The following is a 72089-nucleotide window of genomic DNA, read 5'->3' on the forward strand; positions in this document are numbered from 1 at the left end:
CAAGAGGCTACCACTTTTAGAAAAATACTGTTGTTGTTGCTGTTGTAGCAACAATACAAGCCGTGTGTCATTGACTGCCAAGAGGCTACCACTTTTAGAAAAATACTGTTGTTGTTGCTGTTGTAGCAACAATACAAGCCGTGTCAGTGTAGTGTATATCACCGGTCGTCTTCGTCTAACTCATCTAAAGGTAGGCCCAGGAAACATCCTGGTGTTAAGGGGCGTGTCAAAAGGTGGTTAGTATCGTACGGGGTGCCTTCACATGCCGGACATATGGTAGTATGTCGGGGTCAATTCTGGATAAGTAGGAATTTAACCTGCCACAATATTCAGAACGTAATTGTGCCAGTTTACATGGGTCTCACGGGAAAGTTGGAGGTCTTCATCTGCTGTAGGCGGTGGTTGGATTAAGATTGCGGCTTTCGGTGGTTGGGAGCTTAAGAAGGTGGTGATGGTCTCCCGATGAATGTCGTTTTTGTTATCTGTCTAAACACTGTCTGGTCCAGTAAATGTCTGTCCGATTTGTCGTTGTTGTTGTTTGTTGTTTTAACAGCATAGGTAGCCCTGTCTGTGTAGGCATATCATCGGTCGTCTTCGTCTAGCTCATCTAGGGGTAGGCCCAGGAAACATGCTGTTTCGGCAGGTTGGGTCCAGAGGGAGAGGGGGGTTAGATGAGTCGGTTTAAGGGGGCATGTGAAGAGGTGGTTAGTGTCGTGCGGGGTACCTTCTTATGGCGGACATGTATTTGGTATGTCGGGGTCGATTCTGGATATGTAAGAGTTTAACCTGCTACAATATCCAGAACGTAATTGTGCCAGTGTTACACGAGTCTCACGGGGAAGCTGGAGCTCTTCATCTGCAATAGGTGGTGGTTGGACTCCGATTATGGCATTCACAGGACGGGAGTTTATGAAGGTGGTGACGGTCTCCCGGTGAATGTCGTTTATTGACTGTCTAAATACTGTCCGGACCAGTAGGTTTCGGTCAGTTATGTCCTAGATTTCGTCAGCGTAGTCTAAGAGGTGTCTCCTGACGTGCCTGGGAGGCGGCTCAGGCTCAAGCAGGTGTCTGCAGGGGTGAAACCTGCGGTAACATCCCCGCAGGAGCTGCTTGCTGAGCAGTTTGTTATGCTCCGCTACTGGGAGTAATTGTGCCTCGTTATGTAAATGTTGTATCGGAGACATCAGGAGGCACCCGGTCGCTGTCCGAATGACGGCATTTTGACATGTCTGTAGCTTTGTCCACTGCGAATCACTAGTTCCAGGCGACCAGACAGGCGCAGCATAGTTTAGAACCGGCCGGCCAATTGCCTTAAATGTCGAAAGCAACAGTTCTTTGTCTTAGCCCCAAGTGCTGCCGGCCAGCGGTTTGAGGACCTTGTTGCGATTTTGGACTTTTGTGGCAATTGCGGTTGTATGCGCAGAGAAGGAGAGCAAGCTGTCAAAGGTTACACCCAAAATTTTGGGGTTATTTACCGTCGGAATTAGTGTGTCATCGACTTTTACCTTAAGGGAAAGCTTGACCTCCTTTGTCCGGGTGGTAAAGAGGGTCGCCGTGGACTTGGTGGGGGAAAGTTGGAGATTCCTCGCAGTGAAAAAGCGAGAAAGGTCGGTGAGATAGTTGTTCACTTTGGAACACAGGCCATCGATGTCATTGCCCGACGCCATTATCGTGCAGTCGTCACCGTATGAGATCAGGGAAACTCCCGCTGGTGGTTGGGGCAGCTTCGAGATGTAGAAGTTGAAAAGCAAGGGAGAAAGGACACCACCCTGCGGTACACCTTGCTTCAGCCCTGGCGGGAGTGTCGACTGATAAATATCATCTAGTAGCGTGGAATGGCTGACTGTATCGAAAGCCTTCTTTAGGTCCAACTCTTTAGGACAGTCCTCTTGCAGGGGCGGTTTTGGTTAAGCCCGCGATTTATCTGGGTGTTTATGGCGGTGAGTGCAGTGGTGGTGCTGTGCACTCGTCGGAATCCGTGCTGATGGGGGGCTGAGGCCAGGTGTTTCGTGTAGAGTGGGAGTAGGAGGGCTTCAAGTGTCTTCACTACTGGGGAAAGGAGAGTTATCGGCCGATAAGACTCCCCTTGGTAGGCGGGTGTCCCATGTTTCAGTAGTGGGACCACTCTCCCTGCTGTCCACTTGTCAGGGATGATGAGAGTGGCCAGGGACAGATTGAAGACCCTTGTGAGGAATCCTACTCCCAGGGGTCCCAGATGCTTCAGCATCAGCGCGTTTAATCCGTCAGGGCCAATGGCTTTCGTTGATTTATGTTGATTTACCAGTTGCCGGATCTCCAAATTGAGATCCCTTATGCGGGGATCCCCGGGATCGGCCTGGCGTAGGTGGTCATGCTCGTTTGCTAAAACTTCGTCTACGCGCACATCAGTGGGAATGGGAAGAGCGGCGAAGGTGTCCTCGGTGAATTTCGTGAAGCCGGCCCAATTAGCTTTTTTGAAGTTAAAATAGGACCGCTGATTCGCGGAAACGAAGTTGGCGGGTCTCTCAATCGAGACGATAATATGCAAGTGGTCTGATGCAAGCAATAGCATAGGTCGCCACGTTATGCTATTTATCAGACCCGCGCGAGCTATTGCTAGGTCAGGCGAGCTGCTACAATTGCCCACTACCCTAGTGGGGGCGTCGTCGTTCACAGTGCTGAATGTCGAGTCGTCTATCTGCTCTGCCAGTTGCTGTCCCGTACGATCATTTGGCAGGCTTGAATGCTAAAGATCGTGATGCGCATTGAAGTCACCTACAACCAATCGGTTTTCACCTCTGATGAGCGCACCTATACCAGGGTGATATCCTGCCGGGCAGCAGGTGACAGGGGGTATATAAACGTTAAATATTTCGAGCTCGGAATCGCCTGATCGGACAGCTATGCCTTAACATTCTAAGGTGCTGTCCCTGCGGTCGATTCCTTCATCGATGAGACGATACTGCACTGTGTGGTGGACTATAAACGCTAGGCCACCATCATTGTCTCGCTCGCGATCGTGTCTGTGCACGTTATAGCCATCCCTGGTGATCAGAGATGACCTAGCGTGCAACTTTGTTCCTTGGACCGCAGCTATTTTAATACTGTGCCGGCTCATAAAGTCAACTATCTCGTCGACCTTACTCGTAAGTCCGTTGCAGTTAAATTGGAGAAGCTTGAAGCTTCTCGGTGAGGTCTGTGTAATTGGGGGGGTGAGGGACGCGTGGGGTTGTCTACGTTGGACCTGCTGCGCAATCCACTGTGGCTGTTGCGGCCTGATGGTTGTGGGCGGCCGCGCCTCCGGGGGCGGGGGTGGGTGCAGAGCTCTGCAGCAGGGGGCAACGTAGGCAGTTGTCCACTCACGGGTGGTGCGCAGGCAGGAACATCTCCGAAAATGGCACCAGCCATTGCAAGAATTGCATTGGACTGATACCAGATTCCGAGGTATTACGGTCTGACACGCGGAATAGACTGTACGGGGGACCAAGAGCTGCGGGTTTGTCCCCGCACTGGGTTTGGAGCAGGAAGGAAGGGGAGGGGTTGAGGGGGAGTTGTGTTGCTCCGATAGGCTCCTCACCGTGGAGGTGTGGGTTGTGGTGGCGGTTGGTAGTGCCGGCCTATCAGGGGGTGTAGTAGCCGTGGAGGCATCAGACGCCTGTTGGCGGGAGCAACACGAAGCCACATACCGTGTGGACCACTCCCTATGCGACTTAAGGCCTGAACAGGTCTTAAAGTGGCTCCACCCGTTGCACTTGTTACACCTAACCGATGTGGAGTTCGGGTGAAGCCGTTTGTGGCAGACGCAGCAGTAGAATACTTCTGGCCCAGGGTTGGACTCGATTCCAGCCCTGAGGAGAAGCATTTGAAGCAGGATTGCTGCGAGAGTTTGCTTCTGTGACGTAAGGGGTGGGGTGATATAGGATACACTAGATTTGTCGTAGTTTATTGTGCTCCTTTACTATGCCGCGTTCTTAAGGCAACCCATCGCTGTCCGAATAGCAGTGTTTTGGTAAGTCTGGAGCTATATCCACTACGTGTCACGAGTTCCAGCCGACCAGACAAGCGCAGCATAGGTCGATAGCAACATTTCTTTGTCTTTCCCCAAGTGCTGCCGGCAAGCGATTTAAGGACACTGTTGCGATTTTGGACTGTAGTTGCAATTGCGGTTGTGTGCCCAGAGAAGGATAGCAAACTGTCGAAGGTGACTCGCGAAATTTTAAAGTTGTTAACGGACAATATTGGTGTGTTTGACGGCCTCGGTAGTCTAGCGTAAGTGCACTAGCCTGCCATCCCAGAGGTTGTGGGTTAGCTTCCCACGTAAAGCATAGTCCTCGCACTTTTCCAAACTTATCTACTTTCCTAGTTTGAATAAAAAAAGGTTCATTCCACAAACACAACAACCTTATCCTTCCAATCCTAACTCCCGGACAAAAGTCAGCGCTATACTTGCATTGTGGCTCCCAAAATAAGCAAAATAGCGAAGAAAAAATACACAGTTACATATTGCATCAGTGGCGCCAGCAAGAGGAAGCGGGCAATCGCGGTAATAGCGCAGACTCACTAAATTTAACGAAGTCCTCAACCATCTGTGTGATCCTTCTGCCAGAAAAATGTGACACACAGATAGTGCTTCAAGCAGTAAGAAGGTGTTGCTTTTACGAAACGACAGGTGGGCATTCCCAGCACTTAGAAGTGGTAGCGGCAGGCTAATCACCTCCCCCTTAAGAAAGCAAAAGAGATTAACGAAACCAACGAAAGACTGAGTCTTGTCGAGGCCCTTGGTGGTAAAGAGGGTCGCCGTGGATTTAGTGGGGGTCATTGGACAAGACTGAGAGTCCACCCTGCGACATGCATTGCTTTATTTTCCTCTGTTTTGAGATTTCGTCTCGACATAGCTCCGACGAATGACGACCGACGTAAAGAGGGTCGCTGTGGATTTAATTTAGCGGTTGTCATTGGACAAGGCTGAAAGTCCATAAGACATACATTGCCTTATTTTCCTCTGTTTTGAGATTTGGTCTCGAAATAGCACCGGCGAATGACGGCCACTCAGGTAGTTCGCGGTCCACCTCTTCAGCCCTGGCGGGATTATCGACTGTAAAATATCATGTAATAACGTGGCGTAGCTGACTGTGTCGAAATCTTTTTTTAGACCCAACGCTACTAGGGCAGTCCTCTCGCAGGGGCGGTTTTGGTTGAGCCCGCGGTTTTTTCTGAGTGTTAATAACGGTGAGTGCTGTGGTCCTGCTGTGCACTCTTCGGATCCTTTCAGCGGGTATGAAGCGAGACGCGGCAGCTGTAATCACCTTGCGGAATGCGCGTCCGCCTGCGCGCACATAAGTGGGAATGGGGAGAGCGGCGAAGGTGTCCTCAGTAAATTCTGCGAATCTGGTCCAATCAGCTTTATTAAAGTTGATGTATATTAGGCGAGCTGCTACAATTGCCCACAACTTCGTTTGGTAGCGTCGTCGTTCACAGTGCTGAATGTCGAATCGTCTACCTATTCTGCCTACGATCGTTTGGCAGGCTTGACTGCCAAAGATCATGATGCGCTTTCAAGTCACCTATAACCAGTCGGTTTTCTCCTCTGATGAACGTACCAATATCATGGGGATATCCAGCCGGGCAGCAGCTGACAGGGGGTATGCATGTATTAAAAATTTCGAGCTCGGCATCGCCTGACCGGACAGCTATAGCTTTGCATTCTAAGCTACTGTCCCTGTTGTCGGTGCCTTCGTTGATCAGGCGATACAGTACTGTGTTGTGGACTATGAAAGCTAGGTCACCACCGTCGTCTCGCTTGCGCTCTTCTCTGTTCACGTTATAGCCAGCCCTTCTTATCAGAGAAGAGCTAGCGTGCAGCTTGGTTTCTTGGACCGCAGCTATTCGGATTCTGTGTCGGCTCATAAAGTCGACTATCTCATCTACCTCGTTAATCCGTTACAGTTAAATTGCAGAAGCCTGAAGCTTCTCGGTGAAACTGTTGTAATTCGAGGTGTTAGGGTCGCGTGGGGTTGTCTACGTTGGTTCTGCTGTGCATTTCGCTGTTTTTGTTGTGGCCTGATGGTGGTGGGCGCCCGCGATACGGGGGGCGGTTGCGGGTGCAGAGCTCTGCAGCAGGAGGCAACGTAGTCAATTTTCTACTCACGGTAGGTGCGCAGGCCAGAGCACCTCCGAAAGAGGCATCAGCCTTTGCGAGAATTGCAGTTGACTGATGTCAGTTTCCGAGGAACCCTGGTCTGACACAAGGAACAGACTGTGCGGGAGATCAAGAGCAGCTTGTCCCCGCATTGGGGTTGGAGCAGGAGGGAAGGTAATGGGCTATGTTTGGAGAGTTGTGTTATGCTGATAAGCTCCTTACCGTACAGATATGGGTTGTGGTGGCGGTTGGTAGTGCCGGGCTATCAGGGGATGTGGTCGCCATTGAGGCATGAGACGCCTGGCGGCGGGAGCAAGTCGTGACCACGTACCGTGTGGACCACTCCTTATGTGACTTCACCGTTTGCACCTAACCGAGGTGGAGTTCGGGTGAAGCCGTTTATGGCAATCGCATCAATTAAAATACCTCTGGTCCAGGGTTGTTTTCAATACCAGCCCTGAGGAGAAGTATTTGGAGCAATATTGCTGCATTGATAGAGGCCATTAAGGAGAATTTGCTGAAGGAGCTGAAGATCTCTTCAAATGCGTTTAAAAGGTGCTGTGATGACTGAAGTAATCGTTGGCATATGCGCATTGCTTCGAATGAAACCTATTTTGGGGGCGATGATTAAAAAATCATTTTGCGTTTTATTGAACAATTCCCGATATTTTTTTGACAGAATGTATGATAGGTAATAGAGATAAGAGAACGAGATTTGAAAATACTTCTTTAAATTTAAATTTAGTTTATTTTTATGATAACAAGCAAACACGCTGTCAATATTTGATTGTAGCTTTAATGAGTCTGAGTGACTTGCTACTATAGCTCGTGGTTAAAACTATTAGATGCACCAGTGGAGAGGGATTTGTCGACCTCTGACAAAGCTTCCATTTTTCAACAGAAGACTTCAAATCAAAGCAAACCAAATAGAACGTAAGCCTTACGGTTAGTTTAAGTTTTTCTAACTATTTAATTCACATTGTTGTCAATGTAAGTTGCACATATATCTTAAACGTATAGTATATTACTTACGATAAATGAAATAATCTTAAACTTGTTAATTTCAGTATTAAAAAGACAAATTTTAACGTAAATAAATAAGAATAATGAGAGATACCTTCCGTTAACACATGAATGATAACTTCATGTACCATGATGACTGAGATTAGCTTTGTCGTTTTAAAGGTAAGTTTTAAGTTATACGTTTATTGATATACATTCAAAATATTGTTTACTCTTAGATCAATGGTGCCGATATAAGTCAGTTACCGGAAGATAAAGTGGTTCAAATGTTCCTTACTACGGGTGAGCCATTGCTTGTGGAAATGCATCGGAAGCCCAGCACTACTCCAACCTGTAGCACCTCTACTAATCCAAATTACAATGAAAGGGACTTCGATGATGTCAGCGCCAAAATGGCGAATCTGAAAATTACCCCTTCTGTTAAATCAAATACAGAACAATCAATAAAAGTTGACAATGCAGACTTAACTTCCACAATAAAATTGATTGTGGCCATAAATTCATCGGTGCTTACCGCGATGGGAGAAAATGCCGTTTCACGGGTTAGTAAATCAACTCAAACTGAAAATAGTTATTTCATCTATGATAACTCTAAAGAGACATCTGAGCATTTTATTGAGCATGAGCATAACTTACTTGAGCAATGCTTAGCACCAGAAATTGATATCGAAGTAAGTTTATACTGTTTTGATAGAATAACGTTTCTTACCCTAAATGCATGTACTAATATAATTTTAATAGGAAATAACTTTACGAAAATCCGACAGCAATGAACGCTTGGGACTAATTGTTTGCTATAATGGTTATATCAGCAATGGTAATGGTAGCGAAAATAATGGTGCCTTATCTAGTTCTGATGATAACGACGCGTGCATTGAAGTATATATCAGCGGCGTTCAGCCAGGCAGTGTAGCCGGACGCGATGGTCGCTTGCGTCAAGGAGATCAAATACTACAAATTAATGGGAAATATATTAAGAACAAGGAAGAGACCGAACTGCTTATTGCTGAGAATAATAACGCCGTAACTCTACTAGTTAGTCGATATCTTTTCACGGTAAAGTATTTCATATTAGTATTTTTTAATTTTCCTTGTGCAAACTCAGCATTTTTATTTGCTTACGCTTTAGCGCTTTTACGCCAAATACATATTTACTTACGACGACGTACAAAACCCTAAGATAAGTATATATAGTTACGAATTTTCTTACGATAAAATTCAAATAAATCTCTTACAATAACTCTCTGAGTTCGATCACTGGATTGCTGAATAAAACACTAAAATTACTGGCAACACACTTGGTTTACTTTATTTCCAACACTTTACTTCTAAATGTACATTAGACTGGCCGCAGCTTGTATGGAGAAAAATAAAATTTGAAAATCCAAAAGTTTTCGGGTCGTAAAACATGAGGTTAGATGCAATAAAGAACGGTATATTTTTTCAGCCCGATCCGATGATGTCTAACCGTGCCCATTTGATCCCAAAGTATGGAAAATTTGAAAAAATCACAATTTTTACTAATTTTTTTTCGTTTCCAATTTTTTGTTCGAATCTTATATTTATTGATGTGATGCGATTTTAATTAATGATCTTGTTTATTTTATTGCGGTATGCCCCAATTTATATTGCGAAAGCCACCTGACAAAAGGCGCTTTCAGCATACATAACTGGTTAGTGATACGTGGAAAATATGTCACCGTCAGTTGAATAATAGAAATTGTGTTTTATGAACGGTGTTTTGAGCCAGCTGCTAAATGAAATAATTATTTTTAAATTTTATGCAAAGGTACTTTTTAAATAATTTTTCACACTTCACTATAAAAATAAAAAAATTAAAATTTGTTTCATAATCAACACTTTGGTGATCACTAAACAGTTCATCAACTGTTGTGTTCGCTGAATACGCTAAAAGTTTTGAATTTTTACTCGACATTTGAACTAGTAGGCTTTGACATTGCTTTCTTATTCAGTGTGAATTTTTTTCTCGATATTTGAATTGGTAGGCTATGGCATTGCATTTTTATTCAGTTTCCGTTGTCTTATGCGTTTAATAGTACAAAAGTAATTAGTTAGTAAAAAAATGAGTTCAAAATCATTATCAGGCATTCCGAAAAAAAGATTACGTTCTGAGCAAAAAATATTTCTTGTGGGTGAATGTGAAAGTGTTATTTTGGGGGCCAAGTTGCCATCAATGAAACAGGTGCTCCAATTATTGTTTTACAAAATGAGGCACGAAAACTTGACTTTGGAAAGCAGTATTAAATACACGATTGGTGCCACGATTGAATTTTGGGAAAAAGCTAAAATTCCCACGGCGCAAGAAAAAAATTGTATTAAAAAACTTAAAAATCTTTACGAGGAATGGAGAATTTTACAAAAACATTCCAAGACTCCTAACGAGAAGTGTCGTAAAAGTGAAGCAGAGTTTAAGGATAAAATTGAAATCTTCATATTTGACATTGCAGCCATGGATGCCCTAGGTTTAATGAAAATGCAGGAAGATAAAGACTTTCTTTTGCTCCAAAGAAATAGAGGACGTCCAGGTAGTATGTATGGTGCCGATACTGTACTCACAAGAAAAGAAAAACGCAAAGAGCAACGAATGGAAGAAAAAAGAAAGCGCGTTGAAAAGCATTTAGTTCATAGTAAGTTTATTAAAGTTATGCTTTACTGGTTCTTTTTTTTAATATTTGATCCCATTTGAAGCCAATTATGCTCTTGAAGTCTCTGATACCGAGGATGCTGAAAAGGATATTTCAGCTGGCGAAGAAAATGCAGCAAAAGATATGAATGAAGGCGAAGATACAGACGGAAGTAACATTAATTTACTACCGAAAAAGGCAAATCGAGGAAAAATTAATTTTATTGATGATAGAATGCTTGCATGCATGGACAAATGTAACCTCTCAACAAGTGATGCCATGCATTTGGTGAGTGCAACGGTTGCTGCCTTCATAAATACCATGAAAAATGTTCATGGAACGCCGTCAATAAAAATGGAAGATTTAATTCCACTGCCCTGCAAATTTCAATTTTTCTGACGCGAATAAGATGTGATCTAGTGTTTCCGAAGGGAATTTTCGCGCTGAGCACGAATCCGAGTTCACAAATTTTCCATCACGTCAGGTTTTCGAGAAAAAGGGGGTTGAAACCCCTAAAAATAGCGTATTTGGCCATTTTTCAAAAATTGTGGAGCAGAACCCTGACGTGCTACGATCTTCGTTATTGTCAGTAATTGAAGGCTGCTGGGGATACCAAAAATTGAAAGTTCAACGGAAGATGCAATAGCTGCAGAAATACATAATTTTTTGTGCAAGTGGAAGCTCGATGATTTAGTGGAAATTGTATCATTTGATACAACAGCTGCTAATACGGGAGTTAATAATGGAACAGCGTTCTTGCTTGAAAAAAGGTTGGGCCGAAATCTACTTTTCTTTCCCTGTCGTCACCATGTTAGTGAGTTGCTAGTCAAAGCAGTGTTCGAACTAAATTTTGGCAAATCATCAGCATCGGAAGTTGCCTTATTCAATCGTTTCTCTAACAGCTGGAAAAACATTAATTCTAAGTCATTCAAAAGTGGAATATCGGAAAATGAAGTTCGGAAAGTCTTTACAATAGCTGAAGTGGAAATATTTAAGAATTTTTGTCTAACTGCATTAAATAGTCACCACACTCGTGCCGATTATAAAGAATTACTACAACTATCGTTGCTCTTTGTTGGGGAAGACGTACCAAATTTTTCACAAGTACGGTCACCTGGTGCAACATCACACGCAAGGTTCATGTCGAAGTGCCTATATTGCTACAAAATGTTTCTGTTTCGCGAGCAATTCGTGTTAACGACTTCAGAGATAAAGAGTCTAAGAAGCGTTTGTATTTTTTTAACCTGCATCTACGTTCCATATTGTTTTCGTTGTGTGGATCCAATAGTTGCTCCACAAAATGACCTTAAGCTCATTCAAGATGTGGTTGTGTATTTCGATAAGAATGTATCCAATGCCTTGTTACATAAAATTAAAAATCATTTATGGTATTTGTCGGAAGAGGCGGTTGGCCTTTCATTTTTTGATGATCAAATTCCTTCACATATTAAGCGAAAAATGGTGGAAGCAATTACTAGCGATAACCAGAAGGAAGATGCTGTTCCAAAGAGAGTTGTTGCAACAATGTCAGAAATAACGCTTTACGGCAGCAAGAATATAAATGATTTTATTTCATCAAGAACTAAAACATTCTTTACCCGCTTAGGAATTGAAACAAGTTTTTTGGAATCAGATCCTTCAACATGGCAAGAAAGTGAAGACTATATAGCGGGAAAACGAATTTGTCAGCATTTGTCTGTAGTTAATGACGCTGCAGAGAGAGCATTGAAATTGATCACAGACTACAACAGATCGCTTACTTATAATGAAGAAGATAAACAGTACTTACTGCAAGTTGTTGAGCACTACAGGCAATTGTATCCATCTTACTCCAAAACATCTCTCATTAAATAGACAATCTAATTCTTTAATTAAAATTTTATTAAATTATAATAAATTATATAAATAAAGTTAAATTATATATATAATTTAAGTATATACATATTAAATTAAATTAAATTAAATTATATAAATTGGAAACAAAAAAAAATGTTGTAAAAATTGTGATTTTTTGAAATTGTCCATACTTTGGGATCAAATGGGCACGGTTAAGCATCATCGGATCGGGTTAAAAAATTACACAGTTTTTCATTACTCCTAACCTCATGTTTTAAGACCCGAAAATTTATGGATTTCCACAAAAAAAAAATTACGGCCAGTCTAATGTACATGTTGAGCTTAAGACTACATCACTCTAAAACTTTTCCTTTATTCGCTCACAAGTTTAAACTCCAACTGAATGCCCTTATATATATGTGTTTAATAACTATCGTAATTTCTAGATCTAGCAGCTTGTATCTTCTGACTCGTTATGTTGTAGTAGCAGCTTACTAGTCACCTGTTGTGTTCGTGTAATGCTGAAAACAGTGCACACCGCACGGAATCCCTTACCGCAGTCCCTTACCGTGCAGAAAAACTCACCCCCGAGAACAACTGCGTTCTTTTAATTACATATTTACACAATACATCGGTTTGTGTGTGTATGTGTTTGGTTGTATCTACACAATATTGCCATTGATATTTTTGCTTACACACTTTTTTACACATCCGCATTATCAGTTACAATTTTTCATTGTTTAATAAACCAAAGCCAAAAACCAAGAAATGCAAATAGTTCATTTATCTATAATTAACATTATTTAACAGTATTTTTAAGCTATTTTAACAAAAATTATAATTTTTCTAAGTTTATTTTGTAAATGATTTCGAAATGTACTGCTTGGCAACACTGTGTGGTGAGAGAGCAATTAGCTGAGTCGGTATTACGGGATTTTTTTAATAATCGTGAAATAAAATCTACAGTACTACGATACGGAAGGAAGGAACTTTTCGTTTACATGGGGTTCTCATTAGTTTGATCGTAACAGCTGAGTCGGGATTGCGTTTACGGTGTTCTCTGTTTTCAGCATAACTCATTTAACGGTAGACCCAGAAAGCTTGTACTGTCTCGCTATCTGCAGTCGATTCACGAAACTTCGTGATGGTAACAATATATTAGCGCTGTTAAATTTTTATTTTTTATCACCGTTTCCAGCTGTGCGGATTCCACATTAAAATCTAAGAAAAAACGTCCACTAGTACTTCTAAAGTCAATTTGAAAGGAGCTATCTTTAATTAATATATAATTACTTATATGTACATAGGTATATACCCCCTTGATCAAAAAATACGCAGAATATATTCACATCAATTGCGAGTATTTGATCCGTCACTTGAAACATTTCTCGAACTCTATTTTCGGTATAGCCATCAGAACCGTTTTCGGTTTTTCCATTACTTCCTTTTGACCACAAATCCTTTCTTTTTTGGCGAATTCCTTCACGGAACCGTCTTGTATCTCCCAAATAATAGTCCGCCTGAACTGTCTCACCTTCTGGCAAAAATTTCGTCGTGCACCGTTGAATCCATTTTTAACGCAAAATTTAATACAATTTTGAGGGTGCAAATCCAAATCCACTTTTAAAACTAAAAAAAAAAACGGAAACATGGTTAGAGGTAGATTTGTTGGCATAACTTTTCCTTTGCTGGATATAAAGCCGAGCCCGTCTCCCTACGTGTTGTTCCACATATATAGTGCCACGCCGCCTCCGTACGGCCGAGGATTTTCATGAGCAGCTTTTTCATGGCAGAAATACTCTCGGAGGACTTCCAATGCCTGCCGAGGGTCCACCGCTATTAGAAAAAACTTTCTATCACTTGGGATGATTATGTGAGTGAGAAATATCAAGAATCAGAGTTGGTGCTCTACTATACTTTTTGCATACATGTGGTCGAATTTTTCATACCGAGCATATACTCATCTTAAAATTTCTTAGGTATTATTGGGTTGCTGTTGTTGTTACAGTATAAACAAACCCCATGCATTTTTGGAAATACTGCTGGAGTCCTTAGCCGAATATAAACCCAGGTGGTTCCGGCAACGTAACGTCGACTGTTGTGGTGTTACCGCGTTTTCATATCTACTTGTAAATATTTGGCTTAATAAAAAGTTAAAAACATTTTGTGAAATATTTTTGATACCATATTTATCTCTTTGTACACTTCTTCATAGTATAATCTCTCTAATATTTATTAATTGTTTATGGCACAAAAATGAAAACCCTTCACTGTTTCAGGATGAAGACGATTTTAACGATCCTTTGTTAGTGGATCTTGAAGCTGATGATGAGGATGATGTTGAGGAGGAGTATTACGTGGAAAGTAAAATAGCTTACGAAAATCGCCTTGTTCAAGATGAACCCGCAAATGAATTAGAGAAAGTTTTAGCAATACATAGTGAGAGTAAGGTCAAAAAACACCAAGATATGTCGATTGAGAATCAACCATCAGTAACGCTTATTAATGTCGACACAATATTAGGTGTAGATACCGTCAGTAGCTTAGAACAGAAATCTACGTGTGTTTCTTCTTACCAACCAAAGAATGTAACCTCGACTGTTAGAAATGAGAAAAGTTTGAATCAGTTATCTAGCCAGCCTGAATGTCTTCGAAGCATTGGCAACCTTCATCATAATCTTGTGAAAAGGAATTTACGTTCATATAAAATGGAACAACCATCATGGATACTACCGTCACCATTTCGTTCCCTAAAAAACGTTTTAAATGATCAGCAGCATATCAACTATGACACGGAACATATATACGAAACCATACCAGAGGATTCAGAATCAGAGCCATTTTACTGCTCTCCTTATGAAAGCTCAACGCATGTAACGTCACTCGGGTCCTATTCATCCCCCGCTACTGGCTCACTACAACAGCAGCAAAAGAATGTTGCAAATTGGCTAGGCATATGTTCTAGTCCCACGGCTATGACAGAAAGTGTAATCCCAAATACAGTTTGTGGATCGAAAGAGGCGGTACACAGCATGAGGGCATGTAGCCGTAAACAACTGCATAATGATAGTGGTGAAATGATACTTCGTAAAAAAAATAATACTCTCCGTAGTACCTTAACAACTATCACAAACGGATCGAGCAGTAGTGGCGGTAGTGTAAATAGTGCTGCTAGTAATATTGCAGACGTGTCACAAAATGAAGAACGTGATTACTCTTCCAGTGCTTACAACACTGGAGGATCAAACAATAGTACAATTCCACTGGTTTCAGGGCTTAATCAAAACAGTAAGTACAATGGTATACTTGAAGTACATAAATCACAACTTTGAAAGAACAAAACATCATGGTATGTGTTGTTACTAGAACTGGCTGTGATGGTAAATCACAGCTTTCACAACCTCTACGAAATATCATACATAGGTACGTGTATTGTAACAATACCGTTTTTTGTTTTTTTAATTTAAGATGGCTTAACAGATGATTGGTCGATTCCGTCGTTGAGCGGGGCTTTAGACGACCCAATTAAATTTTCCCCAAGTCACCTATATAACAACGATTCTAATCAATGCCAAATAATTCAAAAGCATCACTTACATCCAGTTTTATCACAAAACCAAATGCATCATCATCAGAACTTGTGCTGTCCCCAGTTCATTGCTCCAAATCTAAGTCAATATCATTTTGTTAGCAGTCAAGAGGTATGTGAATACTAATTGCATATATTAATTTTTATGCATTTAATGTCTATAAGTTGTATAGGTTTTTCATTACTACTGCTATAGAAATAATGGAGAGGGCGTCTTTGATACATTCTTACTAAGCCGTTACGCAGTTGCTGTTATCGAGGCCATCTAACGCTAAAATCAAAAACATGCTGTTTCGATGTGGCTGGGCCCTAGGGCTAGATAAGTTTGTTTGAGTGGACTTGTTAGATAGAACAGGGCATATTTTGCATAAGTACAATATAAATCTGCATAATATTCAGAACGCTGTTGTATCTGTATAGCGCAAGTCTCAAGATGGGGATTTGTTTGTTTGTTAACAGTAATAGTAGCCCCGCCAGTGTCGGGCATATCACCGGTCGTCTTCGTTTAGCTCATCTAGAGGTAGGCCCAGGAAACATGCTGTTTCTACGGGATGGGTCCAGAGGGAGTGGGGTACTAGATGAGTCGGTTTTAGGGCGGCATGTGAAAAGGTGGTTAGTGTCGTGCGGGGTGCTTTCACTTGCCGGACATATGTTTGGTATGTCGCGATCGATTCTGGATAAGAAGGAGTTTAGCCTGCTACAATATCCAGAACGTAATTGTGCCAGTGTTACACGTGTCTCTCGAGGATGCTGGAGCTCTTCGTTTGGAATAGGTGGTGGTTGGACTCCGATTACGGCATTCACAGGACGGGAGCTTAACAAGGTGGTGACGGTCACCTGGTGAATGTCGTTTATTGACTGTCTAAACACTGTCAGGTCCGGAAGATTTCGGTCAGTTTTGTCCTTGATTTCGTCAGCGTAGTTTACGAGATGTCTCCTGATGTGCCTGGAAGGCGGCTCAGGATCAAGCAGGTGTCTGCAGGGGTGAAACCTCCGGTAACATCCCAGCAGGAACTGCTTGCTGAGCAGTTTGTTATGCTCCATTACTGGAAGCATTTGTGCCTCGTTGTGTAGGTGTTGTATGGGTGACATCCGGAGGCAACCGGTCGCTGTCCGAATGGCGGTATTTTGGCATGTCTGTAGCTTTATCCACTGCGTGTCACTAGTTCCAGGCGACCAGACAGGCGCTGCATAGTTCAGAACCGGCCGACCAATTGCCTTAAATGTCGATAGCAACAGTGTGTGTCTTAGCCCCAAGTGCTGCCGGCAAGCGATTTGAGGACTTTGTTGCGGTTTTGGACTTTAGTGGCAATTGCGGTTGTGTGCGCAGAGAAGAAGAGCAAGCTATCAAATGTTACACCCATAATTTTGGGGTTGTTTACCGTCGGAATTAGTGTATCGTCGACTTTTACCTTAAGGGACAGTTTGACCTCCTTTGTCCAGGTGGTAAAGAGGGTTGCCGTGGATTTAGTGGGGGAAAGTTTGAGACTCCTCGCAGTAAAAAAGCGAGAAAGGTCGATGAAGTAGTTGTTCACTTTGGAACACAGGCCATCGATGTCATTGCCCGACGCCATTATCGTACAATCATCAGCGTGTGAGACTGTCATTCCCATGGCAGCCGGTTCTACGTTACCGGAATGACTCGGGTTTTTCCCGACCAAGGGCTGCCGCCCCAGTACACTAGCCCTGTCTAGTGTATCGTATATCACCCCACCCCTTACGTCACAGGAGCAAACTCTCGCAGCAATCCTGCTTCAAATGCTTCTCCTCAGGGCTGGAGGCGAATCCAACCCTGGGCCAGAAGTATTCTACTGCTGCGTTTGCCATAAACGGCTTCACCCGAACTCCACCTCGGTTAGGTGCAGTAAGTGCAACGGGTGGAGCCACCTTAAGACCTGTTCAGGCCTTAAGTCGCACAGGGAGTGGTCCACACGGTATGTGGCCACGTGTTGCTCCCGCCAACAGGCGTCTGATGCCTCCACGGCTACTACACCCCCTGATAGGCCGGCACTACCAACCGCCACCACAACCCACACCTCCACGGTGAGGAGCCTATCGGAGCAACACAACTCCCCTTTAACCCCTCCTATCCCTTCCTGCTCCAACCCCAGTGCGGGGACAAACCAGCAGCTCCTGGTCCCCCGTACAGTCTGTTCCGTGTGTCAGACCGCAATACCTCGGAATCTGGTATCAGTCCAATGCAATTCCTGCAGTGGCTGGTGCCATTTTCGGAGATGTTCCGGCCTGCGCACCACCCGTGAGTGGACAACTGCCTATGTTGCCCCCTGCTGCAGAGCTCTGCACCCACTACCGCCCCCGGAGGCGCGGCCGCCCACCACCATCAGGCCGCAACAACCACAGTGGATTGCGCAGCAGGTCCAACGTAGACAACCCCACGCGTCCCTCACCTCCCGAATTACACAGACCTCACCGAGAAGCTTCAAGCTTCTCCAGTTTAACTGCAACGGACTTACGAGTAAGGTCGACGAGATAGTTGACTTTATGAGCCGGCACAGTATTAAAATAGCTGCGGTCCAAGAAACAAAGTTGCACGCTAGGTAATCTTTGATCACCAGGGATGGCTATAACGTGCACAAACACGATCGCGAGCGAGACAATGGTGGTGGCCTAGCGTTTATAGTCCACCACACTGTGCAGTATCGTCTCATCGATGAAGGAATCGACCGCAGGGACAGCACCTTAGAATGTCAAGGTATAGCTGTCCGGTCAGGCGATTCCGAGCTCGAAATGTTTAACGTATATATACCCCCTCTCACCTGCTGCCCGGCAGGATATCACCCTGATATAGATGCGCTCATCAGAGGTGAAAACCGATTGGTTGTAGGTGACTTTAATGCGCATCACGATCTTTGGCATTCAAGCCTGCCAAATGATCGTAGGGGACAGCAATTGGCAGAGCAGATAGACGACTCGACATTCAGCACTGTGAACGACGACGCCCCCACCAGGGTAGTGGGCAATTGTAGCAGCTCGCCTGACCTAACAATAGCTAGCGCGGGTCTGATAAATAGCATAACGTGGCGACCTATGCTATCGCTTGCATCAGACCACTTGCCCATTATCGTCTCGATTGAGAGACCTGCCGACTTCGTTTCCGCGAATCACCGGTCCTATTTTAACTTTAAAAAAGCTAATTGGGCCGGCTTCAAGGAATTCACCGAGGACACCTTTGCCGCTCTTCCCATCCCCACTGATGTGCTCGTGGGCGAACGCGCATTCCGCAAGGTGCTCACAGCTGCTGCGGCTCGCTTCATCCTAGCTGGAAGTTATAAGGACATCCGTCCTCATTTCCCAGCAGAAGCAGCCAGTTTAGCGAACGAGCGTGACCACGTACGCCAGGCCGATCCCGGGGATCCCCGCATAAGGGATCTCAATTTGGAGACCCGGCAACTGGTAAATCAACATAAGCGGACTAAATGGGTTGAGCACTTGAAGACTTGTAACCTCACCTCCGGGGTGAGTAAGCTCTGGTCCACCGTTAGGTCCCTGTCGAACCCGACGAAGCACAACGACGAGGTGGCTATCACCTTCAACGCACATAGGTAGATTTTGAAGATTTAGGCGGCCAAAAATATTTAACTGCATATATCGTCTTAAAACTGTTTAATAACTAGAAATTTATAATAATTTGTTTTACTAATCGGTTAAATTAAAAAGGTATATGTATTTCACTGTGTCACACTGAAAAATACCTTAGCAGTAAAGCTCCTTTTCTTGTAGTATGACAAGAACTGTCATCACTTGTTTGTATCTTATTGTGGGCTACACATTGACTTTATACAACAAATCTTGACCTTTCCCAAAGTAAAAATAGGGCCCATATTTCACTAGTATTTGCATAAAAGTTACCTTAATCGATTTTGAAAAAATTGTTTTATATATAATAGAAAAATATTTACAGATATATTTGTTAAAAATACACCAAAAGCACAATAGATATGTATATACAGAAATTGATTAATTTATTAGTTTTCGCCTTCTGAATTAAGGTGTTCTGTCACATCTTTGTCCACATATGTAAAGGGTACGAGCAGCTTAATTGTGTCTGGGCTAGTTTGATGCTTTTTTCTTTCTTCTGCGATGAACTGAAATACTGCTCAAAAAGGGGTCCGAGCTTAACAACAATCGGTGGTATATATCGCGATTGCACTCTTCACGAGAAAACTTCCGTGCATAATTTTCTCGATACATCCGGAAGTGCTTGTTGCGCTCCTCTTGAGCCTCCTCTGACAGTTGTCCTATTGGTAATAATGAGTTTTCAATTATAGCAGCGCCATGGACTAGTATCTTGTGCATTGTGGGTGTCATCGGATGCCACGCGTAAAGCTTTATATATAATTTAGCGGTATCCAATGCATATTCAGCGTATTTAGCAGAATCAATTTCATAGCCGCTAGATATGGCTTCCAGTATTATTTTAAGCCTGTAAATGAAATTATAATCAACACCTGTGATATCTGCAGCCAATTTTGGGCTTTCGAAAAATCGCCGGCTTGTATTGCCATCATTGGTGTTACCATAATTTGCTTTGGGCATGTCTATAAGTAAGCCTAACTCATCCCGAAATCTTTTTTGAATGGTTTCTTTTGTGGTTTTTTCCAAAAGTTCTTCCTCAGCTGTTCTCTTTGCTCTATACTTTTTCACTGGCAATTTGTAAGCCAAATGCAAAATACTTTCGAATAATCTTATTCTAGCGTGCAGAACGGATAGTCCAAAGTCAAGGGAATCTAGGCTAACTTCATTCTTTTTGTCTAGATTGTTAAAGTCTTTCGATGTTGCTTTACACAAATAACATTGGCTAGTGGACCTGGTATCGGTGGCAGCATTGCAAACTTTACCATCAATCATCGTCATCTTAAAAGTATGCCGGAAAACAAATTTATTTCTTCTTTCGTGACGTCTATACTTTCTTTGATAAACCTAAATCTTATCGGTCTACAGAATCTAGGAGATGACGGAGAAGGGTTTTGCCAAACAATTTTTCTGTTTTCGTTTCCGCAGGTGATTTGTAGTGGCACAAAAGAGCTAAGAAAAATGTTGGCATCCGAACTAGAAGTATCCTCAATTTTTTGTTTATATTTAGCTTGCTGGGAACCATCGCATCCCCACTTGCATATTATTGTAAGAGAATTTCTTTCGTCCTCGCTTAGAGTGAGGAGCACATCCTCTAAATACATTGATAAGCGCAGAATTGTCTTATCGATGAGGCTTTGCAAGTCAGTTTCTGCATAAGAACTAGTTACCCGTATTTGCGTTTGGTAACATTCTTTTTTAGCTTCTAACAAGCGATCGTAACAGGGATAAAGATAAGGGTTTGTATTACGAATTATTTCATATTGCTCTCTTGTTAAGTCTGCTTCTACAAACATAGCTAAGGCTGCATGCGGTGTCAATATATTACCTCTCCCCGGGCTTGTTGATTCGCTGCGCGTGATGGTGATTCTGCGATTTCTTTCAGAATTCGCGAGGCGTTCCTCTGCCCTTTTGCTATTAGAGTGGATTGCGCAGCATGTATAATAACTGTATCTTCTACCATGGAACGGACTTCTTCCGTTTTCCTACGTTTACTTCGCTCACTACACTTTTCGAATGATTTCAATGGACGGCCAGGGCGAAAATGTGACTTATTTGGAATTTCGATTGTTCCATTTAACCAAGCCTGGTTAGCTTTTAGAAAAGCGTCCTCCTTTCTTCTGGCTTTAGTCCACTTTTCCTTAAGCTGTGCTTTAAAATAAGAAAAGCTTTTCTTAAATGTTTGCACATATTCAGCTGTATATGCATGACAAGACAGCAGGTTATCTTTTAAGAAATCTAATTTTTCCTCCAAAGATGTCAAATTCTGCCCTTACATTTGATTGTAGAGATATTGACGAGTTACTTGTCTAGTGCCTGATGAGCTGGCAATACCTAAGATAAGCAAAATTGGCTTAGAAATCAAAACAAATGCAATAATTTTTATATTGACTTAAAACAAGCGTGTATAAAACCCTTTATATGACCCTCTATCTTAAGTATCTGCAGCTCACTTTTATGCACGTGGCGAGCTAATTGCACCAGGTATCATGTTCAACACTAACTTTCACTTGGACGGACTTGGAAATATACCAAACTGGGTTTTCAAAACCAAAAAACACAAAAAAACAAAAATAAATTATACCCTAAATGAAATAGGCACCACTTATCCATTTATAACTATTAAAATCACAAACACCATTAACAAATGATAATATTCACCTGAAATATCATAATCCATCACGATTACTCAGCTCGGTAACTTAAATCCGTAAATATTCACGTTAAAGCATACGATTTTACAGCGGTTAAAGAAAAACGATAACGTGCGTTTCAGAAATAGCTATGTTTTGATTAACTGACAGCTAATGCAAAGTATGGGATTGACCGTAGGAGGTTGCATTATTGTTCCTCGGTCTATTTTCAAGTTGTGGGAGTGCTTTTTTTTGTAGTTGTGACCACTTTCTGAAATCCAATTATGGCCGCCTAAATAGCTTAAATCTACCTATGTGCAACGGTTGTACTTCGTCGGACCCGAAGAGATGCGCGAGCTATTTTAGCCGGCTGTTTACACTGCATCCTCCGGGCGACATAACCAAACGTCGTGTTACCAGAAGGCTGCACAAACTGACGAACGACAGTGCGCCACTTACTTTCTCCGGTGATGAGGTTCAGGGGGCCATCAACAAGTCGAAATCATCGAAAGCCATTGGCCCTGACGGATTAAACGCGCTGATGCTGAAGCATCTGGGACCCCTGGGAGTAGGATACCTCACAAGGGTCTTCAATTTGTCCCTGGCCACTCTCATCATCACTGACAAGTGGAAAGCAGGGAGAGTGGCCCCACTATTGAAACCTGGGAAACCCGCCAACCAAGGGGAGTCTTATCGGCCGATAACTCTCCTTTCCCCAGTAGTGAAGACACTTGAAGCCCTCCTACTCCCACTCTACACGACACACCTGGCCCCAGCCCCACATCAGCACGAATTCCGACGAGTGCACAGCACCACCACTGCACTCACCGCCATAAACGCCCAGATAAATCGCGGGCTTAACCAAAACCGCCTCTGCGAGAGGACTGTCCTAGTAGCGTTGGACCTAAAGAAGGCTTTCGATACAGTCAGCCATTCCACGCTACTAGATGATATTTATCAGTCGACACTCCCGCCAGGGCTGAAGAGGTGGTCCACGAACTACCTGAGCGGTCGGCACTCGTCAGTGATTTTTCGAGATCAAATATCAAAGCAGAGGAAGATTAAGCAAGGTGTACCGCAGGGTGGTGTCCTTTCACCCTTGCTTTTTAACTTCTACATCTCGAAGCTCCCCCAACCACCAGCGGGAGTTTCCCTGATCTCATACGCTGACGATTGCACGATAATGGCGTCGGGCAATGACATCGATGGCCTGTGTTCCAAAGTGAACAACTACCTCACCGACCTTTCTCGGTTTTTCACTGCGAGGAATCTCCAACTATCCCCCACCAAGTCCACGGCGACCCTTTTCACCACCTGGACAAAGGAGGTCAAGCTGTCCCTTAAGGTAAAAGTCGACGACGCACCAATTCCGACTGTAAATAACCCCAAAATTTTGTGTGTAACCTTTGACAGCTTTCTCTCCTTCTCTGCGCATACAACCGCAATTGCCACTAAAGTCCAAAATCGCAACAAGGTCCTCAAATCGCTGGCCGGCAGCACTTGGGGCAAAGACAAAGAACTGTTGCTTTCGACATTTAAACTAAACTATGCTGCGCCTGTCTGGTCGCCTGGAACTAGTGATTCGCAGTGGACAAAGCTTCAGACATGTCAAAATACCGCCATTCGGACAGCGACCGGGTGCCTCCTGATGTCACCCATCCAACACCTACACAACGAGGCACAAATGCTCCCCGTTGCGGAGCACAACAAATTGCTCAGTAAGCAGTTCCTGCTGGGGTGTTACCGCAGGTTTCACCCCTGCAGACACCTGCTTGAGCCTGAGCCGCCTCCCAGGCACGTCAGGAGACACCTCCTAGACTACGCTGACGAACTCCAGGACAAAACTGACCGAAACCTACTGGACCGGACAGTATTTAGACAGTCAATAAACGACATTCACCGGGAGACCGTTACCACCTTCATAAACTCCCGTCGTGTGAATGCCATAATCGGAGTCCAACCACCACCTATCGCAGATGAAGAGCTCCAGCTTCCCCGTGAGACTCGTGTAACACTGGCACAATTACGTTCTGGATATTGTAGCAGGTTAAACTCATACTTATCCAGAATTGACCCCGACATACCAAACACATGTCCGGCATGTGAAGGTACCCCGCACGACACTAACCACCTCTTCACATGCCCCTCAAACCGACTCATCTAACCCCCCTCTCCCTCTGGACCCAACCTGTCGAAACAGCATGTTTCCTGGGCCTACCCCTAGATGAGCTAGACGAAGACGACCGATGATATACTTACACTGACAGGGCTAACTATGCTGTTAAAAAACAACAACAACCAGGGAGACTCCCGCTGGTGGTTGGGGGAGCTTCGAGATGTAGAAGTTGAACAGCAAGGGAGAAAGAACACCACCCTGCGGTACACTTTGCTAAATCTTCCTCTGCTTTGATGTTTGATCTCGAAAAATCACTGACGAGTGACGACCACTCAGGTAGTTTGCGGACCACCTCTTCAGCCCTGGCGGGAGTGTCGACTGATAAATATCATCTAGTAGCGTGGAATGGCTGACTGTGTCGAAAGCCTTCTTCAGGTCCAACGCTACTAGGACAGTCCTCTCGCAGGGGCGGTTTTGGTTAAGCCCGCGATTTATCTGGGCGTTTAAGGCGGTGAGTGCTGTGGTGGTGCTATGCACTCGTCGGAAGCCGTGCTGATGTGGGACTGGGGCCAGGTGTTTCGTAAAGAGTGGGAGTAGGAGGGCTTCAAGTGTCTTCACTACTGGGGAAAGGACAGTTATCGGACGATAATATTCCACTTGGTTGGCGGGTTTCCCATGTTTCAGTAGTGGGACCACTCTCCCTGCTGTCCACTTGTCAGGGATGATGAGAGTGGCCAAAGACAGATAGAAGACCCTTGTGAGAAATTCTACTTCCAATGGTCCCAGATGCTTCAGCATCAGCGCGTTTAGTCCTGCAGGGCCAATGGCTTTTGATGTTTTTGATTTGTTGATGGCCCCCTGAACCTCATCACCGGAGAAAGTAAGTGGCGCACTGTCGTTTATCAGTTTGTGTAGCCTTCTGGTAGCACGACGCTTGGATCTGTCGGCCGGAGGATGCAGTATAAAATAGGTCGCGCATCTCTTCGGGTCCGACGAAGTGCAACCGTTGAAGGTGATAGCCACCTTGTCGTTGTGCTTCGTCGGGTTCGACAGGGACCTAACGGTGGGCCAGAGCTTACTCACCACTGAGGTGAGGTTACAGGCCTTCAAGTGCTCAACCCTTTAAGTCCGCTTGTGTTGATCTATCAGTTGCCGGATCTCCAAATTGAGATCCCTTATGCGGGGATTGACAGGATCGGCCTGGCGTAGGTGGTCACGCTCGTTTGCTAAGCTGGCTGCTTCTGCTGGGAAATGAGGACGGATGTCCTTGAAACTTCCAGCTGGGATGAAGCGAGCCGCAGCAGCTGTGAGCACCTTGCGGAATGCGCGTGTGCCTACGCGCACATCGGTGGGGATGGGAAGAGCGGCGAAGGTGTCCTCGGTGAATTCCTTGAAGCCGGCCCAATTAGCTTTTTTAGTGTTAAAATAGGACCGGTGATTCACGGAAACAAAGTCGGCAGGTCTCTCAATCGAGACGATAATGGGCAAGTGGTCTGATGCAAGCGATAGCATAGGTGGCCACGTTATGCTATTTATCAGACCCGCGCTAGCTATTGTTAGGTCAGGCGAGCTGCTGCGATTGCCCACTACCCTGGTGGGGGCTTCGTCGTTCACAGTGCTGAATGTCGAATCGTCTATTTGCTCTGCCAATTGCTCTCCCCTACGATCATTTGGCAGGCTTGAATGCGCAGGCTCGTTATGCGCATTGAAGTCACCTACAACCAATCGGTTTTCACCTCTGATGAGCGCACCTATATCAGGGTGATATCCTGCCGGGCAGCAGGTGACAGCTGTGCCTTGACATTCTAAGGTGCTGTCCCTGCGGTCTCTTCGACCTTACTCGTGAGTCCGTTACAGTTGAATTGTAGAAGCTTGAAGCTTCTAGGTAAGGTCGTTGTAAATCGGGAGGGACGCGTGGGATTGCCTACGTTGGGCCTGCTGTGCAATCCGCTGTTGTTGTTGCGGCCTGATGATGGTGGGCGGCCGCGCGGTGGGGGGCGGTTGCGGGTGCAGAGCTCTGCAGCAGGGGGCAAAGTAGTCAGTTGTCCACTCACGGGTGGTGCGCAGGCCGGAACATCTCCGAAAATGGCACCAGCCATTGCAAGAATTGCATTTGACTGATGCCAGATTCCGAGGAAGTACGGCCTGGCACACGGAACAGACTGTGCGGGGGACCAAGAGCTGCTGCTTTGTCCCCGCAACACGTGGCCTGTGTGACTTGAGGCCTGAACAGGTCTTAAGGTGGCTCCACCCGTTGCACGTATTGCACCTAACCGAGGTGGAGCTTGGGTGGAGCCATTTATGGCATACGCAGCAATAGAATACATTTGGCCTAAGGTTGGACTTAATACTAGCTTGGGAAGAAGTATTAGGGGCAAAATTGCTGCAAGGAGCTACTCCTGTGACGTTAGAGGTGGGGTGATATATGGTTCACTAGACACGACTAGTTTACTGGGGCGGTAGCCCTTGGTCGGGGAAAAACCCGAGTCATTCCGGTAACGTAGAACCGGCTGCCGTGGTAATGACTAAATTGTTTGTCAGATAGGTCGGTTGGGCGTTCCAGATAGTTATGGTAGCCGGTCACAAATGATGCGTTCCAACGCTTTACATGTTCGCGAAGATTTCTTGCGTCGCCTGCACTGCTACCTTAAAGGCGTTGTTGGGAACACCGTCTGGGCATGGTGCCTTCTTATATCTTACACGCGTCAACATGCTGTTTTTGTTGTTGTAGCAGCATAAACATTCCCCATACATGTACGGAGAGTGCTGCTGGAGTGACAGTTCTTGGCCGGATATATAGTATTATAAATCCGGGCCGTTATGGTAACCTAGAACCGACTGTTGGGGCAACTACAACACGCTTAAGACTTCTTCTGTTGTAACTGGCGGAATGTAGTCTATGTCAGGCTCATTTTGGTGTCGGTCACTAGTTTCCTCCTGTTGTTGAAAAAGCTCCATTACCACTTGGCTGAGCAACATGTGGCATGTAGGTTGTGGTGTTCGGGGTGCTTCCATATTCATTTCTCCAAATCAATTGGAGGCTCTCGGCGTTGAAGGCAAGTCTCTTCCATTTTTGTACCGTCCTTCGTTCTTCTGGCAGTTGTATATCGTTGATCTCAATTACTATAGCCAAATGATCGCGGTGAGTGCACAAATTTTTGTCTACCATCCATTTTGCGCGGTTTGCTGTGGTGCAGTCTATAAAAGCGACGTCGATTATTGATCGGCCGCTACCGCAGTCGAATGTGTTCACTCCTGGGGAGACCAGGCACTGAAGTCTCGTGCGATGAGAATCGGTCGCTTTCCTCATAGCTCAAATTTCAGTGCTGTCATCACGTGTTCAAAATCTTCTAAGCTCCACTTTGGTGGTGCATAGTAGCTCACATAGTACGAACCGTCTAACTTCACCCATTTTAATCCGGTTGAGAGATCCAAGCGCCATTACTTTCTTAGCATTTTCATCCTGGAGTGCAACGTGGTTTTATCCGGCTTTCTCACTTGCCCTTGCTCTATGACCGCCTCAAGTAGCTTTTCAGTTGTGTTTAAGTTGGATATAAGACTTTTGCATTGCAGTGTTACAGTGTGGGTCTTCAGATTAACCGTTGCAATGCTTTTCAGCGCCTTTTCGAAAGCTTTCTGGTAATCGGTAGAGTCACCTTCTTCCCTTTTTTTAACTCTATAAGGAACCCACGTATTTGTGTTGTCCACATTGTTTAGAACCTCTCACAGACATCTTTCAATTCTGCGCTGAATTTCACTGCGCGTACCATGTCCGCGGAAGATGTGCCTTCCCTCATTTTGTGGAGTATAATCGCATCAGATCTAGGTCGAAGCGACCCGTGGGTTTTCTCTACATTGGTTGGCTTCTTTTTCCTCTGAACCGTCTGCCATTTTTCTGTGGTCGCAGAAGATGCCGATTTCTGTGGTGATTTTCACCTTATTTTCTTGGGGTCAGGCGATGTGGATCCTTCGTTTGGTATGGATTCTGGAGTGGTTTTAGACCTCAGCTCTTTTTCTGACGAAGGAAAGCTTTTTCCAGCCCCTCTTGTTGTTTTGCTCATCTTCAAAGGGTTGCGAATTAGTTTAGGTAAAGGGTTTTCCAATAACAGGTGTTATTGGTGAATGGATTGCTCTATCGAGAGATGATTAACTATTTTTTATGGCCGGAAGTGGATGGTATTGATCTGGACCACGTTTATTTTCAAAATGATGGTGCTGCGTGCCACACAAGCAACGAAACTATTGATCTTTTACGAGAAAAGTTTCCGGACCGGGTTATCTCTCGAAGAGGTGATCACAATTGGTCACCGAGATCTTGTGATCTAACACCTTATGAGTTTTTTCTTCAACTGCATGCTCACCTCCGTGGGTGCAAATTTAATTTTGTTAACCATTTTCCTTATGTCATTGTGGACATTGCGGTGTGTGTCGGTATATTTCATAAGACCGTCGATTTCCTTTCCAAGGCGCCCAATCAAATCAGGTAACGAACAAGCTTTCGGCTCATTGTTATTTCATGGCGATGTCAACTTTTTTTGGTGCCTGTCCATCACCCGCGGCGAGTTCAGCTGGCGCTGTTGCTTGTCTTCGATGTGGTGTGTTGGGATACCTGAGATCCGCTCAAGGATGGAGCTTGTGTGCGCTGCCACTCCGTTGGTTCGTCGATGGCTCGCTGCCAAGGAAGCTGAGTTACTTTCAACTGCTTTGTTTGCCGCCGGTGTGTTACTTGTAACAGGTGCTGGTTGTGGTGGAGTTCTATTAAAAACAGAATTCCTCTTAAAGACTGCGGCTCCTCCTTCATCATTGTTGTTTTCTTCTTTGCTTTTGTTTATTTTTTATTCTCAATTTTGCCCATGCCTTATGAGCCCAAGCTCACACCTGCTATCTCTGCACGTGTATGTAGTTTTCGTAAGTCTTATAGTTTTATATGGAACAGGGGGCCATACTAGATGTGACTCTGATCCTTATGAGTATCAGTGTTCAGAGCCAGACTTTAAACCGGAACTAATGGGGAGTAATCTCCATTCAACCTGCATGGTCTCTTAAGACCACGCGCTTTGTGAGACCTGTTAGGTCTTAATAGGGCGGAGAAGCAACAAACCCTTCCTTAAATCAATTCAGTTGGATTTGACTCCGCCTACTCAGATTAGAGAGGTTTACTGTCCCAGCCCGATCGCAATCTGCTTCCGATCCACTATGCCATAATCAGGATCCTACTGAATCAATCCTGATGGCCCGCAGGCCGCACTGTCATATTATCACCAGCCGCTCTTAACATGGAGAACAGTCAGACGCCCCTGGATTTTTTATGTTCACCATGCAGTTACATGGTGAAGGGCACACTTATTTGTAAAAGGCGGTGTTGACTCGCCTTTCACACAGAAATCTCATCGGAATAGCTAGCTTTTATACCGCGTCCTCCATCTCCTCCACTCATTGTCGGGGGTTACTTATTTGTCAAAACTTATTCGCAACTAACCTGCTACTACAGGCTGTCCGGTTATCCGCAACATACCGACCCCACGGTAGCTTAGAGCCCAGCTTAGTTGTCCGATCCCTAGGGAGCGTGGACCTCCGTGGGAACACCTTGTTTTATCCTCCTCTGTTTTGAGTTTGGTGTCGGAAAATGACTGACGAGTGTCGACGACTCAAATAATTCCCGGACCATCTCTTCAGGCCCGGCGGTAGGGTCGTCTGTATAATATCATCTAGTAATTCCTACCTCATGACTTAATCATAATAGTAATATAAAAGAATAACTAATAAACTGCTTATATCCAATCGCAGGCATTTTATTTCAGTTCTTGTTCAGGCTTTGTTGAACTATAAAATATGTAATCGAAAATATTTGTAATCTATCTGAATGTAATACTGGACACACATATGTATAAAAATATTTGCACTAAAATATATACAAATTAATTGAAATAATACACTACTCGAAACGCAGTAAGCGCGTTGAGACCAAGGAATAAAAAAAACCCTAACTTGTCCAATAGTGCGCAAGCTAATGCCTCTCCGTTCTGTTGAGCACCACAACGTTTCGCCAAATTGAAGGCGTAAGATGATTTCATCGCCTGCATTACCTGCTCAGCGTAAGCACTCCGCTATGAGATGGTACACAGGCGTCATCAGGGGACGCCCAGTGGTTAAATTTGCCATCAGTGTATTGATCCATCTTAGCGACTGCGTGTGTTATTTGGGCCCAGAGAGTTAGTCTGGGTTCCAGCCTTATGCCTAGGTACTTCAAATCCTTTTTTGTGGTTAGCGTATTGGAATGGGTTTGCATGCTGGTTTCTAATGGGATGTGCTTCTTAGTTAGTAGCTCCGTTTTTTCGTTGACCAATTGTAGACCACATTATCTAGTCACGTTTTTGTCCGTATCATAACTCGGTTAAATATTCTGCGAGCTTCTTCATGGCAATATAGCCTGTGTATCCGAGAATTGCTCCTTGTGCAGCCGCTCCGGATGTGACTACTATACATTGAAAGCCCTCTGGGGCTTGATGGACGAGTTTGCGATCTCGCAAGTAGTTTCTCATGATGCGCTGTAAATATATCGGAATTACTACACAGTAGACAATATATTCAATTTAGCCGCTATTGTGCATTTAAAATTCGAAGAAAAGAAGAAAGCGGCGTTTAATAGAGTATCAAGAAATACTTTGATATAAAAGGTGCACCATATTGGTCTTGTAACGAAACTAGTGAAGTTCATAGAGAATATATTAAGCGATACAAAGACAGTTGTATGAAATGTCTCAGAAATTTCAGATACATTCAAAATAAGCTCAGGCGTCAAACGGGGATGCTTATTGTCGCCTATACTATTTGCTCTTTTCATAAACGACTTACATGAAAGCTTAGAAGGAGATTTAAACATTGTTAGCGGATTACCCATGCGAACTACAAGAGATGATTAATAATCTTGAAAGTTACTGCAACCTATGGAACCTTGAAGTAACCCGCTCAAAGTCACATATAATGGTGTTTAAAAAAGGTGGGAAACTTAGTAAAGAGGAGAAATGGTATTATAGTAAGGACGAAATACAGACTGTGTCTCGATATATGTATTTACTTAAGAGTGAAAATAACACCTCAGATGAATTTAAAAAAACATGTTGAAAACAGAAAAGCTGCAGCAAAAAATGGTATTAATGCTGCCGTGGACGGGTCTTTTAAAAAAGAAAGAAATTTCAATTGAAGCTAAATGGCAACTTTTTCTTCGAGTTTGTCGTTCAATACAGTACAGGTGTGGGTGGTTTGAAGAAGTCGATATACTGCAAAAGTATTTTGTAAAGCGAATTCTGATGCTCCGGTCACATATGCATACATACATTTTTGAAAGCGGCATGCCAGAAAATCATTTGTTCACTTTAGAACTGTTCACAAAATCGGCTGCCACATTATCTGGATAAAAAAAAAATAAATAAATAATTGGCACGTACACTTCTGTTAGGTGTTTGGCCGAGCTCCTCGTCGTATTTGTGGTGTGCGTCTTGATGGTGTTCCACAAATGGAGGGACCTACAATTTCAAGCCCACTCCGAACGGCAGATAATTTTATGAGGAGCTTTTTCATGGCAGAAATACACTCGGAGGTTTGCCATTGTCTGCCGAGGGGCGACCGCTAATAGAAAAATGTTTTTATTAATTTTGCTTTCACTGAGATTCGAACCAACGACCTCTCTGTGAATTCCGAATGGTAATCACGCACCAACCCATTCGGCTACGGCGGCCGCCTATCTGGATAGAATATGCAAAATTGCTTTTAACAAACCACAACCAAGCAAGGATGAAGTACAAGTAGGATATATAAGGAATTAGATTAGTTAAAAAGTCTGGTTTATTTAAAAAAATATGACTTAGAATCAAGCATGTGGATAATGAGGGCTAGAAGTGACATAACACATTTCCTGCCGCGCAGCCCATTATCAAGAGAATATTTAAAACTCTTTTCCAGAAAATTTACCTTAAAAAATTCACAACTCTGGGGAAAATGATCATTGAGATAAACTTTTGCGTTTTATTAAATATGCCTTTAGATACAAAGATTACATAATGAAAGAGTTTAACTGGTTTTAAAACCCGTAAACCGAATAATTGTTTTGCACGAAAAATAAATCCACAAACGGCTGTTGACATTGTAGTTAAGTTATTGTAATTATTTTTTTTCTTAATGCTAGAATAAGTAATTATCAAATTTCTACATTTTACTTTTATATGCAATAAATACTCCAAAGCGGCTAGCATAACCAGCCATCTTACACTATTGAATGCGTTCTTTACATCTAAGGAGACACATGAGTTGCATTATACACAATTCTTCAGCGTTATGTACACCTGCGGCCAGTGGAGGCAATGGAAGCATCTTGCTGGACCCAAGCACTTAAAGCAGCGATTGATATTTAGCTGAAATCGCATTCAGCAGCCGATAATAATGCGTGAATTATCGAGGGGAGTTCCAGCTTTCTCCTGTTTTAGTGTCACGTAAGCATGTACCTGCTCTCTGCTGTTCGGTGCTGACATGTTTACGCCTATTTCGTTTTTAAATTTTCTACCCCTTCTGCCTTGAAAATCTCATATCTGTAGAGTGGTTTTTAAAGCCTCACAGAACGTGGGCTTAATATGCTATCTTTAACTAGCTCGACCAATATCGCTCTCACTCTTATTATTCTAACGGTTTTTATTTTTATTTCCTTGTCGATAGGCTTTATTTTGCTTCAGAGGTTCATACTAATAGGACTATGAATAAGTTCGTGCGGTTTTTTTTCGAAATTTGAAACTTTATTGACGTAAAATGGTTACAAATTTAATATTCAAAATATTGTCCATCGCTTACTACTACTTTTTCCCATCTTTCTGGCAATTCACGGATTCCCTTTGTGAAAAATTCGGTCGGTTTTGCCGCAATCCACGAATCGATCCATTTTTTGACTTCATCGTAATTACGGAAGTGCTGGTCAGCCAGGCCATGTTGCATCGATCGGAAGAGATAGTAATCGGATGGCGCAAGGTCTGGACTATACAGCGGGTGGGGTAGGACATCCCATTTGAGCGTTTCTAAGTATGTTTTGACCACTTGTGCAACATGTGGCCGAGCATTGTCATGTTGCAAAATAACTTTGTCGTGTCTATCGGCGTATTGCGGCCGTTTTTCTCGCAGTGCTCGGCTCAAACGCATCAATTGTCGTCGGTAGACATCCCCCGTAATCGTTTCATTCGGTTTCAGTAGCTCATAATACACAACACCCAGCTGGTCCCACCAGATACACAGCATAACCTTCAGGCCATGAATATTCTGCGCCGACGTCGATGTTGAAGCATGGCCAGGGTGTCCATACGTTGCCCGACGTTTTGGATTGTCGTAATGGACCCACTTTTCATCGCCAGTCACAATTCGATGCAAAAAACCCTTTCTTTTGTGCCGTTGAAGCAGTTGTTCGCATGCCATAAAACGGCGTTCAACGTCTCTTGGCTTCAATTCATACGGCACCCAATGGCCTACCTTTCGGATCATTCCCATGGCTTTTAAACGTTTGGAAATGGTTGATTGATCAACTCCCAAAGTTTTTGCAACCTCTTCTTGCGTTTGAGCCGGATCTTGATCGAGCAATTCCTCCAATTCGGTATCCATGAACTTTGGCGGCGCACCCTCGCGTTCTTCGTCTTCCAAGCCAAAATCACCACTTTTAAAGCGTGCAAACCACTTCTGGCACGTTCGCTCAGATAGAGCATGCTCACCATAAACTTCCACCAAGATACGATGACTTTCGGCTGCTTTTTTCTTCATATTAAAATAATGAAGAAGAATTCCCCGCAAAAACACATTATTTGGCACGAAATTCGACATTTTCAAGTGTGGTAAAAATATTGTTGTTTACGCTTCAAATAAAAAACTTATACTGACGTTTGTGCCTTACGACAGTAGCTCTCCAATGAATGTTTGGAAATGTGGCTCGATGGAATAATAATCAAGTTACGCCATCTGTTGTAAAACCGCACGAACTTATAAATAGACCTATTATGTTTTCTATCACTTTTAATGTGCAGTGTACTTTTGCCCTTCTCCATATCTTTGGTATTCAAGTGCGATCTAGAAGTATGGCTATGCCTTTTTTGAGTAATGCAGGGCAGACACCATCATCCAGTATCTGGTTTAAGTGGCTCGAAGCTGTTCATCACCACTTCAATTTTATTTGGCCACAATCCATTCATTCCAGAATTTCCATTACGTTCAGGATAATGTAGAATGTTAAACTTCTTCCAACACGACACTAGCCACCTATTCAGCCCCGAAGAAGAGCAAACTATCGAAGGCGACACGCAATAATTAGGGGTTGTTTACAGTCTGTATTGGTATGACATCTACTTTGACATTAAGATGTAGTGTGCACTCTTCGTCGAGGTAATAAATAGGGTAGCCGAGGATTTAGAAAGTAGGAGATTCCCCGCAGCGAAGAAGGGAGAAAGGCTGGAGAGATAATCGTTCGCCTTCGAACACAAGCCAATGATGTCATTGACAAACGCCATTATCGAACCGCCTGCTTAGGAAATCAATGCGGATCGCTGAGCATCTGTTGGGAAATTAGGGCGAATGTGCCTTAACTGTCTAGCAACTATGAAGCGAGGTGCTGCAGCAGTGATTACCGTGCGAAATACGCTTTCGCATACGTACACATCGGTCGGAATGGAAGTTCTGCTAAGGTGTCCTCAGGTGAATTGCGTGAAGCCAACCCCACCAGCTTTATTAAAGTTAAGGTAGGAGCTGTGATTTACGGAAATAACGTGGACAGGCTATGAAATAATCGCATAGGTCCCAAAATTATGCTATTAGATCAGCGTCAGTCAATAATTGTTTGGTCTGGTGAGCTGCTGCAGTTACACACTATCCTTGTAGGGGCGTTGTTGTTGTGGCAGCGGAAACGTTCCCCATACATGTACCAGGCGCGTTGCTGAAGTGAGGTAGAACCTATTGCCGTGGATGCGTCGTCGTTTACTATGCTGACTATCAAATCCTCTATCTGTTTTGCTAATCATGTGGTAAGTGTGAATGCTAAAGTCACCAAGTACCAATAGGTGGCTCTTAACGAAGGCGCCGGCGCAGTGTACGAAGTGGAGGCGGTATAGGCTGTTGTAACACGCCAATGTTCTTCAAGCGCGATGTCAAAAGATGGCTAGTTGATCAACGGAAGGCTTTCATGTGGAAATCATCTCTAGTTAGTCTTGATATGGGTCTGGTCGATACATTTATTTCCCTGGACATGATTTTCTGCTTTATAAGGGAATTTCTGCGAATTTCCCCGAACGGCTTTTATGGGTGCACTGGTTCGAACCACGCGAGGACGACCATTTCTTTTTCTATCTGTCACTTCAGACGTTTGGGAAAAACGACGATATCGTGCGGTAAAAAAACATTTTCGGAATACTAAATTTTTTCAACTTGCTCTTTTACCAAACTTATGTAAGGCGTAACGGAACTTTTTTCAAAACTCCATATTGTATGGCATTGTACATACTTTTTTCACGAGCATGAGTAAATAGATGGAACGATTGCATGTGAAGTTTTGTGATCTTTAGTATAGTGCGTTTTAATGTTTTATGTTACCAATACGATTATAATGTTTTGTGAATTTATTATATTTTGGTGCGCATTAGGTAAGAACAGGAACTCAGCAAGTAATGGCTGTATCTCCTCGCGCTGCTGAAGTTGTTAATCACAAAACGCTCTCGAAAGAAGAAAATATGGTGTGGAAAGTAAAACGTCGTCAGGATGGCACTAGATATATTGTACGGCGCCCTGCTCGTAATCGCTGTCTTCTACGAGACCGCTCTATATGCATTAATACCGCAACAGTTCGTAATAGAGACATTTCAACTACCACTGAAGAGGATAATATATCAGACATTAAAGTTGGCCGGTATTGGTCAAAAGAGGAACGAAGAAAGCACATTGAGCGGGCCCGAGAACGAAAACAACAACATCAGCAACAACAGCAAATTATTGACGTTACTAATGCATCTAAAATGTGTGTGAAAGAACAATTTTCTTTAAAACTGCCTCAACAAAAATATGGATTAACACAACAACAGCGGTCGAGTCAGCAAAGGTTCACAGAGTATTCGGGTAACCAAATTCAACAGCGAAACATCTCTACATCTTTGCAACAACATTACCAACTGCAATTCAACTCATCAAAGATACAGCAACAAAAACAAACTAGAATAGTCGGACGATGTGATTATAATGGAACTAGCTGCGTTTCTGGTGTTTTATACAATGAAAAGCAGTTAATATTAACAAAAGAGCCAACGCTTGAAGCTAGTGAAATTGAACCATGTGGAATATCAACTCAAATAGAGGAGATCATACCAATGATTGACAAATCTAGCTGCGGTGGACTTCCTAGCTCATTAGTTGTGTCGGGACTACAAGCTGCTGCTTCTGTTAAAAATACTTCCACATTCCCAGTTTCCGCTGAAGGGTGTGAATTGCAAAACTGTATCTCTATTACAACCATCTAGAGTATTATTGATATATTTTGCGAGACAGAGGTCTTTCATTCCATTTTTATTTAAATCTGTTGTTTTCACATCATTTAAAACGAAATGATGAAAAAAATAAATAATATACTATTCTGAAGTTATATTGGTTATATATTTTTCTGGCCTAAATCTTGCAACAAATTTGGTAAGCGCGAGGATGGAGAGGTTCCTAGGATTCTGAAAGGTATGTAAGTGCTTGTAGTCTTCCGCTAAATATTAGGCAATTAGGAAGATGAGAGGGAAATACGAGGTAAATATTCCAATTTCGCGGGCTGCATTCGACTTTCTATTAGCAGAAAATCGCCAAACACGCAAAACACTTGTCTTATTTATGCCTCTCACAAACAAACTAAACATGCTATATTGCTAAAACCGGTAACATATCTTCGAGACGAGTGTACAAACATAAAAATAATAATAATCGAAAGTTGAATGTACGTATCCCGAAAAATTTGAAAACTCGCCTTATTATTATTATATTTTTGCCCTTTTACAGTTGAAAAACGTACCATTCTAAATACGACGAATGGTCGCCGTAGTTGAACGGTTTGGTGCGTACCTACCATTTGGAGGACGTAGGTTCGAATCTCCAAAATGAAGGAAAATTTGGGTATAATAGTGGCCGTCCCTCGGCAGCCAATGACAATCCTCCGAGTGCATTTCTGCCATGAAAAAGCTCCTCATAAAAATATTTCCGCCGTTCAGAGTCGACTTAAAACTATATAAACGTTTGTCAAGAATATCTTTGCATAGTGAAGAAAAATTCAAAATTTTAGATTGATCGAGAATTCCAACAACAAATAAAAAAGCAAACAAAAAATTTATATACACATTTCACTACTGTACTTGTCTACGCCTATTAGGCGCCATTAATTATTAAATAAACACACACATTACAAAAACAACAACAAAAAAAGATGTTTACTATATTCAAAAAGTGTCAAAAAAATCTTTGCATAACTGATGAAAACAACAAAAAATGCAGTCTTTTGGGATTAATATTTTGTATGTCCTCCTTGGGCATCAATTACTGCTTGATGACGACTTCGCATTGATTTAATTAGTTTCGGAATATCATATACCATTGGAATTTTTGAATCTTGAATGAATCTTATTAATTCACTTTTATTAGTTGGCGATCTTTTTCCTACTTTTATTTTTTAATGAACCCACAAATTTCCGATTGGGTTAATGTCGGGACTTTCGGCGGGAGTATCAATAACTTTGGTGCAGTTGTAGAGTAACCAGGACCTGCATATACAAGATTTATGTTTGGGATTATTATCTTGACAGTATTTGTATTTAAATTTGTTCGAATTTTCCGGGTCCACAAAGCCGAATTTTCTAATACTGGAACTCAATTCGTTTTTTTAAATATCAGGATATACTTCCTTGGTCATTATTTGGGCCAAAAATTTGATTTTACCTACTCCCATTGTTGATATACAACCCCAAACCATTACATTTCCAAACTTTACGGTAGGGATAATATTTTTGTTTTGTAGTGCTGTGAGAGGCTTACGCCAAACTCTGGGGTCCATCATGGTAGTAGAGCATCATTTTCGTCTCATCTGAAAAAATAACGTCATCGCAGTACTCTGTGGGAAGTGATATGTGCTCGGTGGCAAATCGCAATCTTTTATCACCGTTTTGTGCTGACATCAGGGGTTTTTTCCTAACCACTCTTGAAGAATATTTGTGTTTTTGCAACACTTTTCCAACAGTTTCATGAGAAACTCTTAACCCGTAGTCTTTTTCCACTTGAAGAGCTAATCCTCTTGTGCTGCTTTGCGAGCTATTATAAATAGTTTTAATAATTTTACGTTCAATTCGCTGCGTCACTTTTTTTGGTCTGTCTGTAGATCCTTTCAACTCGAGCCTTTCTTTATTTTCAGTTTATTATATTACTAGCAAACCCGGCCCGCTTCCCTGGGCAAAGACACGGCTGGTCCACGTTTTGGCATATATTTCGAGACCCTAGTCATCAATAGGTATGAAAATTACCCCGTATTAAAGCACTTATTAACAGCTTTCATTTGATACCCATATTATACATACACAACCAAAGATTACCCGGGTCCACGTTTTGACCTATATCGCGAGACCCCAGTCATGGAGCGGCATGAAAAATACTCTGTACTAAAACATTCGCCAACAGCTTCCATTTGATACCCATATTGTACATACACATCCAAAGGTTACCCGGGTCCACGTTTTGACCTATATCTCGAACCCTATCCACCAATAGGTATCCAAACTATACGGAAACCATCTTCAATACCTTCTTAACAATGTGTGTAAGTTTGGTTTAATTCGGTGCAAAGACACGGCCGGTTAGCGAACACACACAAAAAGTTGACTTTATTTTATATATAAGACTAGCAACCCGCCCGGCTTTGCACGGGTATAAAATATATACCCTATGTCACTCACTGAAAAAATGATTAAAATCGATCCAGTAGTTTTGGCTTATTCATTACTGCCCGTGGCCCGCACGCGTTAAATTTGGAGTAAAACAATTCCCCTTTCTTTATAGCATGAAGATTTCCTGCTATCTTTGGAATATCTAAATTCATCCCTATACTTTTACATATTTACTTTTTGCATTTTTACATATGTATTTATTTTATTTTTACAACAATTAATATATTACTGAATGTCTTTATATACAACGTTCATAGCTTTCTTGTCATTAGACAATACAAACATGTTTTCTCTAGAGGTTACTCTTGAAAGAGCGACATACAGTTGGCCATGTGAAAAACAGTCAACGCTCAAATCTAAGCCTGCAACGTTGAATGTTTGACCCTGAGATTTATCAATGGTCATTGCAAAAGATGTCTTTACCGGAAATTGTAAGCGTTTAAATTGGAATGGTAGATCCGATGGTATTAGAGGGATTCGGGGAATCAATACATCTTCTCCGGTACCACATCCTGGGAGTATTGTGCACTCTATTACGAAAGTGATTTTACCAGTAAACCCGTGCCATTGCAAAGTTTGGGTAGATTTAGGTTTCTTAATAAAATAACAGGACAACCTATTTTCAGCTCCATTTTGTGAGGAGGGAGTCCAGACGGATTCAAAGAATTTATAAATTCTGTAGGAAAATGAACGGCTTCTTCCAAATCGAGAACAGTATCGACCGATTAGTATATTTTCGTCGGCGCATCAATCTTTGAAATAATCAAGTTATTTACTTTATCTACTTGTTCGTTAGTTGGTGACAGAATAGCTCTTTCTTTAAACCAAGATATTGTCTTATAACTTATGTTATCAATGTCTGGATAGACATTGTTGACTAACTCTTGGATGTTGTCTATCAAAACACAAAGATTTTCTTGGTTAATCCCTCCCTCACTTTGTGTTAATTCTCCATTGCCAACTTTTAGCAGCATCTCTGGAAATAGCCTGTTCTCACGTGAAGATGACGAAACCCTCATATTAGTTTTAAGCTCTAATTTATTGACATGCGACCAAAGGTGGGGTCTTTTTAGCGAAGCATTTATTTCGTCAGCACGTGTTCCTCGAGTCACAACTGGTAGGATTTGACGAAAATCTCCTGAGAACAGAATTGTACATCCCCATAGGTGAATTTTTGTTGCGCAAATCGCGCATTGTCCTATCCAGTGCTTCCACAGACGTCTTGTTTGACATGGTAGCTTCGTCCCAGACTATTAATGAGCAGTCACTCATCAATTTTCCTGTATTGCTCTGTTTAGAAACACTACAGACGCTGTTATCATGATCGGTGGTGATTTTCAGCGGGAGCTTGATTGTAGAGTGTGCGGTTCGGCCTCCTTCCAAAAGAGTAGCGGCAATGCCGGATGACGCAACAGCTAACGCAATTTTTCCGGTAGATCTCAATTACTAATTACTGATGTAATATCTTGAAAAATATTATTTTCAATTATATGCTGTAAAGAGCCATATATGTACATAGATTTGTTGAAATCGCTTCGAAAATAAGCTATTAGTTGTCGTAAAAAGTAAATGACAAAAAATGTTATTGTATGGAATCGATAGCAAACTTAACGCACTCCGAATCAATAAAAACTATTCAAAAACTGTATTTTAATTATGTGCGATTTACTAATATAGAACGTGAAAATAGCGGTTTATTTCGCTGTAAAATTGTATGTACATATAATTACATGGAATTCAGTACATACATATGTACATATGTCCGAAGTGAAATAATGCGAGCGATTCGTAAATACATACATACATACGTCACCATACGATGTAATTCAACATTAATGAGGTGTGGTGAGATTATCGCTTAACGCCTGTTGCTTCATTCGGTTGACAGCGAACAAACACACAAACAGCTTTTTTTCGAAAACAGCTGCTTTTGTTTAACCAATTTTGGTTAAATAACAAATAAATCAATTATTTTTTTTTGATGCAGAACGAAAGTAAATATTTCAAAGTTAAACTTCAAGAAAGTTTCATTTTAATTGGTTGATTCGTTTATGATTTATGGCCGTGGAAACAAAAATATTATTGACCGATTGCCACGCCCCCTTTATATATTTCTTCACATTATATTGATATAAACCTTCCTCTTCAATCAATCTATCTTTAAAAAAAACCGCATCAAAATCCGTTGCGTAGTTTTAAAGATTTAAGCATTCAAGGGGACATAGGGACAGAAAAAGCGACTTTGTTTTATAATATGTAGTGAAGTGATATACAGTTCTAATTTTGAGGGAGAACATATCGACAATTTCTCTGGCTGATTTGCCTTTGTAGTGATTGAAATACACTAATTGAAAAATATTTTTTGAAACTCGTTTTCCTGGCATTTTTTTATTCAAATCTGAGATCACTTGTAGCACTGAATACAATCACTTTATAACTAAACTAGCGTACCCTCGCCCGCTTCGCTAGGCGATAAATTCAATGATTTGCTGAAAGAAAATAAAATTAATACGAAACAAAGCAAATTCTTTGATACAATTTCATTCGAACTTTATTGTAACACTTTTTGGTAGACAACGTTTTTGGTTTTTCCATCTTTCGCGTAAATGAATAATGACGATGGTTTGCCTACTCGTGAGCAAGCTACATACATACAATCGTCCATGAGAAAAAATTGGGTATTCTAAATTAATACCGCACATTCGTAGAGACTGTCCTTGCGCCTTATTATTTGTCATAGCGAAGGCAAGGCGAATAGGGAACTGCAAACGTTTGAAATCGAATGGTAAATGCGTCGGAATCAGTGGAATTCTGGGTATCAAAACGTCTGCTCCTTTGTACTTCCCTTTCAAAATTGTTGCTTCGATAACGTTACCCATTAGCTTCTTCACAGCGAGTCTGGTTCCGTTGCAAAGTCGTGGCACATTAATGTTGCGCAGCATAATAATCGGAGCTCCAATTTTTAATCGTAAATTATGAGGTGGTAGGCCTGGCAAATCGAATGAGTTTAAGAATTCAGTTGGATAATTTACGACATCATCTTGGTCAGTAATCGTGTCCATTGACTTACTTATATGCAACTATGTCACCAGGTATTTGATCCAAAATAGCTACATTTATATCATTGAAGTCCTTATTTTCCCCAGCTAAAATTGCCCTTTCGCTGAGCCAATCATGGTTTTTGTAATGTTGAACTATGTTTGGAAATACACTCTGTATCAAAATGAAATACCTCTTTAGACTGTGCAAAAGTGCATAAATTGTTAGGCAATGTAATCATTCCTGTTGGATCGACAGACATTTGGCCATTTCCGATTTTCAGTAATTGGTGTGAAAATTCAGCTGGTGACGGATCGTTCTGTAGTTGAACACGTACGTTTGTAGCAAGTGTAAGCGTGTTTACATGTCTATATAAATACGATGATTTTAAGCATGCATTGATTTCATCTGCAGCCGTAGATTTTGGGATCACAGGTAAGGTTTGCCTGAAATCTCCAGCCAATAAAATCATGGCACCTCCAAAGACTGTTTGGCTTCCTCGTAGATCTTTCAAAGTTCTATCAAGTGCTTCCAATGGTTTCTTGTGTGCCATAGTACACTCGTCCCATACGATGAGCTTACATACTTTAAGAACTTTTGCCATTCCAGATGTTTTCGAAATATTACTTGTTGGTGTTTCATTTACCTGCATATTCAAAGGCAACTTTAATGCAGAATGTGCTGTGCGACCGCCTTACAGTAATGTACCCGCAATTCGTAAACAAACCGTTTGAACATTTCCTTTGTTCTTACAAAATGTATATCTCGTTTGATGTAAACCCAAAAACAACTTTTGTCAAATTCTCTGAGAGGCGAATTACTGTTTTCTTGTCTTGGTAAATCTATTATCCTTGGTCAACACACTTGTTTCTCTCACAAATGAACTGCACACAAAACACAAATCAGTAGTTCGGCGTTCATGTATGTGTACTAAAGCATTTCTCCTCATAAAGAGCGTACAAACCTCTGTGTTTATGTTTACTCTCCGTCGAAACAAATTTGTAACTTAGCAACACGACACAAATCGTTTCACAATAACGAAAAATTCGTATATTTATTCAAAAAAAGTTGTACACATAAAATTTCACTAAAAACACAATTTGTACAATATTTTGATTTTTTATTTTTTTTATATGAAGAAAATATTTAAAAAAAATTTTTTTTTGCTAAAAACCTTCCCCTAGTGGATCCCTATAATATGAAAAAAGAACGAATAAAATTGGCCTCGTATCGGCCCAAAAAAATGCGTACAAACGAACATCATTTCATTTTTATATATATACAATAGATAATTTCTTACCCCTTTCACATTCCATACCATTTGCAAAAAAAAAACCCAAATGAATGAAATTCGCAGAAAATAACTAAATTTTTTGTTGTTTTCATCAGTTATGCAAAGATTTTTTTGACACTTTTTAAATAGAGGAAACATCTTTTTTGTTGTTGTTTTTGTAATGTGTGTTTATTTAATAACTGTTGGCGCCTAATAGGCGTAGACAAGTACAGTAATGAAATGTGTGTATACATTTTTTGTTTGCTTTTTTATTTGTTGTTGGAATTCTCGATCAAAGCTAAAATTTTAAATTTTTCTTCACTATGCAAAGATATTCTTGACAGAGCACGATCATCGACGTATTTTTTGTCGCGAATGTTTGCTGTAAAAAATAGACTAATTTTGCGAATGGGTACTGTTGAAGTTATTTCTGGCAACACTATGCGTGTCATCTGTTATTACTTATTATTTTTTATTCTTCTTATTTCTGTGACCGCATTAATATCGTCTTTTGTAAAACTCTAAATAAAGATTGCTAAAAAATTCGTGCATCGCATTAGGTTATGGGCCCAGATGTCCAAAATAAAACGTATCTAGTCCTATAGTTTGTCCATGCATAATATTTTGAAGAAAACTCAAAGTTTGGTAAATCAAATCGACGCATACAAATATAGCGATACATTTAGCGTGATGGCCTCGAGTTCTGCCCCCAGCTCATCCCGGATCGAGCTGTTGTCGAAGGAGAATTTCGATACTTGGAGCATGCAAGTAGAAGCATTGCTGGGAATATGTAAGTGGTCATGTGGCGATACCGCCAGAAACCGAGCCTGCTGCGAGAAGCACATGGTTTGAAAATGACCGTAAAGCTAAAGCTGATTTGATTTTGGCTATACATCCATCTGAATTGAAACAGGTACGTGGATGTGAGACATCACGAGAAGTATGGGTCAAATTGGAGTCGATTTATGCGTCAAAAGGTCCGGCACGAAAGGCAACGCTACTGAAGCAGCTAATGCTACAGAAGTTGACGGAAGGCGAAGATGTGAAAGAGCATATTGCGAAATTTTTTGATGCCGTAGACAAATTGGAGAGTATGAGCGTTCAGATAAATGGAGATCTTCTTTCAATTATGCTGCTATACAGCTTGCTGTCTACTTATGAGAATTTTCGTTGTGCAATCGAGTCACGTGATTTCACTTCCAACCGCTGAAGTGCTTAAAGTAAAAATAATGGAAGAGAGCGAAGCACGTCAGCAGTCATCGAGCAGCACAGTAATAGCAATGACTGCAAAGTCACGTGAAAATGCTCGTAAACATTTTTCTAAAAGTAAAAAGGAAATAAGATGTTTCAAGTGTGGTGTACTAGGGCACAAGATCAGCGTATGCCCTTCAAAGAATGAAGGCGGTAGAAATTCCAAAAGTTTAGCATATAGTGTTGACGATACGTATGTTGCATTCCATTCTGGGACAACAGACGGGACATTTCGTGTGAGTACTAAACGATTAAAGCGCGGATGGGTGTTAGACAGTGGATGTACGGCGCACCTGTGTGGTGATGAATATAATTTTAAAACGATGGAAAATACGTCAAAAGCGAAGCTCAATTTGCCAAGTCAGGCTTGTGCAGATGTTAAAGGCAAAGGCGTGGTGAAGTTGTCAGTGTCAAGTGAAAATGGTCAGCGGCATATTGAGTTTCAGAACACGTTGTTTGTGCCCAAGTTGCGTACGAATATAATTTCGGTGGCAAAAATTATCGATAAAGGACACAGAGTGACATTTTCCAAAGAAGGTGCTAATGTATGTAATGCAAGTGGCGTTACAACTTTGATTGCAGATCGCAAGGGCGATTTATACTTTGTTCGTGAAAACAGCGTGTGCGCTGCTGCTTAAACGAAGTGCTCCGAACTGTTGAAGTGGCACTGTCGTTTAGGTCATCTAAACGCGGCAGATTTATCAAGGTTAATGCATGATGGTGTCGTCCGTTTATCAGATTTTGGCGACGTTAAGCAATTGTCACAGTGCGAAGTATGTGTGGCCGGTAAAATGTCTGCACTTCCTTTTAATAAGGGCAGAGTACCTTGTTCAAAGCCTTTGAACATAGTGCATTCGGACGTTGTTGGACTGTTTAGGGAACAGTCATTTTCTAAAGCAAGATATTTCGTTACCTTCATAGATGACTGCACCAGGTGGTGCGAAATATACTTATTGCGTGAGTAGTCTGGTGTCTTTGAAGCTTTTAAGATGTATCAGCAATTCATGGGAAGGCAAACAGGATTAAAAATAAAGTGTTTGCAGTCCGATTAGGGGCGTGAGTATGTAAATAATGATTTTGATAAGTATCTTTCAGATTTGGGTATTGCACGTCAACTGAGCATCCCTCGTACTCCTGAGCAAAACGGTATTGCAGAGAGGATGAACAGTACATTGCTGGACATGACTAGATGTCTTTTGTTGCAATCCGGTCTGCGTAGAAATTTTTGGTCAGAAGCTGTGGCGACTGCTTGTCATATAAGGAACAGATGTCCATCGAGAAGTTTACAAGGGAAGACGCCTTATGAGTGTTTGAACAAAGTGAAATCCAATGTGAAGTACTTTGGGACATTTGGATCTAAGGTGATGGTACTAGATAAAGTAGCTTCAAAAAGTAAACTTGCTCCCAGGTCATTTGAAGGCGTGTTTGTGGGATATCCACGAGATAAGAAGGGTTATCGGGTATGGTTGTCAAAAGAGTATAAAATCATATGTGCGCGTGACGTCAGGTTTATAAATGAACAACAACCGGTTTATTCCCCCCCAACTCGCGATATTGATGAGCTGCTGTCGCTGCCAACATTAGCAGAAGAGAATAATAGCGCCAGTTCCAAAAGTGTGGAGTTCTCACCTCATCCAAATAACCAGAGTGTAAGGAGCAGTGAACCTGTTGCCAAGGTTCAAGAAGATGTAAAAGAAATGGAAAGAGCACCAGGAGCGCCAAAATTACTGCGAACTAGAAAGAGAGGACGACCGCGTAAATTATTTCAGTATCGCGAAAATTCAGAATCAGTTCCGCTATCATTTAGTCCAGAAGGCGACATATTCAGTAATGTTTCTGACGAGTAGGAGTCTGCTGATGATAATGTCTTCGTTGGTATAGTTGAGGTCAATATGCAGAGCGCATTGCGTGGGCCCGAAAGCAATGAATGGCGAGACGCATTGGAAGGCGAAATCACTAATATTATAAAGAATGATACGTGGGATATTGTTAAAGCTACTGAGAAAGAAGATGTAGTTGGTTGCCGTTTTGTTCTGACGAATAAGTGTGGGCCAGATGGTAAAATAGAGAGGCGAAAAGCGCGACTTGTACCTAAAGGTTGTAGTCAAACATATGGGGTTAATTACTATGAGACGTTTGCACCGGTAGCACGATTAGATACAGTACGGTTAATTCTCGCTTTGTCGGCACATTTTGGCCGCACAATTTGGCAGTTTGATGTTGTGAGCGCATATCTGAATGGAGCATTAGATGAAAAAGTGCTCATGAAAGTGCCAACTATGTTATACGATATTTTGCAACGAATTATATTAAATAATGAGAGCACTATACGGCCTAAAGCAAGCTGGACGGCAGTGGTACTCCAAACTTAAGTTGAAGGTTTTAAGTATGGGATTACGGGCCACAAAGAATGAACCATGTTTATTCTATGGAGAATTCGATACAAATTTATTTTTGTTGTTGGTATATGTGGACGATTTACTAATAGCGTCACGTGAACCAAATATAATTCACAAATCAAGCAGCAATTTTTAAATGATTTCGACATTAAAGATGTCGGTAAAGCCAACTATTGTCTTGGATTAGAGATACATCAAGATAATGGTGTAATTATTTTGAAGCAAATGGGTTACATATTAGAACTATTGAGACAATACGGCATGAGTGAGTGTAACCCAGTAGCTACGCCGTCAGGATGTAATACGGTTTTTGATAAATCTTGCGAGAAGCTTGATAAAACCTATCCATATAGGGAAATAATTGGGGCTCTTATGTATTTGTCCGTTGCCACAAGACCCGACATAGCTAATACGGTGGCAAGATTGGCGCAGTTCGTAAATGATCCTTCGAAAGCACACTGGAATGCGGTTAAACGTGTCTTAAGGTATCTTGCTGGCACGGCTGATAAAGGTTTGGTGTACCAAAGGCCAGCCCTTCCGCTTGTAGGTTACACCGATGCTGACTGGGGTGGATGCACAAACGATCGTCGTTCTTATACGGGCTATGCATATTTGGTCAGCAATGCAGCCATTAGGTGGAAATCACAAAAACAACGTACTGTCGCACTTTCGTCAACAGAGGCCGAATATGTTAGTTTGGCAGAAGCAGCTTAAGAGGCAGTTTATCTACGTAGCCTCTTACTCGAGATTGGCACTAAAGAGTTTACTGATATTGCAATATATGTGGATAATAGAGGAGCGCAATGTTTGGCGATTGATCCGGTTTATCATGCGAGGACCAAACACATCGACATAAAGCACCACTTTGTTCGAGAATGCGTCAGTAAAGGGTTATTCACATTGGCACACATATCAACGCATGAGATGCTTGCGGATGTGATTACAAAACCATTAGCACGAGTAAATTACAAAAGATGTACTGGACTTGGTTTAACTGCTTAGATGATCCGCATATTGAGAGGGCGTGTTGAAGTTATTTCTGGCAAAACTATGCGTGTCATCTGTTTAATACTTATTATTTTTTATTCTTCTTATTTCTGTGACCGCGATAATATCGGCTTTTGCAAAACTCTAAATAAAGATTGCTAAATAATTCGTGCATCGCATTATGTACAACCACAGTAGTGTGACGAAACTAGCACGGAGTTGACTCGTGGCGATGGATTTATATATATTTCCATTGCTGGTATTAGCGGCAAAATATTATATTAACCATTGAGACCATATCTTGTGTATTTTCAGGTTTTCACGTGATAACGTCTTATAATTCGATGTAGCCGGCTGCACGCACCAAAAAATGCGGCGTTATCTTGCTCATGGTCGTTACCTTGCTTGACCTGCAAGCGAAAGCGCGGAACGAACGACAAAGAGCACAATCGGCTCGCATTTGGCAACCTTCGGCATCTGGCTCTCTCCTACTTGAGTGAGCATATATATGTATGTATATGCGCATTTGTATATAAATTCACATATTTGTATTTGCATATGCCTTCTTCCTGGGTGCATGGTAATGAACCATGAGGATTATTAATTTGATGTACTTGAAGAATTTAAAATAAAACCAATTGTATCATCATCATCCTTACCGAATTTATAATTAGTGACGACTAGTTGTTAATAATACCTGTTGTTTTAATGTTTTTATTATTAATTTATTATTATATATGAAGGCAAAATGTATGGTAATATTTATCACATACCTTATATGATATGTTGTATACTAATCTATATATAGAAAAGAAAGTCATTTTAGTTACACTATTTATAACTCGAGAACGGCTGAACCGATTTGGCTGAAAACTGGTGGAGAGGTAGCTTAGAACCTGGAGATGGACATAGGATACTTTTTATCCCATTCGAACGCGTTTCCGTGAAGTCAGTATAAAATGTGGTCTAATAAAAACGCATCTGATATGGAATAACAAAACGCAAATGACAGCTAAACGTAATTTTGTCTATGTTTAAGTAGAAAATTTGATAATATAAATTTTGTCAGAAATATATACTCGTAATCATAGTAATTTGTATTCTGTTTGAATCATCATTATCAATGCCGTGACCAAGACGATCGAATCTTTCCCGACAAAGCCGTAATGCAAGAAGGATACGAAACATTGCGAATGAAACGACTGAAGAAGCGCAAGGAATTGCCGTGAAGAGCGCGGCGTTTGTATGGCTCGACTTCGTGCTTCTCAATCACAAGAGCAAAGCGAGGCAGCCCGTGAAACGGCTCGGTGGGTAATGCGAAAACGTCGAGCGAAACAAGTAGATAATTCTCGACACACAAGAAGAGAATTATCAAGTACTGATAATTGAATCGAGCAGCGTTTCGATATGTTTGCAGTACTGATTACTGCTTGCAACCTAGCGTTTGCATTGGGCCAATGAACGTTGTTTGCGAGTATTTTGGCGCATAGAAGTTTTCCGGAGAAACGCCCGGATTGTGCTGCCTTAGTGGAAGAGTGAAATTGCCATTATTGACTTTTTTGGAGGCGCAATGATTTTACTGTCTGGTGACTTTCGCCAAACACTGCCAGTAATTCCAACATCAACGGCTACTCACGAAATAAACGCTTGCCTCAAATCATCGAATCTATGGCGCTATGTGAAGAAACTTCAGCTGACAACAAACATGAAAATTGCATTACTTAATGATACATCTACTGAAGATTACTCTGAGCAATTACTGACTATCGGTAATGGTCGAGTACCTGTCGACGAATTGAGCGGATTGATTTCATTTCCTCAGAATTTCTGTAACTTTGTCTCCTCGAAACACGAACTTATCAATAAAGTATTCCCAAACATCATTAATACTACAAAAATAAGCAATTTTAGCGGCTAAGAATAAAGATGTAGATGACCTAAACTACATAATTCAAAATGATATCATTGATATCATTCAAATCCATTGACTGTGTAACAAATGAAGATGAAGCCACCAACTATCCAATTGCATTTGTTAACTGCTTGAATGTGACTGGAAAATTCGAAGGTGAAGCAATTCTGATTCCGGGGATCCCGATGATCCCAACCGATCTTCCGTTTGAGTTTAAAAGACTTCAATTTCCGATCTGTCTTGCATTCGCCATGACCATTAACAAATCATAAGGCCAATCCTTGAAATTTTGTGGTCTGAATCTAGAAAAGCAATGTTTCATACATGGCCAATTATATGTGGCATGCTCACGGGTCGGAAAACCATCTGCGTTGTTTGTTCTTGTACCTGATAATAAAACAAAAAATGTCGTGTATCACAAGGTGCTTAACTGAAGAGTGCAATCTATTAAAGCTTCATTGAAATACTTGATTAATAAAAAAATTAACTTAATAAAATCAAAAATCTGCTTTTTTGTTGCCTCTAGGGCGGAACAAAGTTCGCCGGGTCAGCTAGTAAATGTATATAAACATGCATACATACTTATACTTTAATGCTATTTTCATAGTCTAATATACATATGTCCTATGCCAGTACATATACCTAAACATGCATATATACAATTTCGCACGATTTTCAAACAAAAACAACAAATCTATATGTAAAGATGCATACAATTCATATGGACATAATGGCACAAATGTACCTACGAATCTATTCTGTTCGTAAGCAAATGTAAGCTATTGCACCTTGCTTGAACTGCAAGCGAGAGCGCGGAACGAACGACAAAGAGGCACAATCGGCCCCCGCGTTCGGCAACGTTCGAAATCTGGTTATCTCCTACTTGAGTGAGCATATATGCGCAAATGTATATAAATTCACATATTTGTATTTGCATATGCCTCCTTCCTGTGTGCATGGTAATGAACCATTTCTCTGTTAAGAATAGGACGATGATAAGAAAAGCTGGAAATGAAAGGGACACAATCGAAATTGAACATACATATCTTCTATATCTTATATATAAAATAAAGTCAACTTTTTGTGTGTGTTCGCTAACCGGCCGTGTCTTTGCACCGAATTAAACCAAACTTACACACATTGTTAAGAAGGTATTGAAGATGGTTTACGTATAGTTTGGATGCCTATTGGTGGATAGGGCTCGAGATATAGGTCAAAACGTGGACCCGGCTAACCTTCGGATGTGTATGTACAATATGGGTATCAGATGGAAGCTGTTGGTGAATGCTTTAGTTCAGAGTATTTTTCAAGCCGCTCCGTGACTAGGGTCTCGAGATAGAGACCAACGCGTGGACCCTAGAATGTGTTTGTACAATATGGATATCAAATGGAAGCTGTTGGTGAATGCTTTAGTACAGAGTATTTTTCATGCCGCTCCGTGACTAGGGTGTCGAGATAGAGACCAACACGTGGACCCTAGAATATGTTTGTACAATATGGATATCAAATTGAAGCTGTTGGTGAATGCTTTAGTACAGAGTATTTTTCATGCCGCTCCGTGCCTAGGGTCTCGAGATAGAGACCAAAACGTGGAGCCTAGAAAGTGTTTCCACAATATGGATATCAAATGGAAGCTGTTGGTGAATGCTTTAGTACAGAGTATTTTTCATGCCGCTCCGTGCCTAGGGTCTCGATATAGAGACCAAAACGTGAAACCTAGAATGTGTATGTACAATATGGATATCAAATTGAAGCTGTTGGTGAATGCTTTAGTACAGAGTATTTTTCATGCCGCGCCGTGACTGGGGTCTCGAGATATAGGTCAAAACGTGGACCCGGGTAACCTTTGGTTGTGTATGTACAATATGGGCATCAAATGAAAGCTGTCGAAAGCAAAACGTGGACCCGCCGAATTTAACCAAACTTACACACATTGTTATCACTTGATGATCATGAAAAAAGAAGATTTTTTTTTAAATTTCAAATCAACGCAAATGAATAACTAAGAAACAATCGTCAAAAAGAAAAAAGAAATTTATTATTTTTTCAATTGACAATCGCTCACGTGCTTATATTTTTCTTATACATTTAGGAATTTTCACGTGGTAAATTGGAATTAATTAATGTAAGTTTTCATCAAATTTAGTGGATTTATTTTTTCGGTTCATATGCGATAAACTACGTTGCACCATGAGTGAATCAAATGATAAAAAAAAAATAAAAAAACAAAAAATATAATCCACAAAATTTCAGAATACCATAATTACATTAATGTTTATTACAGTACAAATGCCAAGACAACCACGTATTCATATTAGTCACTCGACAAATAATAATAGGCGCATGAGAAATGCTCGGAATAACGCGACATCAGAAGAACGTCAAGAAGAAAATGAAGCAAATCGGCAACGAATGGCACGGTCCAGATCAAATCGACCAAGGGACATCAATTTGAACAAAGCTGCTATGTAACGGAACTAGACTTGTAGTCAAACGATTGATGAATAATGTTATCGAAGAAACTATTTTAATTGGCAAATTCAAGAATGAAGACGTTCTAATACCGAGAATTCCAATGATTCCACCTGAATTGCCATTTGAATTCAAGCGTTTGCAACTGCCCATTCGTTTAGCATTTGCAATAACTATCAATAAATTACAAGGGCAAACTTTAGAAATATGCGGGATGAATTTAGAAGAACCAGTATTCACCCATGGTCAACTATACGTTGGCTGTTGGGAAGCCAACAGCATTATATATTTACTCAAAAACAAATAGAAAAACAAAAAATATTGTTTATGCCAAAGCGCTTGAATAAAGAATAAAGAAATAAATAATATGAAAACCATATATTTTCTGTTCTAAACCATATCTATTCTATTTTAGTGTGCCCAGCGAAGCGGGCGGGGTTTGCTAGTACATATATAAAAATTCAGCCGTTTTTCGCGTTGTGATGAACTTTACGGAGAATGGCTCAACCGATTTTAACCAAACTTTGCCACATTGAAGAGACACATGTGGAGAAGGTTTGTGTTTTGAAATTTTAAGAATCGGATACCAGGGTCTCGAGAAATAGGCCAAAACGTGGACCCGGGTAACCCTAGGATGTGTTTGTACAATATGGGGAGCAAATGGAAGCTGTTGATGATTTCTATAGTATAGAGTATTTCTCATACCGTTCCGTGACTAGGGTCTCGAGATATAGGCCAAAACGTGGACCCGGGTAACCCTAGGATGTGTTTGTACAATGTGGGCAGCAAATGGTAGCTGTTGATGATTTCTATAGTATAGAGTACTTTTCCTACCGTTCCGTGACTAGGGTCTCGAGATATAGGCCAAAACGTGGACCCGGGTAACCCTAGGATGTTTTCGTACAATATGGGTAGCAAATTGTAGCTGTTGGTGAATGCTTTAGTACAGAGTATTTTTCATGCCGCTCCGTGACTGGGGTCTCGAGATATAGGTCAAAACGGGGACTCGGGTAACCTTTGGTTGTGTATGTACAATATGGGTATCAAATGAAAGCTGTTGATAAGTGCTTTAATACGGGGTAATTTTCATACCTATTGATGACTAGGGTCTCGAAATATATTCCAAAACGTGAACCCGCCGTGTCTTTGTACCGAATTAAATCAAACTTACACACATTGTTAAGTAAGTGTTGAAAATGGGTTTCGTAAAGTTTGGTTGTAGTTCGGAACACCGGCAACACGTACAGCGTTCTTTTGAACCAGCCATAATGACGTTTACTTTTTTAACGCTTGGGGCGGAACTGAACTGTCAAATTGACAGTGTGAGTTACAATATGTCAATATTTCTTTCTGATTTGGACGCCATAAGGAGAAGACGTAAGTGCGAAGTGTAAACATTTTTTGTGAATTTTTTCGGAGTGGATTTTGGTACAGTGAATAATTTCTTACGAAATTTGAGAATTTATAGTGAAATCCGAATGTTCAAATGAAATTATGTTTTGTGGACTTATTTTTTCGGTTCATATGCGATAAGCTACGATACACCATGAGCGAAAAAAATGGTAAGAAAAAATGAAAAAACAAAAGAAATTGTTAAAGGATGAAAAGAAGAGCACGAAAAATGCGTAACCTTGATGAAAAAATTAATAGTCTTATCATGCAAGTTTTCAACTATTTTCAGAAGAAAAGAGATGATTTAAGAAAATCGAAAATATAATCCACAAAATTGAAAAAAAAACATGTTTTAAAATCTCAGAATACCATAATTACAATCATGTTTATTACAGTACAAATGCCAAAACAATCACGTAATCATATTGGTCGTTCGACAAATAATAATAGGCGCATGAGAAATGTCCGGAATAATGCGACATCAGAAGAACGTTAAGAACAAAATGAAGTAGTCAAACGATTGATGAATAATGTTATCCAAGCAACTATTTTAATTGGGAAATTCAAGATGAAGACGTTCTAATACCAAGAATTCCAATGATTCCACCTGAATTGCCATTTGAATTCAAGCGTTTAGCATTTGCAATAACTCTCAATAAATCACAAGGGCAAACTTTAGAAATATGCGGGATGAATTTAGAAGAACCAGTATTCACTCATGGTCAACTATACGTTGGCTGTTCACGTGTTGGAAAGCCAACAACATTATATATTTACTCGAAAACAAATAGAAAAACAAAAAATATTGCTTATGCCAAAGCGCTTGAATTAAAAATAAAGAAATAAATAATATGAAAACCATATCTTTTCTGTTCTAAACCATATATATTCTATTTTAGTGTGCCCAGCGAAGCGGGCCGTGTTTGCTAGTCTTTCATGAATTTTCATTTATTGTTTCGTCATTTTTCACGTTTGCGTAAATGTGACTTGATCAATTCCATTGCGATTCTATTTACCTCCTTCTCTATATCCATACAAAATATTTATCAAATACATAAAATTAAAATTTTGTTTTGAAAAATGCAACCATTCCATCAGTATTTTCTTATGACGTTGTCACATTAAGCTATCGTCAGTAAACCGACTTTACAGACAACCTCTTTTTTAAATCAAAACTAGCAATTAATATATTGGTGTTACATTACGTGGTGTTACAACAGTTACATTAGTTAAAATGTAACACTAGTAGACATTATATTCCAACAGGTTCTGTTCTTTATTTCTTGTTATATTTCTTTTGGGCTCAAACAGCTATCTCTGTTACGTAACATCACCCTATCATCATATATCATGTTTTTTGGAATCACATACCAGTTTGTTATTGACATATTATATTTGCGCTTTAATTGTCCGGCCCGGTGGGTCCGGGTTCGAAACGTCCAGCATGAAACACCAAATGGTGAAGTGAATGTCAATTAGTGACTTTCCCCACTTTCGTGTGCTTCTACATATGAAACTTTCCTCACTACATCACTTCAACGACACACATTTGTGAGAAACAGTGGTGAGAAACAGTTACGTCTGCGCCTGGTTATGCTATTGAAGAACCTTAATCAACCTGCATTGTAAGGAGAGCACATCGGCGGAATAGGTCAAGGCGGCCATCTCAAATGCGTCGCCGTGGGAGGGTGCAACACTGTGGGCCACAGAGGAATCCAAAATTCCTCACTCTCGGATCGCAGTGGGGTACTTTCCCAACTCAGTCAAAGTCGAGACAGCCAAGATACTGGACTTTGTGCAGGGGCAGAATAAAGGCCTCAATGTTGATTCCTCGCGCCTGCTAAAAACAGCCGAAAGAGGCTCCAACGTAACGCTAGTCGTAGCGGTAGATCAAAAATCAGCCGCCAGCCAGAAGGAGTACAATGGTAGAGTAAACTACCGTTTCATCCAAGTGACCCTCAGGCTGAAATCTGAAAACATAACGACCGAAGAGTTAGTTGACCAAATGGAGGCAGTGGAGTTACAAGAAGAGGATGAAAGTCCTCCCAAAGACTCCGAAAACCAACCAACAAAATGAGGTGCCTCCAGACAAATCTTCACCATGAGCTTAGCAGAAAACTTGCCGGAGGTATCAACATAGGGCTGATCCAAGAGCGCTGGATCTACAGAGGCCGTTCTCAAGGCCTCAGTGTCCAAAACACACAGGTAATTTATGACAAAAGCGCTGTCAAACCTAGGGCTGCGATAATCATAGATACCAATATTAAATTCTTGCCATTCACAGAATTCATGGATGGCGATACATCAACAATACTGGTCGAAGCGGAGTTTGGTGGAAGCAAGAGAGAGGTCGTAATCGCCTCAGCTTACTTCCCCGTAGACGCCGACATAGTACCACCAGATAAAATCAGAGGCCTAGTGGAGTATTGCCAAACCCACAATCATACCCTCATTATTGGATGCGACGCAAACTTCCACAATGTGGCATGGTGGAGCACGAATACAAACAACAGAGGTGAGTCACTCCTTGAATTTTTATTACTTAGTAATATAACAATAGTAAACAGGGGTAATAAACCCACTTTTGCAAACGCAATACGACAAGAGGTACTCGATTTAACTCTAATTACTAACAAATCTTTGAATATGATCAGTAACTGGAGAGTCTCGGATAAGGACTCAATGTCTGACCACAAACACATACTCTTTGACCTAAATGGGGTGGTAAAGTTCTCCACATTTTACAGAAGCCCAAAAACAGCAAACTGGAAAAGATACAATGAATGTCTTTGCGCTAAGCTTAATAACAGCGAAAGCAAAATAACATCAACAGAGGAGCTAGAAGAGGCCGTAACAGACATGACTGACTCAATTATAGCCTCATATCAAGACTGTTGTCCACTAAAAATGAAATCCTCTACAAATAGGGTTCCCTGGTGGGACAACGAACTTGACAAACTTCGGAAAGCAACGAGAAAACTATTCAACACTGCAAAGAAAACAAACAAATGGGACGAATATAGGAAATCCCTAACTAACTATAACAAAGAACTAAGGAAATCCAAACGAAACTCTTGGAAAAACTTCTGCGAGGATCTAAAAGACACTCCAGCAACAGCTAGAATCCAAAAATCACGTTCCAAAGGTGACTCAAGTGCCATAGGCACACTAAAAGGTCCAAACGGAACTATTACCAACACATTCGTAGAAACACTAGAGCTTCTTCTAAAGACTCACTTCCCAGATTGTAAAAGTCATGACCCATCAATCGACAATAGTCTAGACATGGTAACTCACCATCAACGGAGATCGACGGTCTCATTTGTCAATAAAATCATAAATTTCGAAAGGGTAGAGTGGGGAATTAACTCCTTTAAACCCTTTAAATCTCCAGGGCCGGATGGAATATTCCCAGCACTTCTATCCAAAGGCACTGTGGAACTGATCCGAGTCATGGTGAAAATCTTCAGAGCTAGCCTAATATTGGAATACATTCCAAAGATATGGAGGAAAGTGTAGGTAATATTTATTCCTAAGGGAGGTAACAAACCCCCTGATTCTCCAAAATCTTACAGACCAATCAGTCTATCGTCGTTCATGTTAAAGACAATGGAAAAACTACTTGAATACCTTCTAAGAGAAGAAGTAATCTTCAAAAAACCCCTTCATAAGCTGTAATTTGCTTACCAAAAAGGGAAATCCACAGTCACACTGCACACACTCGTTGTCAATATAGAAAAAGCTCTAAATCAAAAAGAAATAGCCCTATGTTCCTTTATGGACATAGAGGGAGCCTTCGACAACGCAAATTACAAATCAATGGAAACAGCACTCGAGAAAAGAGGTGCAAACCCAATATTAACACATTGGATAAGCCAAATGCTTAATCAGAGGATTATTAAAGCCTCGTTAGGCCAAGCTGAACTTAATGTCACAACAGTAAAGGGATGTCCGCAAGGAGGAGTTCTTTCTCCACTGCTATGGTCCCTACTAGTTGATGACTTGGTGCAGCACCTAAACAATAAGGGATTTATAACCATTGGTTATGCAGATGACATATCTGTTATAATAAAAGGCAACCATGAAAGGACACTAACAGACTTAATGCAAAATGCCTTGAACGCAACATGGGAATGGTGTAAAAAGGAGGGGCTGTCGATCAACCCTAACAAAACCACAATAATCCCCTTCACAAGAAAAAGAAAGCTAGAGTTTCCTGCATTGAAAATAAATGAAACAGTGATAGAACTAAAGGAAGAAGTCAAATATCTAGGTTTAACCTTAGATAAAAAACTCACTTGGGAATCACATATAAATAATATAACAAAAAAAGCCACGAAATCCTTGTGGACAACCAAACAACTACTAGGGAGATCCTGGGGCCTCAACCCTAGTATGGCCCTCTGGATATACACCCAAATGGTTAGACCAATCATACTGTATGGGGCACTAGTATGGTGGAGCAAATCTATCCAACAAACAGCGATAACCAAACTGGGAAATGTACAAAGGCTTGCTTGCCTATGCATCACAGGGGCTATGAGAACTACCCCAACAGCTGGCATGGAAGCACTCCTTAATCTCCCACCACTTCATTTAGCAATCCAAGAGGAAGCAGCTACGCAAGCACTCATGCTACACATGAAAGAAAATTTCAAATTGGGCAACCTCACCGGTCACCTAAATATCCTAAATAAAATCAAAAACACCATAAGCATGGTTCAAGTTTCAGACCACATTGACCCAACCCTCTGTTTCACAAAAGGATACACAGTTACCTTTCCTGAGAGGATCGAGGGGAAAACAAACCTGAAATGGATGAATGATGATTCACAAAAATGGTACACTGATGGATCAAAAACACCTTATGGTGTAGGAGCAGGAGTAGTGGGGCCCAGAATCCACAAATCATTCACTCTCACCAGGGACACCACTATCTTCCAAGCGGAACTATACGCAATAATGGAAGCAGCAAACATCATGCAACGTAGAAATCACAAGAGAGTAAAGATCAAAATTCTCTCGGACAGCTCAGACTCTAAAAGCTTTAGATAGCTATACCTACAACTCAAAAACCCTCTTAGAATGCCACAAGGCACTCAATAACCTGGCATCCAAAAACAATGTTTCATTAATTTGGGTACCGGAACATGAGGGATATGACGGCAACGAAAAGGCAGACTTTCAAGCCAAAAAAGGGGCAGATGAAAACTTCATCGGACCTAGTCCTATGTTCGGATTCAAAAAAAACAACCTGAAACAAAACGTAAAATACTGGGACAAAACTCTATTAAATCAGCATTGGAACAACGTAGAGGGTCTTATATTACGTTTCCACCGCAGCCGGAGTTTGGGTTCTCTGCCGCTATCGTGTTCTTAGCGCAAACACCAAACAAAACACCTGTCAAATCCCATACAAAATTAAAACACAACTCCATACCTAAACCCACTTTTCAAAGCGTGTTTTGTTGGGTTTGCATCTAATTTAATTATTAAGTGGTGGCAATGTTGCTCATTTTCCTCATTGATTATTGCATTCTTATCGAAACATGGCAACAATGATTGCAATTTGTCAATATGACATTTGATTGACGTTTAATATTTTTCTTGTGGTAAGCGTAAGTGGTGCGCGCAAAATATAAAATTAAAGTTCTTGATTTGGAGTTGACGTTTTAGCTCTTAAGCTGGCCAAATAAGTCTACAATCTTTCCTCAGGAATACTGAATCAACTCGTTGCGGATAGTATAACAGGTATTTCTTTTATTTATATATGTAATTTTATTTGTATTTACATCTAATTTTATTAATATAATATTAAGCTGGCCAAATAAGTCTTCAATCTTTCCTCAGGAATACTGAATCAACTTGATTTTAATGGAAAACATTAAAAAATCTAAAACTATTTGGCTTCCTTCCGCGGACGAAGCATTCCTAGATATATGGGGTGAGAAGGCAGCTGAATTGCGAGGTCCACGCAAGAACTCACACATATATGCGGAGATGGCTCAGTCGCTGGGAGTGCTTGGACATGAGGTCCTCCAGTTGACGTTAAATATAAAATTCACAATTTCACAATGAAATATAGGTAAGGCATATAATATATTATTTTATTAAAGTAATTTTGTTACAGCCTCAAAATTTCCTTTGCAGAAAATGCAAAGCAGAGCAGGGGACAGGATGTTCTCCTGTTTCTTGGAAGCACTATCGGAGGGTTCATCAAATAATAGGAAGGGATAGAGTAAACAATGTTGATGCGGTCGTTGTTGATAGTATAACAGGTATTTCTTTTATTTATATATGTAATTTTATTTGTATTTACATCTAATTGTACAATGTTAATTTCTATTTATATATGTAGGCATGCCTGATTCGGTTGCTTCGCCAGCTCCATCAAATTCGCCGATATCACCTTCATGCTCCTCATTTTCAGCTGCTCCGTCTGCTTCGTTTTCATTTTCGCCACCATCGTCTCCAGCACTGAACGAAGCTTCCGCACCTGCAGCAAAAACAAAAAATGCGAAAGTAAGTGAATTAAACGAAACTATTAAATCTTGTATGACGGAAAACAATAAATTAACTGCTGAGTTAATTGAAATCGAGAAAAAAAAGGTTGCTGCTATTGAGTTATTGACAAAAAGTGTGGTTAGTTTCTTGGAGAGAAATTAATTAACTAAAACTTATAATTATAAATCCTTTGAAATATTGTTTGTGAAAGTGCTTAAAAATTAATATGTGAAATGATATTTAAGTTTTAATGAATTGTGCCTTTTAAAGTTGTAGTATGTGCCTACTACTATCTTTTTTCAAAAATGAATAAAATGTTATGTTATAAAATTATGTATTAGAAATTTTATTGTTCTGGTGAAAAGTTGTTTTTCAAATTCAATCAATTGGACTCTTTGTGGATTTTGTAGGTCGAAATATTTAAATAAATATTTGGTTTGAAGATAAAATTGTTTAAACCAAATAACCTTTTCAACCAATAAATTATGGTTAATTTAATAAAACATACGGGAGAATCTAGATGAAAAAAGTTATATTACTCACTGAAATATTCCTTTAACGCATTTCTTATCGATTCTCCTTCAGATCGGTCAACTGCATTGGTGCCGTATTGAATATTGCGCCTGGAATCGCGATGCATTTCCACTAGCCAATTTTCCAAAATTAAATCCTTCTCAGCAATCAAAAAATTATGTAAAACACATGCACATGAAATAACTGTGTTTACATTTTTGATGTGGTTATCCACGCCTTTTCCAATTCTCCTAAATCTAAAATAGAACCTGTATTACCAATTTTTAAAAATATTAGAATCTCTAAGTTGTATTTGCCGGGCTTTTAAATGGCCAAAAGCATTTTCCACAACACGCCGGCACTTAGACAATCTATAGTTGAATTTTTTTTGTTCGGGAGTATTGGTCACACTATGCGGATATGGCTTCATTAAATGCTGAGAGAGACGAAAAGCAGAGTCCCCTATAATATGGACTGGTATTTTTGTGGATCCATACAGCAAGCTCAATTCATCAAGAAGTGCACAACTTTGCAACTCGCGCTTTAGCGATGATTTTTCAAAAATTCCGGAGTCGTTGCATCTTCCAGGACTGCCGCAATGTATATAAACAAATCTATATTTTGCGTCTACCAAAGCCAATAGTACTACGGAATACCACCCTTTGTAGTTGTAGTAATCAATGGCTTCTTCCTTTCTTGGATGAATTTCAATATGACATCCATCTGTATAATAAAGATGCTTTTGATTAAACGTTATTTTTATCGCATTACTTATAAACCTACCTATTGCTCCAATACATTGTGGATAGCCCATTGCATTAAAATCTGCGACTCCATTCTCAATTTGCGCCCTTGTCAGTGGAAAATTTTTCAAATATATTGGAGCCAAAGATGTCCCAACTTCATTGCAAAACTCGATGAGTATTTTGCAAACAGTTGCTTTGCCTACTCCAAACAAATGTCCAATTGATCTGTATTCACTAGAAGATCCTAGTGCATACAGAGCAATTGCCATGCGCTTTTTTAGTGAAATCGGGTTTCGATAGTTCGTTTTTCTTTTGGCTATTTTTTCAAGTTTGCTGCACAATTTTTCAAAGCAGGATCTTTCCATTCGGAAATTATCTTTGAAAAACTTGTCCCCATTACTCTGGCAGTCTACTTCCCAAAAGGTACTGGAATGTTCCTAAAATATACATGTACATTATACACAAATAATGTATCATAAATCTGTTTACCATACCAAAGACCATACACTTTGCGAACGCATTAAATTGGCAGCAACGCTTAAAATTATTTTATTTTCCCTTAACCTTTTTTTTAAATAATATGTGACCAACTCACAATCAATTATTTTAAAATAAAATGATAAAATCAACATAACAAATTGAATTTTATGCACCATTTTATAATTTTATCAATTTTTATAATTTTTATTTCACAATGTCAACAAAAGACAGTTCAAACACAATTTCTCCCAAACTTTCGGTGGAAACAGCTGACAGTTCTCCCAAACACAACTCCTGCAAACACGGTGTTTGCTTTTGGTGGAAACGTAATATAATATTAGACACTCCAAAAAGTTCCTAAGTTTCAACGCTAAAAGAGCTAACATGGCCCTCACGTTAAACAAAAAGAGCATTCGCACTCTCACAGGCGCCCTCACGGGTCACTTCACCTGCAACAAACACTTACATAAATTAGGCATAACTAACACCAGCACCTGCAGATTTTGCTGCGAAGATGAGGAGTCTATAGAACATCTCATTATCGAATGTCCGGGGTTGACGCATAGAAGGAAAAGGTTTTTAAACAAGTTCATGCTTACAGATGAAGACCTTCAATCACTCCCTCAGAAGGAGCTGGTACAATTCATAAGCATACTTAACAGTCAATAGACAATAGATCAATATGGTCGCAGTGCTAAAGGGCCATACCTTAACCCTTTGCAACCATTAACCATTAACCATTAATCAACTTCTATAAAGAATTCAGAAGCACCAATCAATGATCCCTTGCTGAAGCGCCATGTGCGCTTAGCTTTAATTAACCCCTGGGGTACATTTGACATCTAAGACACGTCAGAATCGAATGTCGTGGTTTTGTTTTACAATTCTAATTACCTGAAGTCATCTTAATACTATACATGTGCATATACATATATATATCTATATATATGTGGCGTACCCACAAACTATTATTGAATTTATATTAATTTTGCTATTGAATTTATATTAATTTTGTTATGTCAACGCCGTGCTTCTGGCTTGAGCTGCCATTTTGTTTTACTTCAATTTCAATGTTCTTACTTTTTGGATCGGGCACGTGTCGATAAATGTAAATTTAGTTTCTTAACAATAAATCACAGTAAAATCCAAATTGGTGACCCCGAACGTTTTAAAAAAGCTATCGTACAAATTTTTGTACATTATATTGAATTTTCGCCATTTACTTGGAATTGCTGCCGCTCGTTTGCAAGTGCGCACATCGAGGCCTACTTTTACGCCTAGGAATTCTGGTTTCAAGCTTCGCTCATATATTCGGACTCCAGAAAATTCCATATCGTTTTAGCAAACCTTTCGCCGCCTAAACTACTTGAGCTTAGGTCGATCATCGAGACAGCGCCGGCAACCGGAAAATATCGGTACATTAGGCAGAAGGTAACTGATCATTTCACTGATAGTCAGCAACGGCGCCTGCAGAAGGTGCTCAAAGACATGCCGCTTGGCGACCGTAAACCAAGCGAACTTTTCAGTGAGATGAAACGCGTTGCTGGCACCACGCTCAACGACAGCCTATTGCACGACTTGTGGGTAACGCGTCTTCCACCATATGTACAAGCAGCTGCAATAGTAGCAAAAGTGCCCCTCGACGAAAAAGCTAAAATTGCTGATTCCATCGTGGAATCCCTTGATTGGCAAAACGGTCATGTGGATGTTGTGTCTACACACAACAAAATTTCTAACCTCAAAAGCGAGATCGCAGAATTAACTCGAAACATGCAAAAGCATTTAACCTTGAAGGACCGTCCTCTTCGATCAAGGTCACCTTCTCGAGCAAGGAGCGTACGGCGTGACAACCGACATGCCACTTCGGGACTTTCTTGTTGGTATCATCGGACATTTGCCGACAAAGCAACGAAGTGTCGCAAGCCATGTGCGTTTTCCCAGAAACATTCGTCTCAATAATGCTGCTCAGCTGCAGCGATTTCAAGTACCAGCAAACAACCTGAGATCGTTAAAAATTACCGGCTTCGTATCTTTGACTCTTCGTCGAAAATTAATTTTCTTATTGATACGGGCGCTGATGTGTCAGTAATACCGTCACATACGAGGGCAGCTAGAGCTAATTCAACCGGGTTAAAATTGTTTGCCGCGAATGGTTCACCTATTAGAGTGTATGGTGAAGTCATTTTAAAATTAAATTTAAATTTACGCCGCGAATTCGTTTGGAATTTTTTGATTGCCGACGTTTCTCATGCTATCATCGGCGCTGATTTTTTAAATAATTTTGGAATTTTGGTCGATCTAAAGCGGAAATGCTTACGAGATAGAAAAACCGAATTAAAATCTGTTTGCGCAATTCATATGACACCTTCGGTGAGTGTAAAAACTGTCAACGCGGAATCAAATTTCGCTGACATTCTGCAAGAATTTGTTGATATCACCCGGCCACTACCAATGGGTACAACGACGAATTCCAATGTAGTTCATCGAATTATAACGCAAGGTCAGCCTGTCTTTTCGCGCCCACGACGACTTTCGCCCGAAAAATTAGCAGCTGCCCGCGCTGAATTCGACTCACTTTTGAAAATAGGAATCTGCCGGCCATCAAGCAGCAGTTGGGCGAGTCCGCTACATATGGTGCGCAAAGCTGACGGATCGTGGAGACCCTGCGGGGATTATCGATCGCTCAATGCGCAAACCGTGCCGGATCGTTACCCACTCCCGTTTCTGCAGGATTTCGCAAATGTCTTGGCAGGTAATACAATTTTTTCGAAAATTGATTTGCAGAAGGCGTTCCATCAAGTCCCTGTACATCCCGACGTCGTCTGTAAAACGGCCATCACTACGCCCTTCGGGCTATACGAATTCACAAAGATGACTTTCGGTCTACGAAATGCAGCCCAGACGTTTCAACGCATAATAAACGAAGTTTTTCGTGGTCTTGATTTTGTTTTTACGTACCTCGACGACGTATGTGTTGCATCGAAATCATTCGAAGAACATCGAAAACATCTTCAGCAGGTATTTAAACGATTGCGAGATCATAATTTAACTATCAACGCAGCAAAATCCGAGCTTGGGGTTACGAAACTTGAGTTTTTGGGACACTCTATTACCAAGGTGGCATTCGACCCCTAGAAAGTCGCGTAGAAGCCCTTCGTAACTTTAAACGACCCACCGTCGCAAAAGAGTTGAAGCGGTTTCTAGCAATGCTAAACATCTATCGAAGGTTCCTGCCGCATGCAATGGAAACTCAAAGGTTTCTCTTCGACATGATAGGCGCAAACAAGCGCAACGATTCTACTCCTCTATCCTGGTCCGACGAAGCTTCAAGTTATTTTGAAGCCTGCAAGGAACAGCTGGCGAAGTGTGCAATGCTGGCACACCCCGTATCCAATGCGGAATTATCATTATGGGTCGTCGCCTCAAATTTCGGCGCGGGTGCCGTGCTGAATCAGGTGGTGGATGGTAATATTCAACCGCTGGGTTTTTTCTCGAGGAGATTCACGAAGGCTGAGACGCGATACAGCACATACGACCGTGAGCTGACAGCTTTGTACATGTCACTACGCCATTTTCGCTACATGGTAGAAGGCAGAATGTGCCACATCTACACCGACCACAAGCCGTTGGTGTACGCATTTCATCAGCGTCTGGATAAGGCATCGGACCGGCAAGTAAGACAGCTCGACTTCATTTCACAAATAACGACAGATATTCGTCACGTTGAGGGTGAAAATAACGCCGCCGCTGATTTGATGTCGCGAATTAATTCGATCGACTGCTCACCAATTGACTATAACCGTCTAGCTGAAGACCAGATTACGGATGATGAGCTTCTTTCCCTGCTGTCAGGTAATAAGACTCATTCTCTTAAACTAACGAAATTTGCTGTCCCTTCTAGTTTACGGAAAGTATACTGCGATTCGTCCACCAACAAAATACGTCCATTTATCACAAGCAAGGTCAGATCAAACGTTTTACATGCTATACACGATTTGGCACATCCAGGCATAAGAGCTACTGCACGTCTTATGTCTGAACGTTTCGTGTGGCCTTCCATCCAGCGCGACAGCAGACAATTTGCCAGAAATTGCATTCAGTGTCAACGATCGAAGGTTATTCGTCACAACAGAGCAGCACTACAACGCTTTACAACACCAACACAACGTTTTTCACATCGATATTGTTGAACCCTTTCCTCTATCCATATCGTTATTGCCTTACGATAATCGACAGATTCACGAGGTGGCCAGAAGCCATTCCCATGCCTGACATCTCAGCACCGACGGTGACAAAAGCCTTGCTAAACGTATGGATCTCGCGCTTTGGCATTCCTGTGAATATAACATCTGACTTGGGTAAACAGTTTGAAAGCGCTCTTTTTCAAGAACTTCTAAAACGCCTTGGAGTTAACCACCTGCGAACAACGCCGTACCATCCCCAAGCAAACGGTATGGTTGAGAGATGGCACCGTACTCTGAAATCAGCGATTTTATGCCATAATCATGAGAGATGGACGGCGTACCTGTCCTTAATCTTGCTAGGGTTACGATCAGTTTTCAAGGATGACATAGAGGCTACCCCTGCCGAGCTTGTTAACGGAATTACACTTCGGCTACCTTCGGAATTTTGGGTAGACAGCAAACCTTCAAATAACGAACACGAGATGCTTTCTGAACTTCGCCTAGTCATGCAGAATTTGAAACCTGTTGACTCCGCATGGCACTCCACACCCAAAGTCTTCATCCATCCATCACTGAAGTCCTGCGAGCAAGTCTTTATCAGAGATGATTCAATTCGACCATCACTTTGATCGCCGTACAAGGGCCCCTATAAAGTCCTGCGTCGAACGCCGAAATATTACACAATTCAAATAGGAAGCAAACACGTCAAAACTACCATCGATGGTCTTAAGCCTGCTTTTATTGCTGCGATGCTTCTAAGGGGGGAGTAATGTGGCGTACCCACAAACTATTATTAAATTTATATTAATTTTGTTATGGCAACACCGTGCTACTGGTATGAGCTATGGCAACGCCGTGCTACTGGCTTGAGCAGCCATTTTGTTTTACTTCAATTTCAATGTTCTTACTTTTTGGATCGGGCACGTGTCGATAAATGTAAATTTAGTTTCTTAACAATAAATCACAGTAAAATCCAAATATATATAAATGGCATCTACACGTTTTTTGGGTGTACGGTCGAGCTTCTCCTCCTATTTGTGGCGTGCGTCTTGATGTTGAATTATTGAAGAAAATTAGAATAGAAGATATATATTTATGCATTGCCACTTGCATATAATTTATAGGTGGTAGTATTGAGTCCGACGAAAGGTAGTAACAGTACGATTGCCTTATTTTCATTTCGTCGAAACTTAAAGCACACAGTTTTTGGATTGAGTCAATTTGTGTGGAAGCTGCCCGTCATGTCATGTCAGGTTCTATTAAACCTAAGACCTAGTCTTTTCGCCCTGGTATTGAGGGTGCTAACTCCAGGTAGTGGAATTTTTTCGTATATAGCAATTTACAGGCTTTGTCACTTGCAGCATACAAAGTAACTGACCGGGCAATGCTTTTTTCAGACCATTTTGTTTTTCTTTCCCGCATTTTTAGCATACAAACTTGAACTTCTGTAAAAATCAGGCGCAATTTCCCATCCAAATTCTCAATTTCTGCTTCCATCCCAGAAATATGCTCTTCCAAAGATTCTATTTCTCAAGCATGTTTCTTCTGGTGCAATTCGTGCAATTGAATGCACAAAGCATTATTAAACTATTTTTTTATCCAAATTAAATTCCATGCATAGATTGAAATTGCTCCGCTACTCTCTGTATTTGGAGTAGTAGCAGAAAACTTGGAATCGGCCGGAGCGCTTCTTGCGACTTTATTTATGGGCACTCCAGGTAGCACTACTACTCTCATTTTTATTGTGCCACTCTTACTCCCATAGCGTCTACTTGAGCAGTGTTCGTTTTTGTTTTGTTTGCTCCATTTTGTATGCGTTTTGGGGAGGTACACTGACAAAACATAGCGGACAAATTAGGTATGTCAGTATTTTATAGGCTAAAGGTATGGTTGAATGCAACTCAAAATTATATTATAATATTATAATAATATATAATATATTATAATATAATATTATTTTGTAGTGATAAAAAAAGTAGTTTTGGTACTTTTTAAACATTTTACTATTTATAAATGTATGTCTATAATTTGGCGCTATAGCAAATTCTATATGAAATCATATATGTATATAAATATATTTACTATATGTACATATGTATGTATATTCGGAAACTAACAAAAGAATGTTTCTACATCAGAATTTTATTTGAAATATTTGTTTATTAAAATATTGAGAAAGCAGTAACAGTGTCTATCCCAGATCTTGTGGGTTCGAGTCCCACGTAAAGCGTGGTCCTCGCACTTTCCCAAATTGACCTGCTTTCCCTGATTCTAAATAAAATAAATGAAAAAAGTCACATTCCTAAACCCAAAACCTTATCCGTTCCATTCTTACTCCCGCAAAATAGTCATCGCAAGCAAAAAAACAGTTACACATTGCATCAGAGCCGCCAGCAAGAGGAAGTGCCCGATCGCGGTAATAGCGCAAGCACACTAAATTTAGCTAAGTTTTCAACAATCTGTGCCATCCTTCTGCACAAAAATGTGAAACACAGATGGTGCTCCAAGCGGTAAAGAAGGCGTTGTTCATAAGCATCGACAGTTGGGACTTTCCACCACTTAGGACTGGTAGCGGCAGGCTAATCACCTACCCTGCCAGAAATCAAATAGATTAATGAAACCAACGCAAGACAAGTCTTGTCGAGGCCCTAAGCTCTCGAGAGGAGTGAACAAGGAAAAAATAAAATAAAATTTCCCTCACCGATGATTCAATGGTTTTGAACCTTTTTTCCATTTTAGCAAGTAGGCGAGTGATAATGTGACAACAATAAAGGATTGAAAATTTTGAAAACATATGCTAGCGAAACGAGAGGCCGAAATACGTGAGTGAGAGGAGCTTGAGATGCTGGCCAATAGGAACAACGACCGGCAATTGTACCAGAAAGTTCGGCGGCTTACAGAAGGTTTCAAAACCGGGGGGTTTTCCTGTAAGAACAAAGATGGCGATCTGGTGACTGACATCCAGAGCAATCTTAAATTATGGAGGGAACACTTCTCGAACTTGTTAAACAGAAATAGCTGCGCATGTCACAGAGACTGTGAAGATCTCGATACTCCAATCGTTGAGCAGCGAGGAGTTGGTAAGGTGCGTGCATCAGCTTCTATGCAAAATATGGTCGGATAAAAGCATGCCTGCCGATTGGAATTTAAGTGTGCTCTGCCCAATCCTTAAGAAGGGTGATCCTGCTATCTGCGCCAATTACCTCGGGATTAGTCTTCTAAATATCGCCTATAAGGCTCACCTAATAGCTCACCGTCAACCAACTGATTGGCTTTAGACCTGGAAAGTCTATCATCGACCAAATATTCATAATACGCCAAATCTTGGAAAAGACCCATGAAAGAAGAATCGATAGACACCATCTTTTCGTCGATTTCAAAGCTACATTCGACAGTACGAAAAGGAGTTACCTGTATGCTGCGATGGCTGAATTTGGTATCCCCGCAAAACTAATAAGGCTATGCAAGATTACGTTGGTCAATACGAGCAGCGCCGTCAGAATTGGGAAGGACTCTCCAAGCCGTTTGATACCAAACGAGGTTTCAGACAGGGTGACTCGCTGTCGTGTGATTTCTTTAACCTGGTGTTGGAGAGGAGCGTACGAGCCGCAGAACTTAATCTCTCAGACACAATATTTTATAAGAGCGCACAATTGATGTCGTATGCCGATGATATTGACATCATCGGTCTTAACAATCGCGCTGTTAGTTCTGCCTTTTCCAAACTGGATAAAGAGGCAAAGCGAATGGGTCTGGTGCTGAACGAGGACAAAACGAAGTACATCCTGTCTTCAAGAAATCAGTCGGCTAACTCGCGTATCGGCACCCACGACAGTTATAATTTCGAAGTTGTAAAAGACTTTGTATATTTAAGAACCATCATTAACACCGATAACAATGTCTTGAAATCCATCGCAAAATCTCTCTTGCCAACAAGTGCTACTTTGGACTAAGTAGGCAAACGAGTAGTAAAGTCCTCTCTCGACGAACAAAACTAGCACTCTAACGTCCTAACGTATGGCGCAGAAGCTTGGGCGAGGAGAACATCCGATGAAACGGCGCTTGGAGTGTTAGGTTAGGTTACGTTAGCCTGGTTGGCAATAAGCCACGCATATACCTTTTGGTCCCTAGCGATACCAGATGGAGACCGACCTCTATGAATACCGTAAAGTAGACATCATGTAGGATGTTAGCGCTTTTCGCGAATCTAAGTAGAGCTGGGAGTTCCGCTTTTGAGACGTCCTCCATCCCCTCAAACAGTGGGGCTCCGAGACATTTTAGTCGCGTTTTTAATAATGCCGTACAAACGCACAGAAGGTGTTCTAAAGTTTCCTCAACATCCTCTCTGCATTTCCTGCATTTGTCCGTGTTAGCAATCCTTATCTTGTACGCATGTGCAGCCAATAGATTATGACCTTTCAGCATACCTATAATAGTTCTGCAGTCCTTTCGCGAGAGTGTAAGTACGAATTGAGTCAGTTTTTTGTCGTTAGTTCTACACATGACTTTTGCTGTTTTGTATGTGGTCAGATTAGTCCACCCAGCTTCCACTCGCCTTTTCATGTGGTCGTCCTTGTATATTTTATTTAGCGGTTTTGGTATGTCGTTCTCTTGTTCAAAAGATAGTCTGACAGCACTTTTAGCTATCTCAGCTACTATTTCGTTCCCCATAACGCCCTTGTGACCAGATACCCAATAGATATGCAGCCTACGGTTTGCGGCTAGCCTTTCTATGGTCTCCCTACTCCGTCGAACATTTTTGGACTTAATACAATATGAGCTTATTGCTTTTATTGCTGCTTGGCTGTCCACGTATATGTTAATTGTTGAGTTCTTTCTTGTTCTAGGGTAGGCTAGCTCCGCGGCTTTTCCCACAGCAAAAACTTCCGCTTGGAAAATTCTGCTGTGGTCTGGCGGCTTGATAGGTTGCCTTATCCCTAGTTTTGAGCAGTAAATACCCACTCCCACTCCGTCTAAAGTTTTAGAGCCGTCTGTATAGATGTGAAAAGCTCTATGGCCAGGCTTCATGCCTTTGTGCCATCCCTCCTCTTCAATCGTAGTGCGAAACCTTCTCTCCCAATTAAAGTACGGAGTCATGTAGTCCGTGCAACCTGAGCTCAACTTTCCTATTGAGCTGTGACCGCAGGTTGTGCATGTGAATACCCCCGCAGCCACTAGCCTTCTCGCGGATTTCGCTGCCAGGTTTTCCGCCATGAGGTCAATAGGTGGCAAGCTGAGTATCATTTTCAGTGCCGCCGTTGAAATGGTTTTCATCGTGAGTCGTTGAATCCTTTCCAGTGGCAATAAGTATATCAGTTTTCTTGTCGCAGTCCACCATATTAAGTCCCCATACAGCAATATCGGTCTAACTACTGCCGTGTAGCACCAATGCATCAGAGAGGGTGATATACCCAAGGTAACGCCCAGCTTTCTTTTACATGCGTACAACGCATTACTGACCTTTTTCACCATCTCCAAAACATTGTGCTTCCACAGAAATTTGCTGTCTAGTATTACTCCGAGGTACCTCGCATGGTCTTTGAGAAGTAGTTCGTAGTTGCTTCGAGAGGTTCCACGCCGGGACCTTGCACTTCCATGTAAAAAGTACCATGTCCGATTTTCCCGCATTTATCCCTAGCCCTGGGCGAGATGTCCATTGGTGTACCGTTTTAAGCGTGTTGTTCATCATATTTCTGATGGTGTCCAGGTACTTTCCCGTAACTAGTATAGTTATGTCATCTGCATATGAAACTAGTTTTGGTGCCCCTCCGTCAGGTTTCTTGAGCATTTCACATGCTACAAGGAACCATAATAGCGGCGGTAGCAGCACCCCACCTTGTATGCATATTTGGTGACGCTCACATCGTTCCATTCCGCTCTTATCTTTCTGCTAGCTTATAGCTGCCTTATCCATAGATAAACCGCGGGTTGCACATTAAGTGACTCTATGCTATTTAAAATAGCATATTTAGTCACGTTGTTAAAGGCCTCTAATATATCTAGAAATATTCCTAGAGCATACTCTTTATATTCCAACGCCTTTTCTATGTTTAGTACAAGTGAGACTATGTCTATGTATCATTGGTATTTTTGATAGTATATCCCTATACAATTCCCAGTTCGTATTCTTAGAATTTCTAAAGGGTATAAGTTTGTTTTTTGGCATCCCATTCCCATTTTCCTTTCCCTACAGAGCGCCCAGAATACTTGGGCACCTTACTTGCACCAAGAGCCTTTGTGCGAGTTGAGCTTCTCTGTCTCTACATTCCCGGCATCAAATTGGAATCTCTAAAAAAAAAACCAGAAAAGCAGAGTTCAGATCTCTTAGAAAACCGGAAGAAAGCAACCCATCCATTCAGTGAGTCTCGACTACTTCTGCTCGTCCCTTTCATTGTTTGCCACCCTGCCGCGGGG

General features: G+C 41.3%; 4 protein-coding genes across 6 annotated transcripts; 3 read left to right on the forward strand and 1 right to left on the reverse strand.

Moving 5' to 3' along the window:
• Nucleotides 1-7185: 7185 nt before the first annotated feature.
• On the forward strand, nt 7186-36196 carry LOC128869209 (slo-interacting protein 1). Of its 3 annotated transcripts, XM_054111737.1 has the most exons (7): nt 7186-7303; nt 7360-7812; nt 7883-8197; nt 13902-14067; nt 14146-14910; nt 15091-15323; nt 35212-36196. In XM_054111737.1, exons 1-7 carry the CDS (start codon nt 7253-7255, stop codon nt 36076-36078), a joined length of 2850 nt encoding a protein of 949 aa, XP_053967712.1. In that variant the 5' UTR covers nt 7186-7252; the 3' UTR covers nt 36079-36196. The 3 variants fall into 3 exon arrangements, with proteins under 3 accessions (XP_053967712.1, XP_053967710.1, XP_053967711.1); XM_054111735.1 differs by having other exon boundaries at nt 13902-14910; XM_054111736.1 differs by having other exon boundaries at nt 7883-8176; nt 13902-14910.
• LOC128869210 (uncharacterized) lies at nt 8380-13895 on the forward strand. Its single transcript, XM_054111738.1, has 2 exons — nt 8380-9789; nt 9851-13895. The coding sequence occupies exons 1-2, from the start codon at nt 9225-9227 to the stop codon at nt 10183-10185; spliced, it is 900 nt and encodes a 299-aa protein (XP_053967713.1). The 5' UTR covers nt 8380-9224; the 3' UTR covers nt 10186-13895.
• A 10514-nt stretch (nt 36197-46710) lies between the features above and the next one.
• On the forward strand, nt 46711-47199 carry LOC128870316 (uncharacterized). Its single transcript, XM_054112925.1, has one exon. It carries the CDS (start codon nt 46711-46713, stop codon nt 47197-47199), a length of 489 nt encoding a protein of 162 aa, XP_053968900.1.
• Nucleotides 47200-60539: 13340 nt separating this feature from the next.
• On the reverse strand, nt 60540-61256 carry LOC128870317 (putative nuclease HARBI1). The gene is made up of 2 exons (XM_054112926.1): nt 61049-61256; nt 60540-60988 (listed from the first exon to the last, which is right to left on the reverse strand). The coding sequence occupies exons 1-2, from the start codon at nt 61077-61079 to the stop codon at nt 60540-60542; spliced, it is 480 nt and encodes a 159-aa protein (XP_053968901.1). The 5' UTR covers nt 61080-61256.
• Nucleotides 61257-72089: the final 10833 nt, after the last annotated feature.

This window comes from Anastrepha ludens, chromosome X (assembly GCF_028408465.1).
Source record: "Anastrepha ludens isolate Willacy chromosome X, idAnaLude1.1, whole genome shotgun sequence".
In the NCBI taxonomy this organism is placed as follows: Eukaryota; Metazoa; Arthropoda; class Insecta; order Diptera; family Tephritidae; genus Anastrepha; species Anastrepha ludens.

Coding starts and splice junctions, on each gene's coding strand:
- LOC128870316 (XM_054112925.1), top strand. CDS start 46,711: ATGGGTTACATATTAGAACTATTGAGACAATACGGCATGAGTGAGTGT.
- LOC128869209 (XM_054111735.1), top strand. CDS start 7,253: ATGATAACTTCATGTACCATGATGACTGAGATTAGCTTTGTCGTTTTA. Junction 7,304..7,359: donor TTAGCTTTGTCGTTTTAAAG/GTAAGTTTTAAG, acceptor GTTTACTCTTAG/ATCAATGGTGCCGATATAAG. Junction 15,324..35,211: donor ATTTTGTTAGCAGTCAAGAG/GTATGTGAATAC, acceptor GGTGCGCATTAG/GTAAGAACAGGAACTCAGCA.
- LOC128870317 (XM_054112926.1), bottom strand. CDS start 61,079: ATGGGCTATCCACAATGTATTGGAGCAATAG. Junction 60,989..61,048: donor ACAATGTATTGGAGCAATAG/GTAGGTTTATAA, acceptor TTTATTATACAG/ATGGATGTCATATTGAAATT.
- LOC128869210 (XM_054111738.1), top strand. CDS start 9,225: ATGAGTTCAAAATCATTATCAGGCATTCCGAAAAAAAGATTACGTTCT. Junction 9,790..9,850: donor TGAAAAGCATTTAGTTCATA/GTAAGTTTATTA, acceptor TCCCATTTGAAG/CCAATTATGCTCTTGAAGTC.